Genomic DNA, 72,089 nt, shown 5'->3' on the forward strand with positions numbered 1-72,089 from the left:
CTTCCTCTTTTCCTAATTGAATACCCTTTATTTCCTTCTCCTGCCTAATTGCCCTGGCCAGAACTTCCAACAATATGTTGAATAGGAGTGGTGAGAGAGGGCATCCCTGTCTTGTGCTAGTTTTCAAAGGGAATACTTCCAGTTTTTGTCCATTCAGTATGATATTGGCTGTGGGTTTGTCATAGATAGCTCTTATTATTTTGAGATATGTCCCATCAATACCCAATTTACTGAGAGTTTTTAGCATGAAGAGTTGTTGAATTTCGTCAAAGGCCTTTTCTGCATCTATTGAGATAATCATGTGGTTTTTGTCTTTGGTTCTGTTTATATGTTGGATTACATTTATCAATTTGCATATGTTGAACCAGCTTTGCATCCCAGGGATGAAGCCCACTTGATCATGGTGGATAAGCTTTTTGATGTGCTGCTGGATTCGGTTTGCCAGTATTTTATTGAGGATTTTTGCATCAATGTTCATTAAGGATATTGGTCTAAAATTCTCTTTTTTGGTTGTGTCTCTGCCAGGCTTTGGTATCAGGATGATTCTGGCCTCATACAATGAGTTAGAGAGGATTCCCTCTTTTTCTATTGATTGGAATAGTTTCAGAAGGAATGGTACCAGTTCCTCCTCATACCTCTGGTAGAATTCTGCTGTGAATCCGTCTTGTCCTGGACTGTTTTTGGTTGGTAAGCTATTGATTATTGCCACAATTTCAGAACCTGTTATTGGTCTATTCAGAGATTCAACTTCTTCCTGGTTTAGTCTTGGGAGGATGTATGCGTCAAGGAATTTATCCATTTCTTCTAGATTTTCTAGTTTATTTGCGTAGAGGTGATTGTAGTATTCGCTGATGGTAGTTTGTATTTCTGTGGGATCGGTGGTGATATCCCCTTTAACATTTTTTATTGCGTCTATTTGATTCTTCTCTCTTTTCTTCTTTATTTGTCTTGCTAGCGGTCTATCAATTTTGTTGATCCTTTCAAAAAACCACCTCCTGGATTCATTAATTTTTTGAAGGGTTTTTTGTGTCTCTATTTCCTTCAGTTCTGCTCTGATTTTAGTTATTTCTTGCCTTCTGCTAGCTCTTGAATGTGTTTGCTCTTGCTTTTCTAGTTCTTTTAATTGTGATGTTAGGGTGTCAATTTTGGATCTTTCCTGCTTTCTTTTGTGGGCATTTAGTACTATAAATTTCCCTCTACGCACTGCTTTGAATGTGTCCCAGAGATTCTGGTATGTTGTGTCTTTGTTCTCATTGGTTTCAAAGAAAATTTTTATTTCTGCCTTCATTTCGTTATGTACCCAGTAGTCATTCAGGAGCAGGTTGCTCAGTTTCCATGTAGTTGAGTGGTTTTGAGTGAGTTTCTTAGTCCTGAATTCTAGTTTGATTGCACTGTGGTCTGAGAGACAGTTTGTTATAATTTCTGTTCTTTTACATTTGCTGAGGAGAGGTTTACTTCCAACTATGTGGTCAATTTTGGAATAGGTGTGGTGTGGTGTTGAAAAAAGTGTATATTCTGTTGATTTGAGGTGGAGAGTTCTGTAGATGTTTATGAGGTCTGCTTGGTGCAGAGCTGAGTTCAATTCCTTGGTATCTTTGTTAACTTTCTGTCTTGTTGATCTGTCTAATGTTGACAGTGGGGTGTTAAAGTCTCCCATTATTATTGTGTGGGAGTCTAAGTCTCTTTGTAGGTCACTCAGGACATGCTTTATGAATCTGGGTGTTCCTGTATTGGGTGCATATATATTTAGGATAGTTAGCTCTTCTTGTTGAATTGATCCCTTTACCACTATGTAATGGCCTTCTTTGTCTCTTTTGATCTTTGTTGGTTTAAAGTCTGTCTTATCAGAGACTAGGATTGCAACCCCTGTCTTTTTTTGTTTTCCATTTGCTTGGTAGATCTGCCTCCATCCCTTTATTTTGAGCCTATATGTGTCTCTGCACATGAGATGGGTTTCCTGAACACAGCACACTGATGGGTCTTGACTCCTTATCCAATTTGCCAGTCTGTGTCTTTTAATCGGAGAATTTAGTCCATTTACATTTAAAGTTAATATTGTTATGTGTAAATTTGATCCTGTCATTATGATGTTAGCTGGTTATTTTGCTCGTTAGTTGGTGCAGTTTCTTCCTAGCCTCGATGGTCTTTACAATTTGGCATGATTTTGCAGTGGCTGGTACTGGCTGTACCTTTTCATGTTTAGTGCTTCCTTCAGGAGCTCTTTTAGGGCAGGCCTAGTGGTGACAAAATCTCTCAGCATTTGCTTGTCTGTAAAGGATTTTATTTCTCCTTCACTTATGAAGCTTTGTTTGGCTGGATATGAAATTCTAGGTTGAAAATTCTTTTCTTTAAGAATGTTGAATATTGGCCCCCACTCTCTTCTGGCTTGTAGAGTTTCTGCTGAGAGATCCGCTGTTAGTCTGATGGGCTTCCCTTTGTAGGTAACCCAACATTTCTCTCTGGCTGCCCTTAACATTTTTTCCTTCATTTCAACTTTGGTGAATCTGACAATTACGTGTCTTGGAGTTGCTCTTCTCGAGGAGTATCTTTGTGGCATTCTCTGTATTTCCTGAATCTGACTGTTGACCTGCCTTGCTAGATTGGGGAAGTTCTCCTGGATAATATCCTGCAGAGTGTTTTCCAACTAGGTTCCATTCTCCCCATCACTTTCAGGTACACCAATCCGATGTAGATTTGGTCTTTTCACATAGTCCCATATTTCTTGGAGGCTTTATTCATTTCTTTTTATTTTTTTTCTCTAAACTTCCCTTCTCACTTCATTTCATTCATTTCGTCTTCCATCACTGATACTCTTTCTTCCAGTTGGTCGCATCCGCTCCTGAGGCTTCTGCATTCTTTACGTAGTTCTCAAGCCTTGGCTTTCAGCTCCATCAGCTCCTTTAAGTGCTTCTCTGTATTGGTTATTCTAGTTATACATTCATCTAAACTTTTTTTCAAAGTTTTTAACTTTGCCTTTGGTTTGAATTTCCTCCTGTAGCTTGGAGTAATTTGATCATCTGAAGCCTTCTTCTCTCAACTTGTCAAAGTCATTCTCCATCCAGCTTTGTTCTGTTGCTGGTGAGGAACTGCGTTCCTTTGGAGGAGGAGAGGTGCTCTGATTTTTAGAGTTTCCAGTTTTTCTGCTCTGTTTTTTCCCCATCTTTGTGGTTTTATCTACTTTTGGTCTTTGATGATGGTTATGTACAGATGGGTTTTTGGTGTGGATGTCCTTTCTGTTTGTTAGTTTTCCTTCTACCAGACAGGACCCTCAGCTGCAGGTCTGTTGGAGTTTGCTAGAGGTCCACTCCAGACCCTGTTTGCCTGGGTATCAGCAGCGGTGGCTGAAGAACAGTGGATTTTCGTGAACCGCGAATGCTGCTGTTTGATCATTCCTCTGGAAGTTTTGTCTCAGAGGAGTACCCGGCTGTGTGTGGTGTCAGTCTGCCCCTACTGGGGGGGTGCCTCCCAGTTAGGCTGCTCAGGGGTCAGGGGTCAGGGACCCACTTGAGGAGGCAGTCTGCCCATTCTCAGATCTCCAGCTGCATGCTGGGAGAACCACTACTCTCTTCAAAGCTGTCAAACAGGGACGTTTAAGTCTGCAGAGGTTACTGCTGTCTTTTTGTTTGTTTGTGCCCTGCCCCCAGAGGTGGAGCCTACAGAGGCAAGCAGGCCTCCTTGAGCTGTGGTGGGCTCCACCCTGTTCGAGCTTCCCAGCTGCTTTGTTTACCTAAGCAAGCCTGGGCAATGGCAGGCGCCCCTCCCCCAGCCTTGCTGCCCCCTTGCAGTTTGATCTTAGACTACTGTGCTAGCAATCAGTGAGACTCTGTGGGTGTAGGACCCTCCAAGCCAGGTGCGGGATATAATCTCCTGGTGTGCCGTTTTTTAAGCCCATGGGAAAAGCGCAGTATTAGGGTGGGAGTGACCCAATTTTCCAGGTGCCATCTGTCACCCCTTTCTTTGACTAGAAAAGGGAACTCCCTGACCCCTTGCACTTCCCGAGTGAGGCAATGCCTCGACCTGCTTCGGCTCATGCATGGTGCGCTGTACCCACTGTCCTGCACCCACTGTCTGGCACTCCCCAGTGAGATGAACCTGGTACCTCAGATGGAAATGCAGAAATCATCTGTCTTCTGCATCGCTCAAGCTGGGAGCTGTAGACTGGATCTGTTCCTATTCAGCCATCTTGGCTCCTATTCTGGGATGCTATTATCTTAAGTGAATTAACTCAGAAACATAAAACCAAATACCACATATTCTCACTTATAAATGGGAGCTAAACATTGTGTACTCATGGACATAAAAATGGCAACAACAGAAACTGGGGACTAGTAGAGGGAGGAAGGAGGAAGTGGATAAGGTTTGAAAACTAACTGTTGGGTGCTATGTTCATTATCTGGGTGATGGAATCATTCACATCCCAAACCTCAGCATCAGGTGACATGTAATGAACTTGCACACACACCACTTGAATCTAAAATAAAAGTTGAAACTATGAAAAAAATGAATAAAGAACCATTAGCTGATAAAGTATCCAGCCAATCAAAGAAACAAACAAAAGCAACAAAAACGAAAATCCATGTATAACTTTTGACTCCCTAAAACTTGTTACTAATGGCCTACTGTTGACAGAAAGCTTTACTGATAATATAAACAACTGATTAATACATATTTTGTGTGTTATGTATGTTAGAGACTTTATTTTTACAATAAAGTATGCCAGAGAGAAGAAAATGTTATTAAGAAATTCAAGGAAGAGAAAATATATTTACTATTCATTAAGTGAAACTGGATCATTTTAAAGGTTTTCATCCTCATTGTCTAGGTGCCAAGTAGGCTGAGGATAAGGAAAAAGTGGAGGAGTTGGTTTTGTTGTCTCTTGTACTTCTAAAGTACAAGAGGCAGAAGAGGTGGAAGCGGGGAAGGGGAAGCCTGATAGGCAGGCACACTTGATGTAACTTTACAGAAATACATTGTTTTCTGTCTGACAAATTTGCTTTTCTATTTCTCTAAAAATGTTTCCACACAGCACCATTCATTTTTCCACCTTTTATTTTTGTTTCAGGGTCCATATCATAGAAGGGTTCATGTCATAAAAGATGTCAAAAGAAATGTTGAATCATTGCAGTCCTTTTGCCAGATTGTCTAATGCCAATTTGTTTTCCCACACTGCTGCTTCTATGTCTTTTTCCTCTTCCTTGGGCATTGGTTCACAATCACTCATTTACATCAAGTTGTCTTGTGTTAATTCATCTGGGGTGGTGTCTATTAGCTCTTGAATTTATCCAAGATCCGTATCTTGAAACCTTTTGTCACCCACCATTTTTGCCATATCCACAGTCTCTTTCATGATTTTCTTTATTATCTCTGTCATAAATCCTGTGAAGTCATGTACGACATCTGGGCACAGTTTTCTTCAGCAGGAATTTATTGTTTCAGGCTTGATGGCTTTCACAACTTCCTATAACAGTGAAGACATTTTCAATGGTGTAATCCTTTCAGACTTTCATGGTGTTGTCTTTGTCTTGGTTCTCTTCCTTAGTGTTGATATTTTTTTCCATACAGTACTGTGTATAATAAGCCTTAAAGATCCTTATTACCCGCTGATCCAGAGATTGAATTAGAAATGTTGTTTTTAGGGGTAAGCAGACACCTTCACCTACCTTTGTTGTTGAACTCATGGGGTTCTGGGTGGCCAGGGCCATTGTCCGATATCAAAAGAACTGTAAATGTCAGTCTCTTAGTGGCAAGGTATTTTCTGACTTCAGGGACAAATCATCAATGGATCTGTTACTTTTGCACCAACCTAGTATTTCTATTTCTATTAGGTTGGTGCAAAAGTAACAGATCAGTTGATAATTTGCACCATAAAATTATTTTGCATCAATCTAATATTTCAGAAAAAGCTCTTTTTATGAAATATAATATTTAAAAGGTCTTCCCTTGTTTAGATTTTCTTATTGTACAACCAAAAGATTGGCAGCTTGTGTTTATCTTTTCCTTTTAAGGCTGAAGAGTTTGCAGCTTTATAGAGAAGGGCAGTCCTGGTTATAAATCTGACGGAATTTACACAAAAAAATAGAGTTAACCTAAGTCTTTCTGTCTTAAATACTAGTGCTTGCTTCTCTTTCTTACAACTAAAAAATGTATTTTGTGGAAATTTTTGCAGAATCGGGCACATTTGTCTACATTAAAAATCTATTCAGGCAGAGATCCTTTCTCCTTGATGATTTTCTTAATGGCATCCGGGAACTTTTCTGCTGTCTCTTGGTTGGCAGCAGCTGCTTCTCCTGTTATCTTGACATTTTTTGAGTCAAACCTCTCTTTAAAATTATCAAACTATCCTTTGCTGGTATTAAGTTCTCCAGCTTTAGATCCTTCACCTTACTTTTGCTTTATGTTGTTATACAGTAACTTTGCTTTTTGTTGAATTATATTAAAGTCCATAGTTATGGCTTTCTTACAGAAACCCTGCACCCACATAAAATACGCATGTTCAATATATGATACAAAGGTATTTCAGCCAAAGGGCAAGGTTTTTGTGCCTGATGACATAGCTGCAGCAATAGTTTCATAAATTTTCTTTCCTTTTTTTTTTTTTTTTTTTTTTTTTACAGTGGTCTTTATGCTGGATTCATTAATCTTGAAATGGTGGAAAACCACAACTACAGACCTCAACCCATGGTACATATGCAGCAATTCGATTTTTATTGTAATATCATGACTTTTCTTTGATTACTGGGAGCACTTTAAGCATCATTAATGTCATTTTGCTTGGGTCCCATGGTGTTATTCAACATTTATGGTATTGCACTAAATGTGAAGAAAAAAACACAAGAACTGTGGGAGATTACTTTTATTGAAATATGCAATTTGGTGGAGATACTAACTGCTCATATAGAGATGATTATCATCACAGGGTGTTTCAAGCAGACACAACACTTGAGTTCACCCCAATAGCAACAGGAGGTGGTTTGAAATTATTATAGTAGTTCAGTATATAGAATGGTTAATCTTATGCAGTTATAATTTTACAGAAATGACATGCTTAACTTTTTCTTAATTTTTTCAATATTTTGACTCTACACAGTTTATTTGCAAGTGTTTTCAAATTATTACAAATCTAAAACAAATTTCGATATATTTACTAAAAAAAATCCATATGTAAGTGGATCTGCGCAGTTCAATTCTGTGTTGTTCAAAGGTCAAGTGTATAATTTTTCTTATAATAAGCAAAGAAAAGTATAAAATGAAGAGAACTCTAGGCCAATTCATTCTGATGTAAATAAACTATAGGATACAAGGTTTCTAAGAAAATGTTGTAATAGCACATATTTTCATTTGTTTTTCACAAACATCAGTATCCTTCAGATGTGCTATTGAGAAATGTTTTCAAATTTAGCCAGTGTTACAAAACGTCTTTTAATAATATTGATCCCAGAATATTCTAGTTATGGCCCAACTCAGCCCTTTATTGGAAAGACAAATTTGCTCAACTTTCTAGCTTGATCATTAGCATGAGCACAGAGAATGCAGAAACAGAAAATTACATCTCTCATTCATTGGAGATTAAAAAGCTGTGTACTATTCACCACCTTTCTCTTAATATCAAATTAATTACATATTTTTATTTTTTCTTCCTGCATTCTTACAGTTTCACCATTTCTTGCATTTCTAAAGCTAGAAGTTTATTCTCAGTCTTGGCATTTCCCTATTTGAACTATATATAAAAACCCAAATTTAGTTTCTTCATTTCCTCTGCAAACATAAGTTCATTTAGTCTTCAAATGATTGAGTGAGATAGATATAAGAATGGTTACAACACAGATTTAGAAATCGGTAATTCACCTGAAGTAGTAAGAAATTTTGGACACGAATCACATCTGGCTAACTCCAAAGCTATACGCTTTCTGTCATACAACAGTAAGTTTACTAGCATTGCAATTGCTGTTGCCAAAGTCTTAGATATGCTCCCTGTTAATTATATTAGAATTCTGCCCATACAGATGGACAGAGGATGAGAATATTGGAGTTTTGTTTTTAATTAAGATACTCATTACATTTATTGAGCTTTGAATATATATGTGTGTGTGTGTGTGTGTGTGTGTGTGTATATTTTTTCTTTTTCTTTTTTTTTGAGATGAAGTCTCACTCTGTTGCCCAGACTGGAGTGCAGGGGCATGATCTCGGCTCACTGCAACCTCCGCCTCCCAGGTTCAAGAAATTCCCCTGCCTTAGCCTCCCAAGTAGCTGGGAGTATAGACGCGTGCCACCATGCTTGGCTAGTTGTTTATATTTTTAGTAGAGATGGGGTTTCACTGTGTTAGCCAGGATGGTCTTGATCTCCTGACCTTGTGATCCACCCTCCTCAGACTTCCAAAGTGCTGGGATTACAGGTGTGAGCCACCACGCCCGGATGATTATATTTTATAAAAAAGCAAAACTGCGGTGTTTCTTGGGAGGAAGCAGCGCCATATAGCTATTTATATATTCTTGGCCTCTTATAGATCTAAGAAGTTTAGATGAAAATATTTATGGTTATTGAAGAAATTTACTTTCATTTCAAATATTTCAAAATTTTCAAATATAATCTATCCTTTAATTATATTTGATAAGTTTTTTGTTGTTGTTGTTTGTTTTTTATTTTTTATTTTTTAGACAGGGTCTCACTTTGTCACCCAGGCTAGAGTGCAGTGAGTGCCCATCCTCCTGCCTCAGCCCTGTGAAGTAGCTAAGACTACAGGCATGTGGTACTATGCCCAGCTAATTTTTTTGTCTTGTTTGTAGAGAGGAGGTTTCACTATGTTGCCCAGGCTGGTCTCGAACTCCTGAGCTCAAGCAATCCGCCTACCTTGGCCTCCCAAAGCACTGGGATTACAGGTATGAGCTACCATGCCTAGCCATATTTTATAATTCTGATAGTCTTGTGGGCTGTTAAGCTCAACACATTCATTTCTTCCAGCCAATGGAAACAGAGAATGGCCATAAAATTGAGAAAACAGTATTTAAACTGTGATAAGAATGGATTCCGTTTTTATGATTTTGTACTCTCATTAAATCAGAAATAAGAAAATGCTTGCATAATGGTATCATTTCTTCTAAAGCCAATTATCTTGGCCTTCAAAACAAGTTGTGAGAATGTCAATGCTTGAGACATTTTTGAAATTGTTATTACTTGTTTATGTTTTTCTTTTTTAAAAAATAATTGCCATGAATTGTGACAGGCTGCCTTTTCTACCCTTTTCATTTAAATGCTCATTAACTCATTTGGGATAATTAAAACGTTCCCAATGAGAAAGTCAGCTTTTTACATGAAGCATACAATCCTGTTTTTGAAATTCCAGAAAAATGCTTAGGGAACACCAATTGCAACTTAACATTTGTCCTGTGGTTTTAAGGGAAGAAAGCAGTTTCTGTTAAATAAAAACTTTAATTCTTTTGACCCAGCACACAGTCTGCTACCCTAAATCTGTCTCTATGATTTAATATTTTGCCTTCTTAGCAAATATTTTGAAACAAGTAGTAAAAGAGATAATTTTTGTTAAAATACTTTCATGAAAATGATTAAACATGATTTGGAAAAAGAAGAAACTAATTTGTGTAGTTTAAAAGGATGAGGTGGCTTTTGTATGATTATAAAGTTTTAACAGTTTAAATTGAGAGAACATTTGTCAAAAAGCCAACATTCAGAACACTTAAACATTTCTCATTAATGCTGGTTAACCCTATTAACTATTTCAATGGAAATAAAAACAACCTATTCTCACACAAAGCCAAGAAAAATGAGACATTCTAGTATTTTGAATGTATTGATGCCTTAAACCTTCTACATAATTGAAAACAATTAGGTCTACATAAAAAAGTCCTTGTCATATGAAAATTTGGCTGGAAACTAATGAAATAATCTGTGCATTGTATAACTACTTAACATATTTTTATTTGATTAGGTGACTAATCAGATGAATTAGAGAGATAATAAAATTGGCTTTAAAATTTTACATTAACACATACCCTGAAGTCTTTCTTAAATGTCTATTGTGGTGTAAAATGTGTCTATTGAAAGGAAAGATACTAAATAGGCAATTTAATCTTTAAAATATATGTAGTTTGACTGAAAAACAAAAACAAAAATCTGTGGCCTAGAAATGAATGTGTGATACATAAGTCTGGAGAGATTACCAGGTGACAGACAATTTCTGCTTTAGAGATGCATATTGTTACAAAAAAGCTACAAGCGTACATTTTAGCAAATAAATTATGTCATGCACTAAATGGCAACTTCATTTTGGGCACTGAGACTGAGGATAATGTTCTCTACACACTCTGAGCCCTAGTGCTGCCTAATAGAAGCAAACAATGAAGAATGAACTTCCTTTGTAATACGTGCATTGATTAAACTGGGCTGGAGGAGAGATGATGCAACCGAAAATATGGTGGAATGATTAGCTGAGTATAAGTAAAATAAAGAAATCTGGGATTCACTACAGGTTAAATGTTAATATGTGCATAGGCTGTTTGATACTGTTCTAAAAACAAGCAAAATAATAGTGGATGTAGTGGAATAGATTTTATAAGGAAACTTACAAGGTTTCATGAAAGGGTAATACCGAAGGACAACTAAAATTTAGAATAAATTATTGGATTACATAATCATCATTTTGGAACTCCTAATGATCCTACTAATCCAGGTAAAAATTATCATCTGAAACAACTACATGAATGATTGATGAGAAACATGAAAAGCTGCAAGTGTAACTCTTTTCTAAATATCTCTGACGTGCAAAGGGGAAAAAATAACTACAATGAAATAATCAGATTTTCAGCCCCTTAGTACAATGTTTAATCTTAGTACCACTAATGGCTGGTCAACTAGAAAATGAGTTTTCTGATATGATGCAATGTATTACCCAGCATTACTAATGTTATGCATACCTCAACAGTAGTTCTAATTTCTGGTTTGTAGGAATTGCAAAGGATAGAAGAAGAAGCTAGATAATGACAGAATTTAGAAAACTCTCACTGTGAAACTGAGCAAGATATGGCAATGCCTTCACCTTTGCTTCTAGAAAATTTAGACCAAGGAAGTTTTGAAGATATTGACATGACAGAACCATTTAAGCCGAATAATTTCTTCACAATGTCTCTGAACTCAACTCTCCCATTTTATAGATCAGGAAAGGAATGTTAAGTTCAAAAGCAACCCACACTTGTAAAAGCCAGTCAGCATTCTACCCCAGATCTTTTGATTCCTAAGTCAGGTATTCTTTGCCTAGTACCCTGTTATTCTTCAGGGGCTTGGTGGTACCCCACCAAGCGATATGTTCTCTATCACTAGAGAGGTTGGGGGATAATTTGAAATTTATACTACAGAGAGAATTTGAACAGCAAACTTGAGTCTGGACTAGGAGAACGTCTTTAAGATCTTCTCTGAGAGTGCATGGTTCTGTGAGTAAGCCACAGCTGGAGCAAGCAGGTGTTAGCTGGGTAATTTAGGAACCCACCCCCAATCATACTCCTGTCTCTAAGAGTGTAATTGTTGCACAGGGAGTAATTTCAAGAAATGGGTGATCACCACAAATAAAATAAAATGGCAAACTTGTTTTTAGCCCCTTAAGAATGGATAAAGAAAGCATTATTCCAATTATTTTTCATTACCTTCAGAAAAATTCACATAGAAAAAAATGCATTTCCATTCTCCTGTCAAATTCAATTATATAATCATTTCATTTGAACTTCTTTTATGAAGAAAAATAAATATCACCTTCAAAATATTTGCAACTAATCTACAATGGCAGCTATATATCCTGCTTATATAATTTTTATAAAGTGTAAATTACAGTACAGATGTTAGTAATTATTTCATTCACTCCTAAAATGACCTTCATAACTGTTTTGTACCAAAGCATATTGGTAGCTCTAGTTTCTCAATGCAGTTAAAACAAAAGCACAAAGTCAAAATATTCCTCATCAGGCTGTTGAGAATAGGTAGCAAACACCTGCCCTTTTGAAGATACGAAAATGATTTTAACAGATTAGGTTCTGAGCTTCCTCATGAGATGATTACAGCCTTTTAAAACAAACTGTTGTTAGATATGGCCCTGTAGGCCCTGCTGGTAAATCAATAGACTAACAATTTTATTTTCTGTCTTTCACTCTGAGAGTATTGAAGAACTGTCCTCAAGGAAGTTTTCTCAGACAGTTTTTCTTTTTTACACCTGCAGAGTAGAGGAGCGTGGTATCGATCGATATATTAAGAGAAGAAATAAAGCCTAAAACTTTGCATATGATGTCTAAATTTCATTTTCTGCACTCAGTGAAATAGAACAAAATGGAATAAATCAACGCCACAAACCACAATAACAAAAACGCTTACTTCCTACATTACATAACCTCTCCTTTCTTCTTGTTGGTATAATTATTAATATACTACAGTTCTGATAGATAAAATACTATTAACAATTACAGCATTTTAAAGAGGAAGGCAGTTAGAGCAGGAAAAAGGCTGAGCACATGAATGATCTACAGTCGGAGACTGAATAGCTTTTCTGCCTTACTTCCCTTTACAAATACAAGACATTAATGTCCACACTAAGGACAAAGAATAGTATTGAACTTTCAAGGCTTTTGAGCTGTAGATCTTGCTCTGCCACCTATTTAAATATTTTAAAACCTAACATTTTATTTTTATTTTCAAAACCCTCCTGATAATAAATATAATGACAATTTCTATTTAGTGGCTATCTCATATATGCCAAAAACATATGTTTTGTTTTTCTGTTTAATCCTCACACCTACTCCATGACATATATATTATTATCTCATTTCACAGATGAGGAAATGAATTTTGCTTTAGCGAGTTGTTCAATTTACACAATGAGGAAATGGAAAAATTGGGATTTGACTTTAGATCTGACTTCAAAGTTTATGTTCTTCTCTCTATACTGCAATCTTTTTAAGAAATTAGATGAGATGTAGAGAACAAATGGGCTAGAGGCATAACCATTCTAATTCTTAATAACTGTCAATGTTGTTTACCCTGAATTTAAAGTTTTTAGAATTATACAAATTAAGATATTAGATTATATTTGAAATAAAACTAGAAGAGCTTACTAAACAATTTATATACATTTTAAATAAACAAACAAAATATCCTCTAAATGCTTACTATCCTTTTGAGCTATTAAAATATTTCTATTTCAATAATGTTAGTTTAAGTCTATATCTTAGGAATGGTCAGATCTTTTAATCATTAGTATACATTCCAGAGAAGGCTATCTAGCATTTAATTTAAAAGACATATTCCAAATGTGGCTACTACAAGCTTCAGCTAGCTTCATATCTCTCCAACATTATATTTTCCTGTTTTTTTAAACAAATATTAAAGGTTCTCTTTCTTTGGTGAAATGAATGGTGTTGAAGATCTGTCAATGAGCTGAAATGTGGAGAAAGTTGCATGAATCAAATATAAGAATCTAGAATGAGCTCTTCATCCCTCATCACAGAATTAAGAATCTAGATTTTATTCCCAAATGATCCTGTGTTTAGCCAGTGATTCCAGCAGGTTTTTGGTCACATGTCCCAGATTAATGTAGTTAGCTAAAATAATGTCACATTTGCCCTGGGGTGAACTTTTCATTTAATGTTTGTCAGAACACCCAAGGGACTGTTCATTCATACACAAGGGTTTGTGTCCCTATTTCATACCTGATTACTACTAAATATCTGCAAGTGAGACAGAACCCTGTCTGAAACTTGCTTTCATTCAACACTCGGGGAGGAGGAAGAGCTGTCTTCTCATTTACCTCTAACTTTCGAAGATTACTAATATTTATCAGAAAAAAATCTAGTAGGTGGACAAATGGGCTTTGATCAATTAAAAACTAATATTCAGCTCCATGCATTATATGATCAATTCTATGATTACCTTGGGACAATAGTTACCTTCTCACCATTTCTGCATTTATATTACCCAAAGAGAATGCTGGAAGTCAGGCAGGGTACTCTTGTATCATTCCTTAACTAGTTTTTGGATGCACTTGGACTTTTGATGGGTCTCTGGTGAGATTGGCAGGTTACCAGGCTGCCTGAGGATACATCCATCTGCATAACTTATAGAGCCAGGCCTCAAAATTGTCCAACAAACTGTTATCCTCTTAGAACAAGGGCTTCATCCAGATTTGGACACCAAAATAAATATCCTAGGACTCAGGAGCTACCCCTTCAAACTATTCAAGATTTGTGACAGTGTCGTATAAAAATCAGCAGATGTATTCTCTCAACAGTATTTTAAAACTGGCTCCTAGGGTTTACAAAAGAGTATGTGGTCATTAGGTCCAGAAAGGTACCCTCCTTATTTGCTGCCTCATGATGTCTTGTGATTGCAAATAGAGCCACGTTGATTGGTCTGGCCACTGAGATGGGGCTCCTGGGCTCCCTGAAATGCATAACATGAGCAATTTTTACCATCACTAGGCTTAAACAGATCAACCTGGTGTTACAGGAAATAAAACTTAGTGAGTGTGTACTTATACTATTTTTACAAATGGGATTCCCATCTAAGATTTCTAGTCTGGGTGATATTTGACAAAAGAATTAACCTAGTATATATTATTTATTTTCAGTAATACAATTTTTTAAAAATTGTTATTTGCAAATATCTTAAATCGAATGACATACTTCCTAAAGGCAGATATTATCATAGTTGTACAATGACCAGGAAAACATACCAGTTCTTAGGTTTTAGTGAGTTTAGGAAGTTTGTAGGAATGAATACAAAGAGGTTTGTTAAATTCCATTTAAATGAAAAACATCTGCAACTTTTCATTTTCCCACTCACATATATTGTCTGAAAGAGACTATGTCATTTTCAAGATTGCTGGGAGTAAGCTGTAGAGTAGTTGGGAGCAAAACAGGATCCAGCCTCATACTGGGGATAAATATCATATCATCCTTTCACCGGTATAAAAATGCTATCTACCTTGTACAATTGTTTTGAGGATTAAATGAGATAATTGCCATAAAGTAGTTAGGACAATATTTACAATAAACATGTTAACATGTTTACAATAAATAGATATTTAGATTTCCTTATTCAAATTCCTTTAAAATAAAGCTATCTCCTAATTTTTATATCTCATCAAGTTGAGTTTTCTTAAATTCTATTTTCTTGTGGCCACAGCCACAAGAATATAACCCATATTATAATCATTAACTCTCCACAGTTGTGTATAATTGCGGACAGCATCAATGAGTCAAAGTACCAGGAGTACTTGATATGGAATCAGAAGTCCTGGTTTGAATTCTAGCTGACAGTAGATTGTTTGATCTTCCTGAGCCTTATTTCAAAATTGTTCTGAAAATTAAATGAAATAATTTAAAACAAATGCCTATCATTGAGCTAGCATGCAACAGATGCTCGACAAATATTAGCTTATTCGTCCCATCTAAATTATATATTTCTGGAGAATAAGAAGTATGCGGTAAATTTCTCCTTATCTCTATGTAGCTCATTGATCTGCACACCGTTGGGGTCATAACAATTAAATATTCCCAGACTTCATGAATAAAATGCATTTCTAACTTTGACCATGTGACAAAAGAACTGAATATGTGAATTTATTTGATTGCTTTCTCACTGAAATGTCTGAATGCTCTTCTGCACCTTACAATGTCAAGGATACTATTTTCTTCATAATGATATTCAAACAAATACAATGTTAAAAAATAAATTGCAGGAAACACAGTGGGAAATAAAACTTACCAGGCAGAAGATCAAGAGGAATTAAGTCCCAAAGCTCTGGTCCACATGTCTATAAAATTGATTTGACTTAATAAGTTTGATGCAAAGAGAGTTGTATTGTTTGGGATGTGCACACACACACACACACACACACACATATCTTTAACTGTCTGAGCACAGTTTTCTGCCATTCATTTAGAATTCCATGAATAAATAAATATAAATAGGTTGTTTCTTTTTAAAAATCAGCTTTTTATCTGAAATTTCAAACAAAGCATATACTAATATATGAACAGACAGACTAAAAAGCATGGTAAACTGAAGAATGCCCAAATGCCAAAGACAACTCATGATTGTTATACTCTTCTTGGTAAAAGAAGTACTGTATCTCTTACCACATGTTGATTAAATCTGTTTGTTTTTGTAAATATTTCTGTAATTTTTTTTGCAACCACCACCAGACTTAAAGCATGGAGCTTTTTCATTGTAAAACTTTGTAGGGTAATTTGGGTAAAATGTTTTCTATCTGTTCTTCTAGCTAACCCCTATATATCCTTTAGAATTCAGCCTCAATGTCTTCCAGGAAGCTTTTTCTTTATCACTATTCCTTTACATTCCTGTTTTTGACTAGCAAAATGCCCTGATTAATATGAAAGTGCCCCCCACAATATTAAAACTGTAGTGTTTCTGTCTGTCTTACCCACCAGATTGTGAAAATCTTTAAGGCAAAGACTTCATCTTCTTTCATCTTGAGTCTAATCCTCTAGCATGGTGCCTGGCACATAACACAGGCTCAATAGACATTTGTTGAACTGAATAGAATCTATTTATAGAACAGTTTGTTTAACTAAATTTATCCTAAAGTGATTCCCAAGTTTCCACTAGTCCAAGAAGAATGCTACTTTATGTACAGCTTCCTGAAGGGGACATTAATATGTATTTTTTATGAAGGCAATTTCTGATTTGTGTTGCAGAGATAGATTTCAGCATCTGAAGACAGGTTTCAGTGATAGGAGAGTGATACCACGTATGTAATTCACAAAAGGTGTAACGTGTAACATGCAATTGGCTGAGTTTAGGGACATAAGCTCATCTCCAGGCTACCACTACACACGTGACTGTGAGTTTTACCCTGTGTTTTTGGTTTTCTGCTTTGCAAAAGAAAATGAGTCACTGCTTCTTTCTACTTAACAGAAAGGACCAGAAAACCTATCCTGCACAACCAGATCATAAAAGGTGAGTTTTTAATTGATAAGGGCTCATCCTTTCAAAGAGTTCTTTCACTTACATAGTCATTCCAATTACTAATAAGTAAATCTGCAAAATAAATGTAGATATAACAGCTGATCTTAAGAAGTGTAATTTAGTGATTTATTTTCAAAGATGGCCAAATAGGAACAGCTCTGGTCTACAGCTCCCAGTGAGATCAACATAGAAGACGGGTGATTTCTGCATTTCCAACTGAGGTACCTGGTTTATCTCACTGGGACTTGTTGGACAGTGGGTGCAGCCCATGGAGGGTGAGCCAAAGCAGGGCGGGGCATTGCCTCAACAGGGAAGCACCAGGGGTCAGGGGATTTCCCTTTCCTCGCAAAGAAAAGCCATCAGTGACTGTAGCTGGAGGAACGGTAAACTTCTGCCCAAATACTGCACTTTTCCCACAGTCTTCACAACTGGCAGACCAGGAAATTCCACCCCCATGCCTGCCTTGGTGCGTCCCAGGCCCACAGAGCCTTGCTTGCTGCTAGAGCAGTAGTCTGAGATCAACCTGGGTCACTGGAGCTTGGCAGAGGGAGGGGCATCTGCCATTGCCAAGGCTTGAGTAGGCAGTTCTATGCTCACAGTTTAAAAAAAACAACAGGGAAGCTCAAAGTGGGTGGAGCCCACTGCAGCTCAGCAAGGCCCACTGCCTCTCTAGATTCTACCTCTGGGAGCAGGGCATATCTGAACAAAAGGCAGCAGACAGCTTCTGCAGACTTAAATGTCCCTGCCTGACAGCTCTGAAGAGAGCAGTGGTTCTCCCAGCACAGTGTTTGGGCTCCGATAATGAACAGACCGCCTCTTCAAATGGGTCCCTGAACCCTGTGTAGCCTGACTGGGAGACGCCTCCAGTAGGGGCCAACAGACACCTCATACAGGCAGGTGCCCATCTGGGGCAAAGCTTCCAGAGGAAGTATCAGGTAGCAAAATTTGCTGTTCTGCAGCCTCTACTGGTGACACCCAAGAAATCAGGGTCCAGAGTGGATCTCCAGCAAACTCCAACAGACCTGCAGCTGAAAGTCCTGTCTGTTAGAGGGAAAACTAACAAACAGAAAGGAATAGTATCAACATCAACAAAAAGGACTTCCACACCAAAACCCATCTGTAGGTCACCAACATCAAAGACCAAAGGTAGATAAAGACACAAAGATGGGGAGAAACCAGAGCAGAAAGCCTGAAAATTCCAAAACCCAGAACACCACTTCTCCTCCAAAGGAATAGAACTCCTTGCCAGCAAGGGAACAAAACTGGACGGAGATTGAGTTTGACCAGTGACAGAAGTAGGCTTCAGAAGATCGGTAATAAGAAACCTCTCCAAGCTAAAGGAGCATGTTCTAACCCATAGCAAGGATGCTAAAAATCTTGAGAAGATTAGATGAATGGCTAACTAGAATAACCAGTATAGAGAAGAGCTTAAATGACCTGATGGAGCTGAAAACCACAGTATAAGAGCTTCGTGAAGCATACATGAGCTTCAGTAGCTGATTTGATCAAGTGGAAGAAAAGATATCAGTGAATGAAGATCAAATTAATGAATAAAGCAAGAAGACAAGATTAGAGGAAAAAGAGTGAAAAGAAATAAACAAACCCTTCAAGAAATATAGGACTATGTGAAAAGACCAAATCTATGTTTGATTGGTATACCTGAAAGTGATGGGGAGAAAGGAGCCAAGTTAGAAAACACTCTTCAGTATATTATCCAGGAGAACTTCCCCAACCTAGCAAGACAGGCCAACATTCAAGTTCAGGAAATACAGAGAACACTATGAAGATACTCCTTGAGAAGAGCAACCCCAAGACATACAATTATCAGATTCATCATGGTTGAAATGAAGGAAAAAATGTTAAGGGAGGCCAGAGAGAAAGGTTGGGTTACCCACAAAGGGAAGCCCATCAAACTAACAGTGGATCTCTCTGCAGAACCCCTACAAGCCAGAAGAGAATAGGGGCCATATTCAACATTCTTGAAGGAAAGAATTTTCAACCCAGAATTTAATATCCAGCCAAACTAAGCTTCATAAGTGAAGGAGAAACAAAATCCTTTACTTACAAGCAAATGCTGAGAGACTTTGTCACCACCAGGCCTGCCTTACAAGAGCCCCTGAAGGAAGCACTAAACACGGAAAGGAACAACCAGTACCAGCCAATGCAAAAAATGCCAAATTTTAAAGACCACCAACAATATGAAGGAACTGCATCAGTTAATGGGAGAAATAACCAGCTAACATCATAATGACAGAATCAAATTCATACATAACAATATTAACCTTAAATGTAAATGGGCAAAATACCCCAATTAAAAGACACAGACTGGCAAATTGGATAAAGAGTCAAGACCCATCAGTGTGCTGTATTCATGAGACCCATCTCATGTGCAAAGACACACATAGGCCCAAATTAAAGGGATTGATGAAGATCTACCAATCAAATGGAAAGCAAAAAAAGCAGAGGTTGCAATCCTAGTCTCTGATAAGACAGACTTTAAACAAACAAGATCAAAAGAAACAAAGAAGGGCATTACATAATGGTAAAGGGATCAATTCAACAAGAAGAGTTAACTATTCTAAATATATATGCACCCAATACAGGAGCACCGAGATTCACAAAGCAAGTTCTTAGAGACCTACAAAGAGACTAAGACTCCCACACAATAATAGTGGGAGGCTTTAACCCCCCACTGTCAAATTTAGACAGACCAATGAGACAGAAAATTAACAAGGACATCCAGGACTTGAACTCAGCTCTGATCCAAGTGGACCTAATAGACATCTACAGAACCGTCCACCCCAAATCAACAGAATATACATTCTTCTCAGCACCACATCACACTTATTCTAAAATTGACCACATAGTTGGATGTAAAACACTCCTCAGCAAATGCAAAAGATCTGAAATCATAACAAACTGTTTCTCAGACCACAGTGCAATTAAATTAGAACTCAGAATTAAGAAACTCACTCAAAACTGCTCAACTACGTGGAAACTGAACAACCTGCTCCTGAATGACTACCAGGTAAATAATAAAATGAAGGAGAAATAAAGATGTTCTTTGAAACCCATGAGAACAAAGACACAACGTACCAGAATTTCTGGGACACATTTAAAGCAGTGTGTAGAGGGAAATTTATAGCACTAAATGCCCATAAGAGAAAGCAGGAAAGATCTAAAATTGACACCCTAACATCACAATTAAAAGAACTAGAGAAGCAAGAACAAACAAATTCAAAAGCTAGTAGAAGACAAGAAATAACTAAGATCAAAGCCAAACTGTAGGAGATAGAGACACAAAAAAACCTTCAAAAAGTCAATGAATCTGGCAGGTGGTTTTTTGAAAAGATCAACAAAATAGATAGACCACTAGTCAGACTAATAAAAGAAGAAAACAGAGAAGAAGCAAATAGAAGCAATAAAAAATGATAAAGGGGATACCACCACCGATCCCACAGAAATACAAACTACCATCAGAGAATACAATAAACACTGCTACGCATATAAACTAGAAAATCTAGAAGAAATGGATAAATTCCTGAACACATACACCCTCCCAAGACTAAACTAGGAAGAGGTTGAATCTCCGAACACAACAATAATAGGTTCTGAAATTGGGCAATAATTAATAGCCTACCAGCCAAAAAAAGTCCAGGACTGGACAGATTCACAGCCAAATTCTACCAGAAGTACAAACAGGAGTTGGTACCATTCCTTGTGAAACTATTCCATTCAGTAGAGAAAGAGGGAATCCTCCCTAATTCATATTATGAGGCCAGCATCATCCTGGTACCAAAACCTGGCAGAGACACAACAAAAAATGAGAATTTTAGGCCAATATTCCAGATGAATATCGATGCAAAAATCCTCAATAAAATACTAGCAAACTGAATCCAGTAGCACATCAAAAAGCTTATTCACCATGATCAAGTTTGCTTCATCCCAGGGATGCAGGGCTGGTTCAACATACACAATCAATAAACATACTCTATCACATAAATAGAACCAACAACAAAAACCACATGATTATCTCAATAGATGCAGAAAAGACCATTGAGAAAATTCAGCAGCTTTTCATGCTAAAAACTCTCAATAATTAGATATAAATGGATTGTATCTCAAAATAATAAGAGCTATTTATGATAAACCCACAGCAATATCATACTGAATGGGAAAAACTTGAAGCATTCCCTTTGAAAACTGGCACAAGGCAAGGATGCCCTCTCTCACCACTCCTATTCAACATAGGATTGGAAGTTCTGGCCAGGGCGATCAGGCAAGAGAAAGAAATAAAGGGTATTCAATTAGGAAAAGAGGAAGTCAAATTGTCTCTGTTTGCAGATGACATGATTGTATATTTAGAAAACCCCATCATCTCAGCCCAAAATTTCCTTAAGCTGATAAGCAACTTCAGCAAAGTCTCAGGACACAAAATCCATGTGGAAAAATCACAGGCATTCCTATACACCAAGAACAGACAAACAGAGAGCCACATCATGAGTGAACTCCCATTCACAATTACTACAAAGAGAATAAAATACCTAGAAATCCAAGTTACAAGGGATGTGAAGGACCTCTTCAAGGAGAACTATGAACCACTACTCAATGAAATAAAAGAGGACACAAAGAAATGGAAGAACATTCCATGCTCATGGATAGGAATAATCAATATCGTGAAAATGGCTGTACTGCCCAAGGTAATTTATAGATTCAATGCTATCCCCGTCACCCTACCACTGACTTTCTTCACAGAATTGGAAAAAAACCATTAAATTTCATATGGAATGTGAAAAAGAGTCTGCATAGCAAAGACAATCCTAAAGAAAAAGAACAAAGTTGGAGGCCTTATGCTACCTGACTTAAAACTATACTACAAGGCTACAGTTACCAAAACAGCATGGTACTGGTACCGAAACAGATACATAGACCAGTGGAGCAGACCACAGGCCTCAGAAATAACACCACACATCTACAACCATCGGATCTCTGACAAACCTGACAAAAACAAGCAATAGGGAAAGGATTTCTTATTTAATAAATGGTGCTGGGAAAACTGGCTAGCCATATGCAGAAAGCCAGAACTGAATCCCTTCCTTACAACTTATATAAAAATTAACTCAAGCTGGATTAAAGACTTAAATGTAAGACCTAAAACTATAAAAACTCTGGAAGAAAACCTAGGCAATACCATTCAGGACATAGGCATGGGCAAAGACTTCACGACTAAAACATCAAAAGCAATGGCAAGAAAAGCCAAAATAAACAATTGGGATCTAATTAAAGTAAAGAGTTTCTGCACAGCAAAAGAAACTATTATCAACTATCATCAGAGTGAACAGGCAACCTACAGAATGGGAGAAAAAAATTTACAATCTATCCATCTGACAAAGGGCTAATATCCAGAATCTACAAAGAACTTAAACAAATTTAAAAGAAGAAAACAAACAACTCCATCAAAAAGTGACCAAGGGATATGAACAGACACTTCCCAAAAGAAGACATGTATGCAACCAACAGACACATGAATAAATGCTCATCATCACTGGTCATCAGAGAAATGCAAATCAAAACCACAATGAGATACCATCTCATGCCAGTTAGAATGACAATCATTAAAAAGTCAGGAAACAACAGATGCTGGAAAGGATGTGGAAAAATAGGAATGCTTTTATACTGTTGGTGGGAATGTAAATTAGTTCAACCATTGTGGAAGACAGTGTGGCGATTTCTCAAGGATGTAGAACTAGAAATATCATTTGACCCAGCAATCTCATTACTGGGTATATACCCAAAGGATTATAAATCATGCTACTGTAAAGACAAATGCACACATATGTTTATTGCAGCACTATTCGCAATAGCAAAGACTTGGAACCAACCCAAATGTCCATCAATAATAGACTGGATAAAGAAAATGTGACACATATACACCATGGAATTCTATGCAGCCATAAAAAAGGATGAGTTCGTGTCCTTTGCAGGGACATGGATGAAGCTTGAAACCATCATTCTCAGCAAAATATCACAAGGATAGAAAACCAAACACCGCATGTTCTCACTCATACTTGGGAGTTGAACAATGAGAACGCATGGACACAGGGAGGGGAGCATCACACAGTGGGGCCTGTTGGGGGATCGGGGGCTGGGGAAGGATAGCATTAGGAGACAACCTAATGTAAATGACGAATTGATGGGTGCAGCAAACTAACATGGCACATGTATACCTATGTAACGAAACTGCATGTTGTGCCTATGAACCCTAGAACTTAAAGTATAAAAAAAAAGTGTGATTTGGTAATTGTATTAGTCCATTCTCACACTGCTATAAAGAACTGCCTGAGAATGGGTAATTTATAAAGGAAAGAGATTTAATTGACTCACAGTTCCACATGGCTTTGGAGGCCTCAGGAAACTTAAAATCATGGCTGAAGGGGAAGCAAACATGTCCTTCACATGGTGGCAGGAAGAGGAAGTGCCAAACAAAAGAGGGAAAAGCCCCTTGTAAAACTGCCAGATCTTTTGAGAAGTCACTCACTATCACAAGAACAGAAGCATGGGTTTAACCATGCTTATGATTCAATTACCTCCAACCAGGTCCCTCCCACAACATGTAGAGATTATGAGAACTACAATTCAAGATGAGATTTGGGTAGGGACACAGCCAACCATATCATTCCACTTCTGACTCTCCCCAAATCTCATGTTCTCACATTTCAAAACACAATCATGCCTTCCCAAAATTCCCCCTAAATTCTTAACTAATTCCAGCATTAACCCAAAAGTCCAAGTTCAAAGCCTCATCTGAGACAAGGCAAGTCTCTTCCACCTAGGAGCCTGTAAAATTGAAAGCAAGTTAGTTACTTCCTATATAAAATGGAGGCACAGGTATTGGGTAAATACAGCCATTCCAAATGGGAGAAATTGTCCAAAACAAAGGGGCTACAGGCCCTTTTCAAGTCCAAAATCCAAAGATGCAATAATTAAATCTTAAAGCTCTGAAATAATCTCCTTTGACTCCATGTCTCACATCCAGGTCATCCTGATGCAAGTGGTGGGCTCATAGAACCTTGGGTAGCTCCACCACTGTGGCTTTGCAGGGAAAATTCCTCCTCCTGGCTACTTTCATGGGTTGGCATTGAGTGTCTGTGGCTTTTCCAGGCAAACAGTTCAAGCTGTTGGTGGATCTACCATTCTGGGGTCTGGAGGATGGTGGTCCTTTTCACACAGCTCCACTAGGCAGTGTCCCAGTGGGAATTCTGTGTGGGGGTGTCCAACTCCACGTTTCTCTTTTGCACTGCCCTAGCCAAGGTTCTCCATGAGGACCCCATCCCTGCGGTAAACTGCTGCCTGGATATCTAGGCATTTCCATACATCCTGTGAAATGTAGGCAGAGGTTCCCACACCTCAATTCTTGACTTCTGTGCACCATCAGGCCCAACACCAAGTGTAAGCTGCCAAGGCTTGAGGCTTACACCCTCTGAAGCAACAGCCTGAGCTATATATTGACCCCTTTTTGCCATGGCTAGAGTGGCCGGGAGACAGGGCACCAAGTCCCTAGTCTACACACAGCAGGGAATCCCTGGCCCTGGCCCTTGAAACCATTTTTTCCTCCTAGGCCTTCAGTCTTGTGATGGGAGGGGCTATTCTTTGGCAGGGCCTGGAGACATTTTCCTCATTGTCTTGTGGATGTCTTCAGGACATTTCTAGTTATCTCCTGGAGCTAGAATAAAAAGATATACTTTATTTCTTTTACAAGGAAATTGAAAATTAGAAAACAATTTTACACACTCGATATAGGCTTCATTTTTCAAAAATACTGTAAGAATCACAATGCAACAATAGTCTTTTATTTATGAATCACAGCCAAGATCCAAGGGCTCCAGATCTCTATAAATAATCTATTCTTTCAAGAACACAAATCCTTCTTTTTTTAATCTGCGTTTTGGGTGGAAGTACTGATTCCATTTAAAACGAGGAAAACTAAACAAGAGAGATAGTATGTTTTTGACATAGGAACACTAATAAGGCCTTAGGAAAATTAACCATTTCATATTTTCACTACTTGGATCTTTGGGGTTCATTTCTTTAATATGTGTATTATTTAGGTTTTTTTTGAGACAGAGTTTTGCTCTTATTGCCCAGGCTGGGGTACAATGGTGCAATCTTGGCTCACCGCAACCTCTGCCTCCCAGGTTCAAGCGATTCTCCTGCCTCAGCCTCCCAAGTAGCTGGGATTACAGGCATTTGCCACCATGCCTGGCTAACTTTTGTATTTTTAGTAGAGATGGGGTTTCTCCATGTTGGTCAGGCTGGTCTTGAAGTCCCAACCTCAGGTGATCCACCCAAAGTGCTGAGAATCCAGGCATGAGCCACCACGCCCAGCCTATTTAGTTATTTTAACAAATTTTTTTGTAAATTGACAAATTACAAGTGTATATATGTATGGGGTACGAAGTGATGCTATGATATATGAATACAAGCATACCTTGTTTTATTGTGCTTTGCTTTATTGTGCTAGGCAAATATTGCATTTTTTAACAAATTGAAGGTTTGTGTAACCTTGTGTTGAGCAAGCCTATGGGTTTCATTTTCAACAGCACATGCCCACTTTTGTCTCTGTGTTACATTTGGTAATTATAATATTTTAAACATTTTTATTATGATGATTTCTGTTATGGTGACCTGTGGTCAGTGACCTTTGAAATAACTATTGTAATTATTTTGGGATACCACAAACTATGCCTATATAAGATGACGAACTTAATTGATAAATTTTGTATATGTTCTCACTGTTCCATCTACCAGCCATTCCCCCATCTCTCTCCCTCTCCTCATGTGTCCCTATTCCCTGAGATGTGACAATATTGAAACTAGGTCAATTAATAACACCATAATGGCCTCAAAGTGTTCAAATGAGAGAAACAGTCCCATGTTTCTCCCTTTAAATCAAAAGCTGGAAATGATTCAGCTTATTGGGGAAGGCATGTCAAAAGCCAAAATAGATGGAAATCTAGGCTTCTTGGGAAAGATAGCTAGCCAAGTTGTAAATCAAAGGAAAAGTTATTGAAGGAAATCAAAAGTACTATTGCAGTAAGCATGTGCAAGATAAGAAAATGAAACAGGCTTATTTCTGATATGAAGAGTGTTTAGTGACCTGAATAGAAATCAAATTAGCCACAACATTTCCTGAAGCCAAAACCTAACTCAGAGCAAGGTTCTAAATCTCTTCAATTCTGTAAAGGCTGAGAGAGGTAAGGAAGCTAAAGAAGCTAAGAAGCTAACAGAGGTTGGTTCGTACACCTTAAGGAAAAAAGCTGTAACATGAAAGTGCAAGGTGGGCCAGGTGCAGTGGTTCACACCTGTAGTCCCAGCACTTTGGGAGGCTGAGGTTGGCGGATCACAAGGTCAAAGGATCGAGACCATCCTGGCTAACACGGTGAAACCCCTTCTCTACTAAAAATACAAAATTAGCCAGGTGTGGTGGCGGATGCCTATAGTCCCAGCTACTTGGGAGGCTGAGGCAGGAGAATGGCATGAACCTGGGAGGTGGAGCTTGCAGGGAGCCGAGATCGTGCCACTGCACTATAGCTGGGGTGACAGTGCGAGACTCCACCTCAAAGAAAAAAAAAGTGCAAGGTGAAATAGCAAGTGCTGCTGTAGAAGCTGCAGCAAGTTATGCAGAAGATCTAGCTAAGATAATTGATGATGGTGACTATACTATACAGCATATTTTCCATATAGTCAAAACAGCCTTCCAGTAGAAGATGGTATCTAAGAGTTTCATAGCTAGAGGATGGAAGTCAATATCTGGCTTCGAAACTTCAAAGAACAGTGTGGCTCTCTTACCAGAAGCCAAGCAGCTGGTGACTTGTAGTTGAAGCCCATGCTCATTTACCATTCTGAAAATCCTAAGATCCTTATGAATTATGATAAATCTGCTTTGCCTGTGCTAGAACAACATAGCCTGGATGACACCACATCCTTTTAAGGCATAGTTTACTGTTTATATGTTTATAGCCATAGTTTATCTATTATTTTAAGCTCACTGTTGAGATCTACTGCTCAGAACAACAAGATTACTTTCAAAATATTATTGCTCTTTGACCACACACCTAGGCACTGAAGAGCTCTCAAGGATATTAAAGATTTTTCATGCTGGCTAACACAGCATCTGTTTTGCAGTCCATCAATCAAGGAGTAATTTTGACTTTCAATTGTTATCATTTAAGAAATATATTTCATAAGGCTATAGCTGCCATAGAGGGATTCCTCTTATGGATCTGGGCAAACTGAATTGAAAACCTTCTCAAAAAGATTCACCATTCAAAATGCTATTAACAATATTAATGATTAATAGAAGGAGGCCAAATATTAACATTAAGAGGAACTTGGATGAAGTTGACTTCAACCCTCATGCATGACTTTGAGAGAGTCAGGACTTCAGTGGAAGAAGTAAATGCAGATATGGTGAAAATTGCGAGAACTATAATTAGAATTGGAACCTGAAGATGTGACTAAATTGCTGCAATCTCATGATAAAATTTGAACAAACGAGGAGTTGTTTTATATAGATGAGCAAAGAAAGTGGTTTCTTGAGATGGAATTTACTTCTGATGAAGATGCTTTGAACATTGTTGTAATCACAACAAAATATTTAGACTATTACATAACATTAGTTGACAAAATAGTGACAGGGTTTGAAAGGTTTGACTCTAATTATGAAAACAGTTTTAGTGTGGACAACCTACTATCAAACAAAATCACATGCTACAGAGAACTATTTTGTGAAAGGAAGAGTCAAACTTTTTCATTGTCCTATTTTAAGAAACTGCCACAGCCACTCCCAAATTTTCAGCATCCACCACTATGATTAGTCAGCAGCCTTCAACATCAAGGCAGAAGTCTCCACTTGCAAAATGAGTACCTCTCTTTGAAGGATGAGGTGTAGTCAGACAAAATTGAAAACCTAACTTAGTAGTGTGCACCTGTAACAATAGCTGAATGTTGGCCAATCCCAGCAGCCATGTTTCAGCCACTCATAGACTGCTGAATGTTCAAACTGCGTTCAAATAAGGCAAACACCGAGTTGTAACTGATCTCACTCTTTCCGTTCCTTGCTTCTGATTCCTGTACGTCATTTTACTTTTTTTTTTTTGTCTATAAATTTGTTCTGACCAGGAGGCACCCTGGAGTCTCTGTGAATCTGCTGTGATTCTGGGGGCTGCCCAATTCGCGTATCATTCATTGCTCAATTAAACTCCTTTAAATTTAATTCAGCTGAAGTTTTTCTTTATCAGATGGTGTCAGAAGCAGGATCTGAGGTGGAGCTTCTAGCGAGCCCCACCAGGAGTGCTGAGTGAACATGCAAGGCACCTGCAGGACGCACTTGCATCCTTTGATCTCTCAGAGTGCCTGGAGATGGTAGGTAAGTTCCCTCTTGGGGTTCAGAGCTCCACGGATTTGTGTTTGCAGCTCTCCTAGTTTTTTGAGCAAACTTCTGATCCAAACTGGGTTTGGAGTCATGACAGGAACTGGACTGGATCCAGGAATGGATTTGACCCAGGAATTAACTGACTTGCATCCAGTTAGAGGCATTTTACATCTGACCAGGTCAGAAAGGAACTGATAGTAAGCAATCATGTTGCCGGGGTTATAAATTTTTGGCTTTTGACAATTCACAGGGATTTTTGTGTTCTATCCCTTTGTTTTATTTTTCTTGCGTGCTTAGGTAGGAAAAAAAATCGTTGGCTAAGTTAAGAGAACCTGAGAGGAAAGCCAGTATTTTAGGTAAAAATGGGATTCTTAATTTCTGAAAAACTGAGTTTCTTCTGGCTTCTACATAAGGTCAGGGAGGCAGCGAGGTCTTACAGAAACAGCAAAATCTTACTAAAGATAACTTACACTGGAACGTTCTGAATGAATAACAATGCATTGAAGTACCTTTAAAAATGAGGGCTTTTGGTAAAGTCCCTTTTGTCTAAGAATGGGTTTGGCACTATGGGATGTCCACTGCTATTCTCTTTGGAATAATCTGCCTTACACTCTTTGCTAGTGGCTGTAGGTGACAGGATTAGCCATGTACAGGATCATGGGACATGGCAAGTTTTTTCTCCCCCACAAAAAAAGGAGAAACTTGAGAGCTGATGGGACTGCTGGAAAAGATCCCTTTGCTACCAACCAGTGGCCACCTGAACTTTTCCATGTTGCAGGGGTTATAAATTTTTCCATGTCACTGAAATGAATGAGTCTTGCTCTGGCATCCCTGAGCTCTTCACCTTCCACATCCTGCCACAGGCAATACTTTTCTTTTTCTTCTTTTCCTTTCCTGTCTTTTCTGTTACTCAGGGCAACCATCTTGCCCAGAGACCACATGTTGAAACTCCTAATCAGAGGTTGGATTAAAGATGATGAGACCCATCTGGGGGCAAATTTAAACCTTGCCAGTTTGATATTGGGTGCTAAGCAGGGTGGCTCATGTCTATATTTTATTACGTGTATTTTGCTCTGGCCAGAATGAAAAAAGGTAACTTTCCTTTATGATGCGGCTTGGCCCCCAAGGGTGATGATGCCACAAGTCAGATCACTAGGACTGCTCAGGGAAAGGGAACCCAGAGGCCTTGCATGCTGGCAAAAGGGTAAGAATTTCTTACTAGTCAGATTCTGGCTTCTCTCTCTCTCTGTGCAAATGGTTGCATGAATCGTTAAAAATCACTGCTTACCTCCTCTGTAAACTTTTACTGTGAAAAATAATTCTGAGGCTAGTTTTAAGCTGTAGTTCATCTGCTCTATTTTGTGCTATGAATTCACTTTTCTGTGTCAAAGGATACCTTATGATAAAACATGGGCTTATGACCCCATAAGTTGGCTGCTCAACATGGCCCAGCAAGCTGGTCAGTAACAAACTTTGCTGCAAGTCCCTAAAACAAACTGGATAGGGTCTCCATCTTGTTTTAAGTCCTTAGGAGTTTGACCTTGTAACCAGGTGGCAGTACTTTCTCTTGGTCTCCACCTTCCAGGGAACAGGAATTTTAGGGTTTATGTCATAGTTTGCTCTAAAAATTATCTTGAATGATTAAAAGTCTTTGCAAGCTCAAAATTAACTACTCCAAACTTCCTCTGGGAAAAGCAGCAGAGATTTACCTGTGCTATATAGCACGGTAGCTAAGGATTTTGCCCTTTCACACTGGCGGTCTGGGTTCAATTCCCTTCTTAGAAAGTGAATCCTTTCTGGTTTAATAGCTGCATGACCTTGTCTATTCTCTTTTCCTTCATAGACTATCTTAAATTTCCTTTATCTGGGCACCTGGGAGGTTACCTTTGGTAAAGTTCAAAAGCCAGTAATATCGACCGTCTGGCCTGGCTAAAATGAGGTAATAAGAACTTTTAAAAGGACTTTATTTAAGAGTGCTATGGTTAAAAGTCAGCTTAATTAAATGCCGATATTCAAGCTCTAACAGCCTGGACTCCTTGGGGAAAACAAGAGGCACGAGAAACCCTTTTCCTGGCCCCTTTCTTCCAAGGACTCCACCATAAAGTCAATAACCGATTAAGATACTTATAAATCTTACAACTACTGTAGTAGTCATCTTCTGTCTGTGTAGTTACATATGTGTTGTGTGTAATGTTTATATAAGAGCTCTAATTAATTGGTTTAAACAAAAATAAGCACTTAAATATATTGAAAGCAAAATAAAAAGTGTAATGCCTTTTAGTTCATATAACTTTAGTAATCTTTGGGAAATAAAAACAGCTTTAGGCCAGGGCACAGTGGCTCACACCTGTAATCACAGCACTTTGGGAGGGCGAGGTGGGTGGATCAGCTGAGGTCAGATCACCTGGCCAACGTGGTGAAACCCTGTCTCTACTAAAAATACAAAAATTACCCAGGTGTCATGGCAGGTGCCTGTAATCCCAGCTACTTGGGTGGCTGAGGCAGGAGATTCCCTTGAACACAGGAGGCAGTGAGCTAAGATCACACCATTGCATTCCATCCAGCCTGGGTGACAAGAGTGAAACTCTGTCTCGAAAACAAGCAAACACAAAAGCCCAGAAAAAAAACAACAGCTTTAAAGATTATTGATAAAATAAAGACACATTGTCTATGCAGGGCAGATATCAGGTTTGCTAAATGCTTTAAGGTCATAAACTGCTTTGGCTTTTGAAAATTGTTCGATTTATTTTAGATTGAATTCTAATAAGGCCTAGGGATATATGGAATCAGCCATGTCCCCTAGCTATGCAAAGAAGATTATAAGGAAAAAGGATTTTATATGAGAAAGGATGTTCTATGGTAAATTCTTGTCCTAAAGTAAAATGACTAGTTGCTTAAAAAGAGGGATGTTTAGGAAACGTCAGAAAGTGTAAACATGTTGTACATTGTCTGTAAGTTGTGAAAGAATTTATGAAAAGGAATTTATGCCAGAAGTGTTGTATAATTTAAAGGTGATTAGGCCTCCTAAATGCTTCATAAAATGCCACTATAACTCTTAATTGTACAGCTTGCCTGCTTTACATCTAGGTAAGGCCTGGAACACATGGAATCAGATGCTGAAAAGAGTCAGACCTCATCTGCATTTCTCTCTGGATCCTAGGCTCCACACCTAGTACATACGTTTTCACCCAAAGTAAAAGTTGCTAAGAGTTAACACTGTAATATGTAATTGAGGCTACTGGAAAAGTAGGTTTACTTGCAAGGTGTGAAAGGAGAATGAAATGTGCTTTTTATAAGAGATTATAAGAAGACATGGGAATGTAAATTTTTGCCTAAGTTAGAAGATCAAAGGATTGTTTTAAATAAAGCTGAAGGTTTGAACAAGTTATGGAAGGTTTATAAAAAATTAAATGTAAGAGATTGTATGTGTGAACATATTGGCTAAAGTTAAAATGGTATTCAGTTTTTTTCCATTAATTAGACATTAAAAGCACAACAGTTTTCTTAGAATATTATTTTCCTCTGAGAAAACATTATAAAGTGTTATAAGAGGTTTATAAAAATCTTACGTTATGGTCAAACTAAGTTCTAGATAATCATGCTAAATCATCCAATACTAAAATTGTTTAAATATACAATTTGAATGAACTCCGTGGTCTAAGTCAAAATACCCATGATAACCCATTAGTTATCAGCGCTATGGATCTAAATTGGAGAAACAACTGGTATTCAAGAAGAACAAATGTCCAATGTTAATCATGGACTCATGAAGAACCAGGACAGCCACCTTGTCCTTCCTGAGTCCTTAAAGCTTTTGTTATTAAAGGTTCTGTATTTCATGACTTGTCATAAAAAAGAAAAAATAATACAAATTCAATATATTGATGTGGTGACTTATAAATTGTGGAAATAATTGAAAACCAATGTTTGGTTCTATATTCCTGGGAAGACAATCAAAGCTTCAGATATATTTGGCTACTTGATTGGCCATTTAAACATTTATAAAGGGATTTCAGTCAGTTGTCATTTTCAATGCATGTTTTCTGGTTATATAGAAGCTTTCCCATGCAAGAAGGCTTTTGTTAAAGTGGTAGATTATTATGCTACAGTATATTTTCACCAGGTAAAGAAAGCTTTTTATGGTTCACTGAGGATAATTCCTTCACAATCTAGAACCCAAAGATTGGATTTTCTGAGAACGTCAGAGAAGGACTGTCCTTGCCATCCACGCTACAGCAAAACTTTGGAGCCTTGAACCTTGGGTTCATAATCTCACAGCTGAGAAGAGTCCCTCCACACTCCTGGAACTATACACCCATTGGAACCCTTAAGGTAAAACTAACTGGGAAAGTTTCTCCCCAGAAGAAGATGACATTCTTAATGTGAACAGCTTTTCCCAGGATCATGGATCAAGACTTCTACTATCATGAGAGTCTTATCTTTGAAATTTTTTTCCTTGTTTATGCCTCTATGAACAATAGAAATGAAAAGAGCATCTATTATGTGCACTTATAGGGTATATTTTATTTGTGAAGGATTTGCAGCCAGCCTTATACATTAGTAAACTTACACTTTGGTAGTTAAAAGATGAAGGCCCAATATAGGTGAGAAACTTTAGTGATGCATATGTTGCCTCATAATCAGTCAAAACTCCTCTTAACCTACATTATGGATTAAAGAGAACATTGCCAGGGGGCCTTCACTCTTCTAAAAGGATATCATTTGTTAGGTCCTTTTTCCATAGTTTAGAGTAAAAGAGGCAATAATTAGAAATGTCTCCCTCATAATAGGCTCTACAGCAACTTCTACTTTAAAGGCTATCATTACACAACAGACTTTAAATTTTCTTATGACAGTTATGTTAAATAATAGGCTAAACAGAAAAGTACCTGTGCAGTTGCTGACACTTGTGGCCTATGGAGAAACACATCAAATATAGATTATAAAAATTCAGTTGTAGGGGATTAATGAAAAGACCAGTTAGTCAAGCAAATAGACTCTTCATCTAGCTCATTCTTTATTTAATTTTAGCGGGTTTGGTTTATAGGGACCCTGGGTAAGGAACATACTCCAAACTCTTGGTATTATCCTCCCAACAGTCATATTAAGAGTCTCCCTTGTGCACTGTATTCTTTCAAAGATTTTAAATGTTTGCATGCATCATCTGTAGAATATCAAATGGTTTCTCTTCGACTGGAATGACAAGAGCTGAAGGAAATGTACAACCATGAGGATGCCATAACCTATGAATGAAATGCTGAGACTGGAAACTCAAAATAATGGTAACTGAGAATGGCGATAAGGCCCTAAGTTTCAGTCACACTGTCACCTAAGTGAGAACCTGTCCAAAAAGAAGGAATTTTTTAAAAATTATGGGAGGCCATTATTTTGGACTAAGCTCATGTCCTAGGCAACAACAAACTAAACCAAACTAAAATGGAGTCACTCATGCTAAATGTGACATAATCAAACTAAGGCTTAAAGGAAACACAAAGATCCTAGAACAGACCAGGTTTGTTTTTCTCCTGTAAACAGGATGTTCCAGCATAAGGAGGTACCCTCTACTCAGTCCTTACTCCCTCCTTGCAAAACCTGTTCTACTGTTTTCCAGTGGGTCTCAAAACCATATAAGTGCAGTTACAATAGCAATAGTAACATCAATGACTAAGGTTTTGGTCAATCTCTCAAAATTGAGAAAATGACCAAAACGGGGGTGGGGGGTGGGAGAGGTGAGGGCTGGAGAGGGAATTCTTAAAACTAAATACGGCCTGAGAAGGACTCCATACTTCTATATTTGAGTCCTCATAGATGAACTGTAACCTAGCTTAATAGACAAAATTGATAAACCAAACTTAGTGGTGTGCACCTGTAACAATAGCTGAATGTTGATCAATCCCAGCAACCATGCTTCAACCACTCATAGACTGGTGAATGTTGAAACTGCATTCAAATAAGGCAAATGTTAACTTGTAACCAATCTCATTGTTTGTGTACCTCACTTCCGATTCCTGTATGTCACTTTACCTTTTATGTCTATAAATTTATTCTGACCACAAGGCATCCCTGGAATCTCTGTGAATCTGCTGTGATTCTAGGGGCCACCTGATTCAGAAGTTGTTCATTGCTCAGTTAAACTCCTTTAAATTTAATTTGGCTGAAGTTTTTCTTTTATCATGTATGACTTTTATATGCAGTGGGAAACCAAAATTTTGTGTGACTCGCTTTATTGTGATATTTGCTTTACTGTAATTGTCTGATGTATATATGTATGTATGATGTGGAATAATTAAATCAAGCTAATTAACATATCACCTCAAATACTTTTTATGATGAGAACATTTGAAATTACCCTCTTAGCAATTTCAAAATGTGTAATACACTATTATCTATATTCATTATGCTGTGCAATTGGTATAAAAATTTTTTTCTCCTGTCTGAGACTTTGTACCCTTTGATCATCATCTCCCCATTCTGCACATCCCCTGCCTCTGGTAACCACCATTCTGCCCTCTTCTTCTATGAGTTCAATTTTCTTACATTCAACATATAAGTGAGAACATGTGTTATTTGCCTTCTGTGCCTGCCTTATTTCACTTAATGTAATGTTCTTTAGTTCCATACATGTTCTCACAAATGATAGAATTTCCATTTTTCAAAGACTGAACAGTATTTTATTATGTGTGTATGGTGTGTATGTGTGTGTGTATATATATATATAAAATATAATTTTCTTCTAACTTATGATGGACTCTTAGGTTGATCCATAACTTGGCTATTATGAATAGTGTTTCAATGGACATGGGCGTGCAGACATCCCTTTGACAACATACTTGCCGATATTTGCTAGCCATTCTGACAGGTGTGAGGTGATATCTTTTAATTTTCCTAATGACTAGCAATGTTGAGATTTTTTTCATATATATGTTGGCTGTTTGTATGTCTTCTTTTGAGAAATGTCTATTTAGTTCCTTTGTCCATTTTTTAAATCAGGTTTTTTCCTTTCTTGCTATTGAGTTGTTTGAATTCCTTAGATGTTTTGAATATCAACCCCTTAAAGGATGCTTGGCTTGTGAATATTTTCTCCCCAATCTGCGTGTTGTTTCTCTATTCTGTTAATTGTTTCCTTTGTTGTATAAAAACTTTTTCCACTGATGTAATCCCACTTGTCTATTTTACTTTCATTGCCAGTGCTTTTAGAATCAAATCTAAAAAATCATTGCCCAGACAGGTGTCATAGAGATTTTTCCCTATGTTTTTATCTAGAAGTTTTACAATTTTAGGTTTTACATTGAAATATTTAATCCATTTTAGTTGATTTTTATGTGTTATGTGAGGCAGGGGTCCAATTTTATTTTTCTGCATGTGGATATTACACCATTTATTAAAGAGACTGTCCTTTTCTCATTGTGTATTCTTGATACCTTTGTCAAAAATCAATTGACCCTGCATGTCTGGGTTCGTTTCTGGTCTCTCTATTTCATAGGTTTGTGTGTCTATTTTTATGCCAGTCCCTGCTGTTTTAATTACTGCAACTTTGTAGCATATTTTGAAATCAGGTAATGAAATGCCTTGTTCTTTTTACTCATAATTTTTTTTGAATTTTTCTGTGTTTGTGGTTCCATATGGATTTTAGGATTTTTTTCTATTTCTGTGGAATTTTAATGTGGATTGCATTGAATCTGTAGATCACTTTGGGAAGTATGGATATTTTAACAATGTTAATTCATACAATCCATGAACACGAGATATCTTTCTTTGTGTTCTCTTCAATTTCTTTCATCAGTGTTTTATAGTTTTCAGTGTACAGATCTTTCATTTCCTTGGTTAAATGTATTTCTAAGTATTTTTTTCATTTTATTTTTTGTAGCTATTTTGAATGGTCTCCTAGGTTAGGTAGAGGCACTGCTCTGGCAGGACCAGAGGCTGTGCTCCATAGAAATGCACCATTGAAGATTGCCCCCCTGCCTGGGTGGGACTTTGGGGTGGGAGATTGACCAAAACCTTAGTCATTGATGTTACTATTGCTATTGTAACTGCACTTATATGGTTTTGAGACCCACTGGAAAACAGTAGAACAGGTTTTGCAAGGAGGGAATAAGGACTGAGTAGGGGGTACCTCCTTATGCTGGAACATCCTGTTTACAGGAGAAAAACAAACCTGGTCTGTTCTAGGATCTATGTGTTTCCTTTAAGCCTTAGTTTGATTATGTCACATTTAGCATGAGTGACTCCATTTTAGTTTGGTTTAGTTTGTTGTTGCCTAGGGCATGAGCTTAGTCCAAAATAATGGCCTCCCATAATTCTTTTAAAAATTCCTTCTTTTTGGACAGGTTCTCACTTAGGTGACAGTGTGGCTGAAACTTAGGGCCTTATCGCCATTCTCAGTTACCATCATTTTGAGTTTCCAGTCTCAGCATTTCATTCATAGGTTATGGCATCCTCATGGTTGTACATTTCCTTCAGCTCTTGTCATTCCAGTCGAAGAGAAACCATTTGATATTCTACAGATGATGCATGCAAACATTTAAAATCTTTGAAAGAATAGGGTGCACAAGGGAGGCTCTTAATATGACTGTCGGGAGGATAATACCCCTGCCTGGGTGGGACTTTCTGGCTAGGCCAAGCTGCTCTTTGGCCTTCTGGATCAGGCAGGTCTAACCCCTATACTTCTCCAAACTACACAGAGACCATTGTCTCCCTGCCAGTGCAGGGGATTGGGTTGGGCTCTGAAGCTGAGTGTGGACACTAGCCATCTGGGGACTTGGGCCAGGTTGAACTTCTCATTGTGCTTCTGAAAGCAGCCAGCTCAGTTTTGTGGTTGGGCTATCCAGTTGGGTGGCATTTCCAATAGAATGCCACAGCTGTCAGGAACACAGAGGCACTACCAATGTCAGTGGGCTGGTCACTTTCCACTGCCCTTCTTTGTTTCTACCTGCTGCTGGGTGTTCAAGCCCTGCCCTTACCCTAGTGGTCCCTATGAGGTGAGACCGGAGGGGGCTTCCTGGGAAGGGTCTTGGAATGCTAGAGAAGCTGGATTGTTGCTTCTGGTTCTCTTTTCCCCCGTAGAAACCCTGGACCCAGGGGAATACACTCCTTGTCTTTGTGTCAACTTCGGGGAGGAGACCAGTTCTGTTAAACTTCTAATTCAGTTTATATTCAATTATGTGGACCACATGGATGTCTCGGGCTTTTTATTGGAGTTTTCACAAAGATGCTAAGGGCTGTGGATAGTTACTAGTTGAATTTTCCATGGGGTAAAAGGGAAGCCTGAGAAATCTTATTTTGCCATCTTGCTGATCTCACTCCTTTAAAATGTCTATTTAAAAATTAGACTTAGAAAAAAGAATGGTTAGGACAAAAAGGGACTCCAAAAGATCATTGCCACTTCAGGTAAAACAAATCCTCAATCATTTTAGACAGATGACTGTCTAAGAATTTAAAAATGATCAAACAAAGAAATGGAAAATTACTCTATAAACTCTCGTATTGAAAATGACTCCATGGATAGTTGCAGTACAATACATAGTACTCATCAGAAATGGATGTGGCCATTTACTTTTTACTTTCTTCTAATAATGTCAAATGCTGTCCTGTCAAGAAATATATTTTATTCCATATCTTAGCATTAACACAGCCTTCCCTAATCAAAGCTCAATTCAATAAGCAGTCATTGAATACTAATCACATATTAAAATTTACACTGAAGTTCATGTTGAATCTTCTAGATAGTTTAAACGGCATAATCTAAGTAATCTCTCTTTTCTCGTCTTCCTCCCTGCGGATTTAATGAAGTGGAAATCACCTTGGTAGAGCAGCAGGTGCCTTTTAGCTTTGTTGATGATTTACTTTGCCTTCAAATATTATTCTAGCACAGCATCTGTGAGCAAAGTCAATTGTGCATTCCAGGCAGATTCTTTTTTCTTCTTCTTGATAATTTGTTATGCATCTTAATACATTTAAAAAATTTTTTGTTAGTCTTATATTGGTTTCTGGTTCCAAAGTATTAAGAGTCACAAATGTTCACTTGCTTACATTTGTCTAAGTGCTTTTCCCCCTTGTCCAGAACATCTTTAGCATTTGGTCTACACTGATCTAAATATTTTAAACAGTTATGAATGCAACATCTGTGACATTTAAATTTGTACAAAAAAGCTTTTAAAATTCTTTAGTTGTAAATTTTGAAGGCTTTCATTCTTTAAGTGTTGAAATATCCATGCTAGCAAAGACATTAATGTAAAAAGAATGTAAAAGCAAAAAAGTGTGTGTATATATAAAATACAGAGTTAAAAACTAATTTCCAGTACAATTCTGTAGGTATAGAAGAAAATCACAAAGGGTCTCCAGCTCAAAATGGTTCAACTTATGATTTTTTGACTTTATGCTGGCTTTATCAGGACATAACCCCCTTGTACATTGAGCTCCTTACAACTTACAATTGGGTTCCAATTTCTGCTGAATGCATATGCTTTTGTACCACAGTAAACCAAAAAATTATAAGTCAAATCAACATAAGTCAGGGACCATCTACTATGTGGCCAGCATTAAATGCATTTATGACTTACAATATTTTTTACTTATGATGGATTTATGGAAACAACCTCATAGTAAGTCAAAGAGCATGTGTATTTAATATCCATGAAGTTTGTTTCCTAAGACAAATACTCTAAGAACTAATAATTTCAGGAAATGTTTTTCTTACAAGTCACACTCACATGTAAAGGATTTCAAAATAGTAAACAATTACATTTTTCTATTTATATATGATGTCTTGCTCGAGCCATTTCCTAAAGCATTACATTTAAAAAAGATACTTGAATTTTACTAAAAATTAATTCAAATAAAATCTCATACACAGTCTTCTAGCCTTTAATTTACTCAAATTATTTAAACATATAATCTATTGGAAAACCAATATGTTCATAATTGTCAGTTTACAGTGTTATTAGGAAGAAAAACGACATTTTCAAAGGTGACATATTAAAACAATCAAACTCAATTAAAGACATTAAAAACTTAAAGTTTCAAAGAACAAATGTATAAATTTACACAACATAATGGAGTCACACACTAAACCCCAAAGCCTGACTAAATATAAGACTGTTACCGAGGTTTAGATGCATTAAACATAAACATATTAACATAATGTAGTTATTCATTATGTTACAATTTTAAATGAATAAATTTTACAAAATACTTCCAGGGAGATTTTAGAGAGTTAATTTATAACATCTTTTTTTTTTCTTCACCAAGCACTGAACAAATGAGGAAGACAAGGACTAAGGATGTCAGAGATGAAAGTATAAGCATGTAGAGTTGACTTTTTAATTTGAGATAATTTTAAACTTACAGAAAAACTGTAAAGATAATATAGAGTTTCTGTACAACTTTACCTAGCTTCTCCTAATGTTAACATCTTATATAACTATGGTACAATACTATTAACTAAACAACAGACTTTATTTGGATTTCCCCGGTTTTTTCACTGATGTTGTTTTTGTTTCAGGATCCAATCTAGAAACCCAAATCACATTTAGCTGTCATGTTTCTTTTGTCTCCTCCAATCCGTGACTGTTCTTGAGTATTTCTTTGTTATGACCTTGGCACTTTTGAAAAACGCTAGTCAGGTATTGTGTGAATGTCCCTCAATTTGGATCTGTCTGATTTATTAGACAAACATTACAGATTTTTTTAATCACCTCAAATATTGAATTCATTTACCATTGAACTAGAATTATATATATTCTTATTATACTTTAAGTTATTGGATACGTATGCAGAACGTGTAGTTTTGTTACACAGGGGTACACGTGTCATGGTGGTTTGCTACACCCATGAACAAGTCATCTACGTTAGTTGTATCTCCTAATGCTGACACTCCCTTAGCCCTTCAGCCCCCAACAGGCCCCCCTCCCTGTGTCCATGTGTACTCATTGTACAACTCCCACTTAGAGAACACGTGGTATTTAGTTTTCTGTTCTTGTGTTAGTTTGCTGAGAATGATGGTTTCCAGCTTCATAGATGTCCCTGCAAAGGATGTGAACTCATCCCTTTTAATGGCTGCATAGTATTCCATAGTGTATATGTGCCACATTTTCTTTATTCAGTCTATCATTGATGGGCATTTGGGTTGGTTCCAAGTCTTTGCTATTGTGGACAGTGTCGCAATAAACGTACACGTGCATGTGTCTTTATAGCAAAATGATTTATAATCCATTGGGTGTATAACTAGTTATGGGATTGCTGGGTGAAATGGTATTTCTAGTTCTAGATCCTTGAGGAATCACCACACTGTCTTCCACAATGGTTGAACTAATTTACACTCCCACCAACAGTGTAAAAACATTTCTATTTCTCTACATCCTCTCCAGCATCTTTTGTTTCCTGACTTCTTATTGATTGCCATTCCAACTGGCATGAGATGGTATCTCATTGTGGTTTTGATTTGCATTTCTCTAATGATAAGTGATGATGAGCTTTTTTTCATGTTTGTTGGTTGCATACATGTCTTCTTTTGAGAAGTGTCTGTTTATATCCTTTGCCCACTTTTTGATGAGGTTGTTTTCTTCTTGTAAAGTTAAGTTCTTTGTAGATCCTGGATATTAGCCCGTTGTCAGATGGATAGATTGCAAAAATTTTTTACCCATTCTGTAGGTTGCCTGTTCACTCTGATGATAGTTTATTTTGCTGTGCAGAAGCACTTTAATTAGACCCCATTTGTCAATTTTGGCTTTTGTTGCAGTTGCTTTTGTTGTTTTAGTCATGAAATCTTTGCCCATGCCTGTGTCCTGAATGATATTGCCTAGGTTTTCTTCTAGGGTTTTTATGGTTTTAAGTCTTACATTTGAGTCTCTAAGCCATCTTGAGTTAATTTTTGTATAAGGTGTAAGGAAGGGGTCCAGTTTCAGTTTTCTGCATATGGCTAGCCAGTTTTCCCAACACCATTTATTAAATAGGGAATACTTTCCCCATTTCTTGTTTTTGTCAGGTTTGTCAAAGATCTGATGGTTGTAGATGTGTGGTGTTATTTCTGAGGCATCTGTTCTGTGCAATTGGTCTATATATCTGTTTTGGTACCAGTACCATGCATTTTGGTTACTGTAGACTTGTAGAATTGTTTGAAGTCTGGTAGCATGAGGCCCCCAGCTTTGTTCTTTTTGCTTAGGATTGTCTTGGATATGCAGACTTTTTTTTTGGTTCCATATGAAATTTAAAATAGTTTTTTCCAATTCTGTGAAGAAAGTCAATCGTAGCTTGATGGGGATAGCACTGAATCTATAAATTACTTTGGGCAGTATGGCTGTGTTCACAATATTGATTCTTCCTAACTATGAGCATGGAATGTTTTTCCATTTGTTTGGGTCCTCTCATTTCATTGGGCAGTGATTTGTAGCTCTCCTGGGAGAGGTCCTTCACATCCTTTGTAAGTTGTATTCCTAGGTATTTTATTCTCTTTGTAGCAATTGTGAATGGGAGTTCACTCGTGATTTGGCTCTCTGTTTGTCTATTATTGGCTTATAGGAATGCTTGTGATTTTTGCACATTGATTTTGTATCCTCAGACTTTGCTGAAGTTGCTTATCAGCATGTCATCTGCAAACAGAGGCAAGTTGATTTCCTCTCTTCCTATTTGAATACACTTTATTTCTATCTCTTGCCTGATTGCCCTGGCCAGAACTTCCAATACTATGTTGAACAGGAGTGGTGAGAGAGGGCATCCTTGTCTTGTGCTTCTTTCAAAGAGAATGCTTCCAGTTTTTGCCCATTCAGTATGACATTGGCTGTGCATTTGTCATAAATAGCTCTTATTTTGAGATACATTCCATCAATACCTAGTTTATTGAGAGTTTTTTATCATGAAGTGGTGTTGAATTTTCTCAAAGGCCTTTTCTGCATCTGTTGAGATAATCATGGTTTTTGTCATTGGTTCTGTTTATGTGATGAATTATGTTTATTGATTGCGTATGTTGAACCAGCCTTGCATGCCAGGGATAAAGCTGACTCGATTGTGGTAGGTAAGCTTTTTGATGTGCTGCTGGATTTGGTTTGCCAGTATTTTATTGAGGATTTTCGTATTGATGTTCATCAGGGATATTGGCCTGAAATTTTCTTTTGTTGTTGCGTCTCTGCCAGGTTTTGGTATCAGGATGATGCTGGCCTCATAAAATGAGTTAGGGAGGACTCCCTCTTTTCCTATTGTTTGGAATAGTTTCAGAAGGAAGGGTATCATCTCCTCTTTGTACCTCTGGTAGAATTCGGCTGTGAATCCATCTGGTCCTGGACTTTTTTTAGTTGATAGGCTATTAATTACTGCCCCAATTTCAGAACTTGCTATTGGTCTATTCAGGGATTTGGCTTCTTCCTGGTTTATACTTGGGAGGGTGTATGTGCCCAGGAATTTATCCATTTCTCCTAGATTTCCTGGTTAATTTGCATAGAGGTGTTTATTGTATTATCTGATGGTAGTTTGTACTTATGTGGGGTCAGTGGTGATATCCCCTATATCATTTTTATTCATCTATTTGATTCTTCTCTCTTTTCTTCTTTATTAGTCTAGCTATCAGTCTATTTTGTTGATCTTTTCAAAAAACCAGCTCCTGGATTCATAGATTTTTTTTTTAAGGATTTTTTGTGTCTCTGTCTCCTTCAGTTCTCCTCTGTTCTTAGTTATTTCTTGTCTTCTGCTAGCTTTTGAATTTGTTTGCTCTTGCTTCTCTAGTTGTTTTAATTGTGAAGTTAATGTGTCAAATTTAGATCTTTCCTGCTTTCTCTTGTGGGCATTTAGTGCTGTAAGTTTCCTTCTAAGCGCTGCTTTAGCTGTGTCCCAGAGATTCTGGTACATTGTGTCTTTCTTCTCATTGGTTTCAAAGAACTTATTTATTTCTGCCTTAATTTTGTTATTTACCCAGTAGTCATTCAGGAGCAAGTTGTTCAGTTTCCATGTAGTTGTGCAGTTTTGAGTGATTTTCTGAATCCTAAGTTCTAATTTCATTGCTCTGTGGTCTCAGAGACTGTTTGTTATGATTTCAGCTCTTTTGCATTTGCTGCGGAGTGTTTTACTTCCAATTATGTGGTTGATTTTAGAATAAGTGTGATGTGTTGCTGAGAAGAATTTATATTCTGTTGATTTGGTGTGGAGAGTTCTGTAGATGTCTATTAGCCATGCTTGGTCCAGAGCTGAGTTCAAGTCCTGAATATCCTTGTTAATTTTCTGTCTCATTGATCTGTCTAATATTGACAGTAGAGTGTTAAAGTCTTCCACTATTGCGTGGGAGTCTAAGTCTCTTTGTAGGTCTCTAAGAACTTGCCTTATGAATCTGGGTGCTCCTGTATTGGGTACATATATATTTAGGATAGTTAGTTCTTCTTGTTGCATTGATCCCTTTACTGTAATGTAATGCCCTTCTTTGTCTCTTTTGATCTTTGTTGGTTTAAACTCTGTTTTATCAGAGACTAGGATTACAACTCCTGCTTTTTTTTTTTTTTTTTTTTTTTTTTTTTTGCTATTTGCTTGGCAGAGCTTCATCCCTTTATTTTGAGCCTATGTGTGTCTTTGCACATAAGATGGGTCTCCTGAATACAGCACACCAATGGGTCTTGACTCTTTATCCAATTTGCCAGTCTGTGTCTTTTAATTGGGACATTTAGCTTGTTTACATTTAAGGTTACTATTGTTATATATGAATTTGATCCTGTCATTATGATGCCAGCTGGTTATTTTCCCTGTTAGTTGATGCAGTTTCTTTATAGTGTCGATGGTCTTTACAATTTTTGGTATGTTTTTGTAGTTGTTGGTCCTGGTTGTTCCTTTCCATGTTTAGTGCTTCCTTCTGGAGCTCTTGTAAGGCAGGCCTGGTGGTGACAAAATCTCTTGGCATTTGCTTGTCTGTAAAGAATTTTATTTCTCTTTCATTTATGGAGCTTAGTTTGGCTGGATATGAAATTCTGGATTGAAAATTCTTCTCTTTAAGAATGTTGAATATTGACCACCACTCTCTTCTGACTTGTAGGCTTTCTGGAGAGAGACTCGCTGTTAGTCTGATGGGCTTTCCTTTGTGGATAACCCAACCTTTCTTTCTGGCTGCCCTTAACATTTTTTTCCTTCATTTCAACCTTAGTGAATCTGACGATTACATGTCTTGGAGTTGTACTTCTCAAGGAGTATCTTTGTGGTATTCTCTGTATTTCCTGAATTTTGATTGTTGGCCTTTCCTGCTAGGTTGGGGAAGTTCTCCTGGATAGTATCCTGCAGAGTGTTTTCCAACTTGGTTGCATTCTCCCCCTCACTTTCAGGTATACCAGTCAAATGTAGGTTTGGTCTTTTCACAAAGTGCCATATTTCTTGGAGGCTTTATTTGCTTCATTTCTTTTTCCTCTAATCTTGTCTTCACACTTTATTTCATTAAGTTGATATTCAATCTCTGATATCCTTTCTTCCACTGGATTGATTCAACTATTGATACTTGTGTATGCTTCCCGAAGTTCTCGTGCTGTGTTTTTCAGCTCCCTCAGGTCATTTATGTTCTTCTCTACACTGGTTATTCTGGTTAGCAGTTGGTCTAACCTTTTTTCAAGGTTCTTAGCTTCCTTTCATTGGGTTAGAACATGCTCCTTTAGCTCAGAGGAGTTTGTTATTGCCCAAGTTCTGAAGCCTGCTTCTGTCAATTAATCAAACTCAATCTCTATCCAGTTTTGTTCCCTTGCTAGCAGGAAGTTGTGATCCTTTAGAGAAGAGACGTTCTGGTTTTTGCAATTTTAAGCCTTTTTGTGCTGGTTTCTCCCCATCTTTGTGAATTTATCTAGCTTTGGTCTTTGATGCTTTTGACCTTCAGATGGGGTTTTGGTGTTGACATCCTTTTTGTTGATGTAGATACTATTCCTTTCTGTTTGTTAGTTTTCCTTCTAACAGTCAGGCCTCTACTCCAGCTCTGCTGGAGTTTGCTAAAGGTACACTCCAGGCCCTGTTTTCCTGGGTATCACCAGCAGAGGCTGCAGAATAGCAATGATTGTTGCCTGTTCCTTCCTCTGGAAGTTTTGTCCCAGAGGGGCACCCACTAGATGCCAGCCAGAGTTCTCCTGTATGAGGTGTCTGTTGACCACTTCTGGGAGGTGCCTCCCAGTCAGGAGGCTTGGGGGTCAGCGACCCACTTGAGGAGACACCCTGTCCCTTAGCAGAGCTCAAGCGCTGTGCTGGGACATCCGCTGCTCTCTTCAGAGCCATCAGGCAGGAACATTTAAGTCTGCTAAAACTGCGCCCACAACCGCCCTTTCCCCCAGGTGCTCTGTCCCAGGGAGATGGGAGTTTTATCTATAAGCCCCTGACTGGGGGTGCTGCCTTTCTTCCAGAGATGTCCTTTTTTTGAATACCAGAGAGACAAGGTGCCCATCTCATTGCATGTAACAGAGGGCACATAATGTTGATATATTTTATTCCTAATGATTTTATCCTTAATCACCTGGTGGAGGTGACATCTGCCAGGCTTCTCTGCTATAAAGTTGCTGACTTTTTCTTTTTTGTATTCCAGGTTCTCTTAATGGACAGAGCTAAGAAATGTATGTATATCCATGTAGATATAGGAATCTATACTTCTATATTCCTTTATCTGTGGGTGCATATATATGTTTATATGCATACATGTATGTATATGTTTGTGAATATATTTACATATAAACATGAATTTATACTGATCTCTATCAATCCAGTACTACAAGATATATTCTAGCCTTTTTTTTTTTTTTTGTAACTCCTGTCTCAGAAACTTGGTTCTCAAATTTACAAAATAATTACTTATTTGTCCAAACATAGTATAACTTGATAGTCTCTATTCATGTGGGATACAATTTATCAAGTAGATTATGGTGTTTATATACAGTTATCTTCCTCTTTACATAAAAATAAAGCATGCATCTAGTCAAAACACTGTTTTCTTCCTATTCATTTTCATGTGATTATATTATACATTTGGAATATGGATACAGAATATAGAAAACTAAAAGCAAAGTGGCAGACATAAATTTAAGCTAAACAAACCTGAAAAATGTATTAAATATATAGCATATAGTTAAAGCACTTACAGGGCAATTTATCCTACAATTTATTTTTAAAGAAAAATCAGCAATCAGAAATCTAAGCAATCTAAGCTTCTTTTAAAAAATAATGGATAGTTTCTGGTTCCTCCTATATAATGTGCTTTATTTTTTGTCTACTTTCCTTATCTTCTCCAAGTCATTGATTTTTAGCAATTTATATATGATATGCCTAGTTTTTTTAAATCCTTTTTTGTGTTCTGTGAATTTCTTTGGCATATGGTTTTATGTTTGTCATTAATCCTGGCCACTTCTCTGGCATTATTTCTTCAACTATTTCTTCTGTGCTGTTTTCTTTCCATTCTCAGTCAAGGCCTTCTATTACTCATATATCAAAACTTTTGACATTGTTCTACACTTCTTGGAAACTCTGTTCTGTGTTTTAGTTGTTGTTGCTGTGTTCCTCTTTTTCTCTTTCTCTTTCAGTTTCAGTAATTTCTATTGAACTATCCTTAAACTCACTGATTCTCTCTTTGGCTATATTCAGTCTACTAATAAGACTAAAGGACACTTTTCACATATCTTAGTGTCTTTTTAATATTCAGCATTCTCATTCAATTTTATCTTGTGATTTTCATGTCTCGTCTCTAGATTTCCATCTTATTTTTTATACTTTTAATCTTTTACATTAGAACCATCAACATATTAATCATAGTTTAAGTTAAATTCCCTTTCTGAGAGTTTCTACATTACTGTTATGTGAACCTGGTTCTGATGGCCTTGTCTTATGGTAATATGTTTACTCTCGCCTTTTTGTATGCCTTGTAATTTTAAATGCTGGGCATGTTTTTTAGGACAATAAATACTAAGGTTATTGTGGGTTTTTTAATGCTTGGAAATGAATACGCCTTTCCTTCTTCTAGGCCTTTTTCATGAGAGTGTGTATTCATCTAATCCAAATCTAGCCTGGGTTTGACTTTTGTTGTTCTCACTGTTACCCTTTGTGTCCCAGAACATTCAAATGTCTGTAGTGATTCCTGGTTTTTAGCAGGCGGGTTGGTTTGTCAGAAGCTATGTTCTCAATGTTTGTTTCTTCCTTTCTGCTATGGTCTGAATGTTTGTGTCCTCCCCCATTCCTCAGAATGTATATGTTGAAACACTTACCTCCTGATGTAATAGCATTAAGAGATGAGACCTTCGGGAGGAAATGAATGCCATTATGAAAGAAGACTGAAGGAGCTTTGTTCCACCAAGTGAGAACATTGCCATCTATGAGAAACAGAACCTCCTCAGACACTAAATCTGCCAGTGCCTTGATCTTGAACTTCTCAGTCTCTAGAACTGTCAGCAATACATTTCCATTGATTAAATTACTGTAGTCTAAGGCATTAGCATCAGGAAGAGACTAATAAACTTGCCTTAGATCTTTTCTCTATGCTGCATTCCAGAGCACAGCTCTCCATTCAGCTCTTCTAGACGTATTCTACTTTTGTTTTTACTTTAGGTTTGACAGTCTGGTGGTTGGGTCAAAAAGTAGAGATTGTTTGTGATGGTGTGAATAAGTGTCTTGGTTTTAGGCAGGCTGCGTGTCCCTGGTTCTTAGGTGTGTGACCTTTACTAGCTTCTGTTCCTCCTCTAGCTGTAATGCTCCACATAGCATATATTTCTGACCCTCCTTCAAGGCTAGAGCTTACTTTCTGTTTTTCTTTCCTGACTCTCCTTTAAGGCTAGAGCTTACTTTTCTTCTTGTTTTCTTTCCCCAGCCTCCATGGGTTTCTACCAGTGCCCTAAGGTAACAGTTTTTATTGCCTATTCTCCTGTTGATTAATGCCTTTGTTCCCTATGGGAGTTAGTGAATATTGGTCTAAATGGAAACTCAGATGTGTGACAAATTGAGGAAAAGTCACTAATTTGCAGTTTGTGTAGTGTTACTTCTGCTGTAAGGGTGAAGAAAACGTTCTTTCTAGCTCTCTATTGCTGAACTGAAACTGGACGTTAGTATCAACACTTTAAAGATAGTTCAGTTAATAAAATATAGCTTAGGGACATGGTGAGAAACTCACCAATGCTAACATCAGATTTGGACAAACTTACCCACTCAGTCCCTGGAAATCTTCAGGTTTTCCCAACAGGAACAGAGCCTTTGCCAGTAAGTTTGTGTTGTAGGTGGAAGGAGACCAGACCAGTTTTCTACAGATGGAAAATTCTGAGGTCAAGACGAGTAGACGTGAGATAGTTATACATACTGATTTTTCTTCTCAAATCCATTATTCAAATACATCACTTTTCCCCTTTGGGGTAAGTTAAGTTGGGGGTAGAGACAAGGAATGGATATCCTTCTAGACCCACAGGAAAATAGAGAAACCCTCCTCCCTTCACAGCAACATTCCTCAGCTGTTATCATATTTTGCCCATTCAGTTCAATCAATAAATCCATAGTCAACCTGTAGGAAGAAATTAGCAATCCATGAGTTTTTTTTCACTTTCCTGAGGCGGCTGTCTTTAAAATCACGAAAGTTCCTTTGAGGATACTACTAATACCACTGTATTGCCACTGCAAATCCCTTAAATGAGTCAGAATAGAATACCAATAACTCCAAGCCCCTGTGTTTCATTCTCGTTTTGTTTTTTAACAATTAGACTCGGCAGCCTTGTCCAAAATAGTATATTAAAGTTTCTGTAATAAGAATAAATGATAACATAAAGGTTAGCCTATATAAAATGACAACAAATAAAGATGCCCAAATTTATTCCCATTATTAAATTCTAGAGGATACTTACAACCTGCAGGCTAAATCCTTTTGTTAATTATAGTGCTAAAATGTCAAAATCTAAAATAATTTTAAAGTGCAAATTCAAATTCTCTTTTCCTCATCAGTTACAAATCCAGAATAATTTAAGAGTTCACCAGTTTCTCATTCTGCTCAGTCTCAGCCCAAGGAGTCCTCCATATCTGGGTAGAGTTGGCATTTCTGAAACAGATGCAGTCTGAGCTCTTGCTGGAACAGGCATAGTTCTTTCATGGCCCCAGAAGTTAGTTTAATGCCAAGTCTCTCATGTTCTCACTTTTAAAGCATCCAAAGAATTACTAAGAAATACATAGACAATTGTCAGTAGCTGGCATTAGGCTTAAAATTAAGCTACTTCTATCCCCTTCATCGGAATCTAGTCATTGTTGTTGACAAAGACCATACGGAAATTCAAACAGCATTTAAAGAGAAAAGATGGTGAAAATCTTACTGATTTTAGTCCAGCCAGGATGCTCATCAATGCTGGTTATCTGGAGTTCATGATCAATGAAGTTGAGCTCAATTAGTAGAAATCTTTTAAAGAATAGTTACCATATCTGGAAATACAATTACTATACTTGGAAAATTAACCATTCTACACTTTCTAGTCTCACAGAATGACATTTGAGATACTGCTATAGTTTTACATTTTTTCTCCTTTTAAATAAACTATTTTTTTAATTATACTTTAAGTTCTGGGGCATATGTGCAGAATGTACAGGTATACACGTTACATAAGTATACATGTGCCATGGTGGTTTGCTGCACCCATGAACCAGTCATCTGCATTAGGTATTTCTCCCAATGCTATCCCTTCCCCAGTCCTCCACCCCCTGACAGGCCCTGGTGTGTGATTCCCTGCCCCCTACGTGTCCATGTGTTCTCATTGTTCAACTCCCACTTATGAGTGAGAACATGCAGTGTTTGGTTTTCTGTTCTTGTGTTAGTTTGCTGAGAATGATGGTTTCCAGCTTCATTCATGTCCCTGCAAAGGACATGAACTCATCTTTTTTTATGGCTGCATAATATTCCGTGGTGTATATGTGATACATTTTCTTTATCTAGTCTTTCATTGATAGGCATTTGGGTTGGTTCCAAGTCTTTGCTATTGTGAACAGTGTAAGTGTGGCACAATAAACATAAGTGTGCATGTGTCTTTATAGCAGAATGATTTATAATCCTTTGGGTATATACCCAGTAATGGGATTGCTTGGTCAAATGGTATTTCTAGTTCTAGATCCATGAGGAATCACCACACTGTCTTCCACAATGGTTGAACTAATTTACACTCCCACCAACAGTGTAAAAGTGTTCTTATTTCTCCACATCCTCTCCAGCATCTTTTGTTTCCTGACTTTTTAATGATTGCCATTCTAACTGGCGTGAGATAGTAGCTGATGGTGGTTTTGATTTGCATTTCTCTTATGACCAGTGATGATGAGCTTTTTTTTCAAATGTTTGTTGGCTGCATAAATGTATTCTTTTGAGAAGAGTCTGTTCATATCCTTTGCCCACTTTTTGATGGGGTTGTTTTTTTTCTTATAAATTTGAGTTCTTTGTAGATTCTGGATATTAGCCCTCTGTCAGATGGATAGATTGCAAAAATTTTCTCCCATTCTGTACGTTGCTTGTTCACTCCGATAGTTTCTTTTGCAGTGCAGAAGCTCTTTAGTTTAATTCTATCCCATTTTTCAATTTTGGCTTTTGTTGCCATTGCTTGTGGTCCAATTAATGGAAAAAAACTGAATATCATTTTAACCTTATCCAATATGTTCAAACATAGACTCTTTTACACTGAATTTTTTATAAACCTTTCACACCTTGTTCAAACCTTTAGCTTTATTTAAAACAATCCTTTAACCCTCTAACCTAGGCAAAAATTTACATTCCCATACATTCTTATAATCTCTTATAAAAAACACATTTCATTCACCTTACACACCTTGCATGTAAACCTACTTTTCCAGTAGTCTCAATTACATATTACAATGTTAATTCTTAGCAACTTTTAATTTGGGTGAAAACGTTGGTAAGTAAGGATTTTAATTATGTACTAAGTGTGGAGCCTAGGACCCAGAGAGAAATGCAAATGAAGTCTGACTCTTTTCAGCATCTAACTTCACATGTTCCAGGCCTTACCTAGATGTAAAGTAGGCAAGCTGAACAGTTAAGAGTTATGGTGGCATTTTATGAAGCATTAGGAGGCCTAATCACCTTTAAATTATATAACACTTCTGGCATAAATTCCTTTTCATAGATTCTTTCACTTACACAGACCATGTACAACATGTTCAGACTTTCTGACATTTTCTAAACATCCCTCTTTTTAAACAACCAGTCATTTTATTTTAGGACAAGAATGTACCATAGAACATCCTTTCTCATATAAAATGCCTTTTCTTTATAACCTTCTTTGCATAGCTAGGGGACATGGCTGATTCCATATATCCCCAGGCCTCATTTCAATGTCTTTAAAATAAATCAAACAATTTTCAAAAGTCAAAGCAGTTTATGACCTCAAAGCATTTAGCAAACCTAGTATCTGACCTGCATAATTTAGACAAAATGTATTTTATCAATAATCTTTAAAGCTGTTTTTTTGAGACAGAGTTTCACTCTTGTCACCCAGGCTGGAGTGCAATGGCACGATCTTGGCTCACTGCAACCTCTACTTCCAGGGTTCACGTGATTCTCCTGCTTCAGCCTCCCAAGTAGCTGGGATTATAGGCACCTGCCATTGTCGCTTGGCTCACCTCAGCTCCCCAAGTGGTGGGATTACAGGCATGAGCCACTGTGCCCGGCTTCTAATGGTTTTTTTTTTGTGCAGAAATACATAGTATCACAAGAGTGGAGACATGGATTTTAAAACTCTGAGCTATAAGAAACTTACTCCTCAGAAAAACACATGTAAATGAGTCCATGCATTTATATAACTGGGAGCTCTCTGAATTAACATTTATATGACATATACAACTTATTAAAGCATAACCATGTTTGAGACATTCATACATGTATTTACATGTAACACTAGTTTATTTTTTATTGTACAAATTTCATTGAATATACCAAGTTTTAGTCTACTATTGACAGACTTTTGTGTTATTTACTATTTTGAAATATTATGAATAATACTTCTATAAACATTCTTATAACTGTTTTGGGGCCGCATGTATACATTATGCATACTAAAATCTGCTAATTTGAAACTGACATATGTAGTATTAAAAATATTATCTGAATCAATTGTTTAGAACCTAAACTCAGATAAGACCTTTTGGGGAAGAATATTTGCCCAGTGACGTTGTTGAAAATTTCTAGGGTAGAGCGATAAGAAATCAGACCATCTTTTATTCTTTTTTTCTGTTTTAGTTGTTTTGTTCAACTCTCTAAATGCAAGGCACACTCTAATTTCCTTCACCCAAGGCTGATTTCTTCCACCACCCCACTCTAAGTATGCTACTGCCTAGCAGTAGAATTGCTGGTAAAGAGGTTGCATATGTTCAGCTTAGTAGATTCTGCCGAGTTTTCAGAGTCAGTGCACTAATTTACACTTCTGCTAGCAGTATATAAAATTCCCAGCTGTTTCGAATTTTCCTATCAGTTCTTGGTCTGTCAGGTTTTTAATGCTAGTTATTCTGATAAGTGTATAATGGCAGCTCAATGTGGTTTTAATTTGCATTTGCCAAATTACTAAAGAGGGTAAATATTGTATACATGTTGAGCATCTTCTTTTGTAAAGTGACAGTTTAAGACTTTTAACCCTGATTGAATTATCTGTGTGGGGTTTAAAAAATGATTTGTAGTAGTTACTTATATTTCCTGGATCAATTACTTTGTTATAAGTATTCTAAATACCTTCTCTCAGAGGTTACTTTTTTTACTCTCTTAATGATGTCATTTGCTAAATAGAGTACCTCTTTTTAAAATACAGTCATGTGTTGCTCAAAGATAAGGATACATTCTGAGAAATGTCATTAGGTTTTTGTGATAAGAACATCATAGAGTGTGTTTACACAAACCTGGATGGTACAGCCAACTACACACCTAAGCTTTATGGTATAGCTTATTGCTCCTAAGCTACAAATGTGCACAGCATGTTAGTATACTGTATACTGTAGGCAATGTAACACTAGTCTGTGGATTTAAACATATCTAAATTTCAAAAAGATAAAAATATGGCATAAAAGATAAAAACTGAGTTTTTTTCCCATATATTTGTTGGCTGCATAAGTGTCGTTTTTGAGAAGTGTCTGTTCATATCCTTTGCCCGCTTTTTGATTGGGTTGTTTTTTCTTGTAAATTTAAGTTCCTGGTAGATTCTGGGTATTAGACCCTTGTCAGATTGGTAGAATGCAAAAGTTTTCTCCCATTCTGTAGGTTGCCTGTTCAAGCTGATCACAGTTTCTTTTGCTGTGCATAAGTTCTTTAGTTTCATTAGATTCCATTTGTCAATTTTGGCTTTTGTTGCAATTGCTTTTGGTGTTTTAGGAAGGAAATTCTGACACATGCTATCATACAAATGAACCTTGAAGACATTATGCTAAGTGAAATAAGCCAGTCACAAAAGAACAAACACTATATATGACTCCAGTTTAAATGAGCTACCTAAAGTGCTTGAATTCATAGAGATAGAAAGTAGAATGGTGGTTTCCAAGGGCTGGGCAAAGTGGGAATAAGGAGTTATTGTTTAATAGGCACAGGGTTTCCAATTGAGAAGGTAAAAAAAGGATTTGGAGAAGGATGGTGCTGATGGTTGCACAATAACATGAATGTACTTAATGCCACTGAAATGTACACTTAATGGTTAAAATGGTAAATTTTACGTTATGTATATTTTATAATATATACCATATTTGTTAAAAAATTAAAAACTGGTACACTTACCAAATGTATAGGGGCACTTACCATTAATGGAGCTTTCAGGACTGGAAGTTGCTCTGTGCGAGTGAGTGGCAAGTGAATGTGAAAGCCTAGGACATTACCGTACACTACTATAGACACGATCAACACTGTGCACTTAGGCTACACTAAATTTAATTTTTTCCCTTTTATGAAAATAAATTAACTTTAGCTTACTGTAACATTCTTACCTTATGAACTTCTTAAATTTTTGTGACCTTTGTAAAAACACGTTGTACAGCTGAACAAAACTATTTTCTTTATACCCATATTCTGTGAGCATTTTTCTATTTAAACTTTTTTGTTAAAAACTGAGACACAAATACACACATTCGCCTAGGTCTACACAAGATCAGGATCATCAATATCACTGCCTCCCACTTCTATATCTTGTCCCCCTGGAAGTTCTCCAGGGGAAATAACACACATGGAGCTGTCATTTCCTATAATTATTATTATAATTCAGATACCTCCTGAAGGACCTGCGTGAGGATACTATAGAGTTAAGATTTTTTAAAATAGAAGGAGTATACCATCTAAAATAATAAGTACAATGTAGTAAATACATAAACCAGTAACATCATCATTTATTATCAATATCATCATTATCAATATCAAGTTTTAGGTACTGTACATAACTACATGAGATATACTTTTATATGACTGGCAGCATGGTACGTTTGTTTACAGCAGCATCACCACTAGTAAGTAATGTGTTGCACTGTGGCTTATGACAGCTATGATGTTACTAGGCAATAGGAATTTTTCAGCTCCATTATAATCTTATGAAACCACTGTTGTATATGCAGTCCATTGTTGACTGAAATATTGTTATATGACCCATGACTGTAATTGCAATTTATTAGTATTTTGTTCCATGGTTAGTGCTTTTGTGTTCTGTTAAAAACAGAAGATTTTCATTTTAGTACAGACAAATTTATCAATGTTTTCTTTGATGGTTAGGGCTATTGTGTCCTATTTGAAAGATATTTACCTACTAATCACCATAAAGATAATATAGAAGCTTTAATGTCTTATCTATCACAGGTAAATCTTAAAGTCTTCCTAGAATTGATTTGTTTTTAATGTGGAGTAAGGCAAGGGTCAAGCTGTCCAATTTACCTAGCATCATTTAATAAATGTACCTTCTTTTTTCCACTGCCCTGCAGTGGCAGATTTATTACAAATTAAATGACTGAATATATGAGTTAGTTTCCATACTTTCAATGATATATTATTCTTTTAATCTGAACTCGAACTAATAATTAACATACCTTTATATAAGTCTTTATATTTCACTGCATGAGTGCTACAGATATATTCTTCAATTTTCTCTTGATTTTTTTGGTATCCTTGAATTTTCTTATAAATTTAAAGATCAGCTTGTCAGTTTTCACAAAAGTGCCTGCTGGGGTTTTGCTTGGGATTGCATTGATAAAAAATTAACTTGGAAAAAATTGGCATGTTTACAATATTGCATCTTATGATTCTTGGTGATAGAATATCCTCCATTTATTGAAATATTCTATAATTCCCCTCACTAATGCTTTATAATTGTCTGCATTGAGGTCATGTGCTTATTTTGTTAAATTCTATTGCATTTGATTTTTCCTAGTGAATATTGTATATTTTTAAAAATTATATTTCTATTTTTTCAGTTACTAGTATATGGAAATAAGATTGCTTTCTCTATATTTCTTATATTCAATCACTAGATACATTTACTTCTTAATTCTAATAATTTATATCTAATTTTTAATGAATTTTCTCTTAAAACTCATGTTGCCTGTGAATGATAGTTTCATTGCATTTTATACCATATTGTACTGTTGAGGTCCTCCAATACAATACTAAAGTGGAGAGACAGAACATTCTTTTTAGGTCCCTGTTATGAATATTTCAACCTTCAGCATAAGTTTTGAAAATAGTTTTTATAAGATAAAAGAACTTCCTTTCTACTTCTAGTTTAAGAATTTGTGCCATAAATGGGTGTTGAATTTTATTATATGTGTACTTTATGGCATCTATTGAGAAGATCATATGATTTTACTCTTTTGTTCTCCAAATGTGGTGAATTATATTGATGGAAACCTGAATGTTATTCCAACCTTGCATTTCTGGAATAAGCTCAACTTGGTTGTGGCACATTTTTAAAAATAGACAATTGATTCAATTGCTAATATTGTGAGTAGAATATTTGTAATTGTTTTAATAAGAATCATTGGCCAATGATTTTCCTTTCTTGTATTATTTTCACTAAGTATTGTAGTCATGATTATGTCGGCCTCATAAAACATGTTGGAAAGCATTCAACCTTATTCTGTTTTTTGGAAGAGTTTTTTTTTTTAAGATTGGTGTCACTTTTAAACAGCTTTATTAAAGTATAGTTTTTATACATATCATTTACTTAAAATGTGCAATTTGATTAGTTTTTACACACACCATAGTATCTTATGATTCTTAATAATGGTATATCCTCCATTTACTGATAAGCTCCATTTATTCTTTTTAATTGTTATATCTTCCTGATCTCTCTACACACACTTGTACACACATATATGGACACACACACACATATGGACACACACACACATATGGACACACACACACACACATATGGTCGCACACATATACAATGAAGCTGTCTGCACAATCAAGGGAATGTGGATATCCATTGCTCCCAAAGCTTTCTAATGCCATTTTAAAGTCCATTCCTCCATTGGCCAAACTGCATTCCAGGCAAGCAATTATCTACTTTATATCACTATAGATTACTTTGTAATTCTCTAGACTTCATATAAATATAACTGTATAATATGAACTCTTACTTTGGCTTCTCTCAACATAATTATTTTGAGATTCATCCATGTTCTTGGCAAGACTTGGTATAATCTCAATTTTAGTAATTGTTGTGGAAATATAGTGGTATCTCTGTGCTTTTTTTTGAATTTTATCTTTAATTTTTAACTTATTTTAAGTTTAGGGGTACAAGTTCAGGTTTGGTAAATAGTGTAACTTGTGTCATAGGGGTTTGTTGTAGAGATTATTTCATCACCCAGTCATTAAGCCTAGTACCCATTAGTTATTTTTTCTGATCCTCTCCCTCCTTCCACTCTCCATCATCTGAAAGGCCCCAGTGTGTGCTGTTCCCCTCTATGTGTCCATGTGCTCTCATCATATTAGCTCACACTTATATGAGAACATGCAGTATTTGGTTTTCTGTTCCTGTATTAGTTTGCTAAGGATAATGGCCTCTAGCTCAATCTATGTCCCTGCAGAGGACATGATCTCATTCTTTTTTATGGCTTCATAGTAGTATTCCATGGTATATATGTATCACATTTTCCTTATCCAGTCTATCATTGGTAGACATTTAGGCTGATTCCATGTCTTTGCTATTGTGAATAGTGCTGCAATGAACATGCATGTACATGTATCTTTATAATCGAATGATTCATATTCCTTTGGGTATATATCCAGTAATGGGATTGCTGGGTTGAATGGTATTTCTGTCTTTAGTTCTTGAGGAATGACCATACTGTCTTCCACAATGGCTGAACTAATTTACACTCACAGTGTAAGCATTTTTTTTTCATAACCTCGCCAGCATCTACTGTTTTTTGACTTTATAATAATAGACATTCTGACTGGCATTAGATGATATCTCATTGTGGTTTTGATTTGTATTTCTCTAATGATCAGTGATGTTGAGGGTTTTTTTCTCATATAATTGATGGCTGCATGGATGTCTTCTTTTGAAAAGTTTCTGTTCATGTCCTTTGCCCGGTTTTTATAGGGCAGTTTTCTTGTAAATTTAAGTTTCTTATTGATGTCGGATATTAGATTTTTTGTGGATGCATAGTTTGCGGCAAACATTTTCTCCCATTCTGTAGGTTGTCTGTTTACTCCTTTGATAGTTTCTTTTGTTTTGCAGAAGCTCTTTAGTTCAATTAGATCCTATTTGTCATTTTTTTCTTTTGTTGCAACTGCTTTGGTGTCTTCATCATGAAATCTTTTCCTGTGCCTATGTCCTGAATAGTATGGCCTAGGTTGTCTCCCAGGACTTTTATAGCTTTGGGTTTTACATTCAAGTCTTTAATTCATCATAAGTTAATTTTTGTACGTGGTGTAAGAACAGGGTCCAGTTTTAATCTTCTGCATATAAGAACAGGGTCCAGTTTTAATCTTCTGCATATGGCTAACCAGTTATTCCAGCACTATTTACTGAATAGAAAATGCTTTCCTCATTCCTTGTCTTTTGTCAGGTTTGTTGAAGACCAGATAGTTGTTGGTGTGTGGTCTTATTTCTGCATTCTCTATTTTGCTCCATTGGTCTATGTATTTTTTTGGACCAGTACCATGCCATTTTGATTACCGCAGCCCTGTAGTATAGTTTGAAGTCAGGTAGCATGATGTCTCCAGCTTTGTTCTTTAATATGCATTTTATTATTTTATTGTAAAAGTTAATTACAATTATTAAAACATTAATTTTTTTATATTTATTTTATTCTGTGGGTTATAATCTAGTATTATCACTATTTATTTTCTTTTTTTGCTGTTGCTTTAAATGCTTTTTAAAAAAATTATTATTATACTTTAAGTTTTAGGGTACATATGCACAATGTGCAGGTTTGTTACATATGTATACATGTGCCATGTTGGTGTGCTGCACCCATTAACTCGTCATTTAGCATTGGGTATCTCTCCTAATGTTATCCCTCCCCCTTCCCGGCACCCCACAGCTGTCCCCGGGGTGTGATGTTCCCCTTCCTGTGTCCATGTGTTCTCATTGTTCAATTCCCACCTATGAGTGAAATTTTTTTTTTTTTTTTTTTTTTTTTTTTTTTTTTTTTTTTTTTTTTTTTTTTTTTTTTTCCTGTGTCCATGTGTTCTGCATTTTTCAATTCTCCTATGTATCCACAACAGTCCTGGTGTGAGTTCCCTTCTGTGTTTTTCACTGTTCAATTCCCACCTGTGAGTGAGAACATGCGGTGTTTCATTTTCTGTCACTGTGATAGTTTGCTGAGAATGATGGTTTCCAATTTCATCCATGTCCCTACAAAGGACATGAACTCATCATTTTTTATGGCTGCATAGTATTCCATGGTGTATACATGCCACATTTTCTTAATCCAGTCTATCGTTGTTGGACATTTATGTTGGTTCCTAGTCTTTGCTATTGTGAATAGTGCCACTATAAACATACGTGTGCATGTGTCTTTATAGCAACATGATTTATAGTCCTTTGGGTATATACCCAGTAATGGGATGGCTGGGTCAAATGGTATTTCTAGTTCTAGATCCCTGAGGAATCGCCACACTGACTTCCACAATGGTTGAACTACTTTACAGTCCCACAAACAGTGTAAAAGTGTTCCTATTTCTCCACATCCTCTCCAGCACCTGTTGTTTCCTGACTTTTTAATGATGGCCATTCTGACTGGTGTGAGATGGTATCTCACTGTGATTTTGATTTGCATTTCTCTGATGGCCAGTGATGATGAGCATTTTTTCATGTGTTTTTTGGCTGCATAAATGTCATCTTTTGAGAAGTGTCTGTTCATCTCCTTCACCCAGTTTTTGATGGGGCTGTTTTTTTTCTTGTAAATTTGTTTGAGTTCATTGTAGATTCCGGATATTAGCCCTTTGTCAGATGAGTAGGTTGAGAAAATTTTCTCCCATTGTGTAGGTTGCCTGTTCACTCTGATGGTAGTTTCTTTTGCTGTGCAGAAGCTCTTTAGTTTAATTAGATCCCATTTCTTAATTTTGGCTTTTGTTGCCATTGCTTTTGGTGTTTTAGACATGAAGTCCTTGCCCACGCCTATGTCCTGAATGGTATTGCCTAGGTTTTCTTTTAGGGTTTTTATGATTTTAGGTCTAACATGTAAGTCTTTAATCCATCTTAAATTAATTTTTGTATAAGGTGTAAGGAAGGGATCCAGTTTCAGCCTTCTACATATGGCTAGCCAGTTTTCCCAGCACCATTTATTAAATAGGAAATCCTTTCCCCATTGCTTGTTTTTGTCAGGTTTGTCAGAGATCAGGTAGTTGTAGATGTGCGGCATTATTTCTGAGGGCTCTGTTCTATTACATTGGTCTATATCTCTGTTTTGGTACAAGTATCACGCTCTTTTGGTTATTTGTAGCCTTGTTGTATAGTTTGAAGTCAGGTAGTGTGATGCCTCCAGCTTTGCTCTTTTGGCTTAGGATTGACTTGGTGATGCGGGCTTTTTTGGTTCCATATGACCTTTAAAGTAGTATTTTCCAATTATTTGAAGAAAGTGATTGGTAGCTTGATGGGGATGGCATTGAATCTATAAATTACCTTGGGCAGTATGGCCATTTTCATGATATTGATTCTTCATACCCATAAGCGTGGAATGTTCTTCCTTTTGTTTGTATCCTCTCTTATTTCATTGAGCAGTGGTTTGTAGTTCTCCTTGAAGAGGTCCTTCACATCCCTTGTAAGTTGGATTCCTAGGTATTTTATTCTCTTTGAAGCAATTGTGAATGGGAGTTCACTCATGATTTGGCTGTTTGTCTCTTATTGGTGTATAAGAATGCTTGTGAGTTTTGCACATTGATTTTGTATCCTGAGACTTTGCTGAAGTTGCTTATCAGCTTGAGGAGATTTTGGGCTGAGACAATGGGGTTTTCTAGATATGCAATCATGTCATCTGCAAACAGGGACAATTTGACTTCCTCTTTTCCTAATTGAATACCCTTTATTTCCTTCTCCTGCCTAATTGCCCTGGCCAGAACTTCCAACACTATGTTGAATAGGAGTGGTGAGAGAGGGCATCCCTGTCTTGTGCCCGTTTTCAAAGGGAATGCTTCCAGTTTTTGCCCATTCAGTATAATATTGGCTGTGGGTTTGTCATAGATAGCTCTACCAGAGGTACAAAAGGAGGTGGTACCATTCCTTCTGAAACTATTCCAATCAATAGAAGAAGAGGGAATCCTCCCTAACTCACTTTATGAGGCCAGCATCATCCTGATACCAAAGTCTGGCAGAGACACAACCAAAAAAGAGAATTTTAGACCAATATGCTTAATGAACATTGATGCAAAAATCCTCAATAAAATACTGGCAAAATGAATCCAGCAGCACATCACAAAGCTTATTCACCATGATCAAGTGGGCTTCATCCCTGGGATGCAAGGCTGGTTCACCATATGCAAATCAATAAATGTAATTCAACATATAAACAGAACCAAAGACAAAAACCACATGATTATCTCAATAGATGCAGAAAAGGCCTTTGACAAAATTCAACAACCCTTCATGCTAAAAACTCTCAATAAATTAGATATTGATGGGACATATCTAAAAATAATTAAAACATTAATTTAAAAATTGACACATAGTCTAGGAAAACTGACACAGTAAAACCTATTTGTTTTATACAGATCATGGATTTTGACAAACACATGGAGTACTCTCTATGCTACCGTAATCACGACATAATGTAATTCAATCAGTCCCAAATCTCTGCAGTTGAGAATTCTTCTCACCCCCAATTTTTGGCAGCTACTTACCTGTTCTTCATCCCTATAGTCTTCCTTTTCCAAGATGCCATATAATCAAAGCATGTAGTAAATGGCTTTTAGGCTATGATTTCTTAGTAAAAGCAAATTTAAAATTCATAAATAATGTAGTGAATAGAAGTAATTTATTATTTTGCTGAGTAGTATTCCAATGTATGGATGTACCACAGTGTTTTTTTTTTTTTAAACTTTTGAGATTCATGGGGTAGATGTGCACGTTTGTTGTCTGATTACATTGTGTGATGCTGAGGTTTGAGTTATAAATGATCCCGTCACCCCAGTACTGAGCATAGTACCCAATAAAACTCTTTTCCACTTTCATCTCTCCCCCACTAATAGTTCCTTGTTTCTATTGTTGCTATTTTTATGTTCATGTGTGCTCAATGTTTAGTCCCCACTTATAAATGAGAACATGTGGTATTTGGTTTTCTGTTCTGTGTTATTCACTTAGAATAATGGTTTCTAGTTGCATTTATACTAATTCAAAGGACGTGATTTTGTTCTTTGTTTTAGCTGCATAGTATTCCATGGTATACATGTCCCACATTTTCTTTATCCAATCCACTGTTGATAGGCACCTAGGTTGATTCCATGTTTTTGCTAATGTAAATAGTGCTGCAATGAACATGCCAGTGTATGTGTCTTTTCAATAGAAATATTTGTTTTCTTTTGGATATATATCCAGTAATGGAATTGCAGGTTAAACAGCAGTTCTGTTTTAATTTCTCTGGGGAGTTTTCAAACTGCTTTCTCTATTGGCTGAATTAATTTGCATTCCCATCTACAGTATATAAGCATTCTCCTTTCTCCACAGCCTCACCAGCATTTGTTGTTTTCTGACTTTTTAATAATAGCCATTTTGGCTGGTGTGAGATTGTATCTCATTGTGGTTTTAATTTGCAATTCTCTGATGATTAGTGATGTGGAGCATTTTTTTATGTTTGTTTCCCACTTGTATGTCTTCTTTTGAGAAGTGTCTCCACTTATTTTTTCTCATTTTTTAAAAATGGGGTTATTTGTGTTTTGCTTACCCAATTAAGTTTCTTATAGCTTCTGTATATTAGCCCTTTGTTGGATGAATAGGTTGTGAACGTTTTCTTCCATTTAGTGGATTGTCTGACTACTCTGTTGATAGTTTCTTTTGCTGTGCAGAAGCTCTTTAGTTCAATTAGGTCCCACTTGTCAATTTTTTGTTTTTGTTGCAATTGCTTTTGAGGACTTACTCAAAATTCTTTCCCAAGGCTGATTTCCAGAATGTTGTTTCCTAGGTTTTCTTCTAGGATTCTTATAGTTTGATATCTTACATTTAAATATTTAGTCTTAAGTTCAATCCATCTTAAGTTAATTTTTGTATGTGATGAAAGGTAGGGGTCCAGCTTTATTCTTCTGCAAATGGCTAGCCAGCTATCTTATACAATTGATTGCATAGGGAGTCTTTCCCCCTAGGTTATTTTTGTTGAATTTGTCCAAGATCGGGTGGCTGTAGGTGTGCAGCTTTATTTCTGAGTTCTCTTTTCTGTTCCATTGCACTACATGCCTGTCTTTGTACCAGAACCATGCTGCTTTAGTTAATATAGCCTTGTAGTATAGTTGGAAGTTAGGTAATGTGATGCCATCGGCTTTGTTCTTCTTTGGCAATTTGAGCTCTTTTTGGCTCCATATGAATTTTAGAATAGTTTTTCCTAGTTATGTAAATAATGACATTGCTACTTTGATAGAAATAGTGTTAAATTGGTAGATCACTTTGGGCAGCATGGGCATTTTAATGATATTGATTCTTCCAATCCATGAGCATGTAATGCTTTTTCATTTGTTTGTGTCATCTATGATTTTTATTAGCAGTGTTTTTTAGTTCCCCCTATAGAAGTCTTTCACCTCTTTGGTTAGATGCAGTCTAGGTATTTTATTTTATTGTATTTTTGGCTATTGGGATTGTGTTCTTGATTTGGGTCTCAGCTTGAATGTTATTGGTGTGTAGAAATGCTAGTGATTTTCATATGTGGATTTTGTATCCTGAAATTTTACTGAAATCGTTTATCAGTTCCAGTAGGCTTCTGGCAGAATCTTTAGGATTTTTCTGGGTATAGGATCATGTCATCTGTGAAGAAAGATAGTTTTACTTTTCTTTCCCTATTTGGATGCCCTTTATTTCTTTCTCTTGCCTAGATTACTCTGGTTATGACTTTCAGTACTATGTTAAATATAACATATTTATATGTTGTGCAGGGATCCTTGTCTTGTTCCAGTTCTCAAAAGGAATGCCTCTTCAGTTTTTGCCCATCAAGTATGATGTTGGTTGGTTGTCATAGATGACTCTTAGTATTTTGAGGAATGTTCCTTTGATGCCTAGTTTGTGATTTGTACATATTTTACCTCAGTCTGTGGCTAGGCTCTTCCTTCTCTTAACTATGTTGAATGTGGAGCAAAAGTTTCTAATTTCAGTAAACTTAAATTTATCAATTATTTTACTTTTATGACTTACATTTTTGATGTTGCATTTAAGAATTCTGCCTAATCCAAGGTCAAAAATACTTTTACTATACTTTCCTCTAAAAGCTTCATAGTATTATGTTTTACATTTACATTTTCAGTAAACATTGGTATAATGTTTGAGGTATTAAGGTTTACTTTTTTATATATGCACATCCAATTACTTCAGCATCATTTCTTAGGCAACTTTTTTCATTAATTTATTTTTGTACTTTTATAAATGGTACTTTTAAAGCGATTATTAGAAATATAAACTCAATTTTTAATTTTTTAACTTGTGAGTACATAGGTGTACATATTTATGAGGTACATGAGGTGTTTTTATATAGGCAGGTAATGCATAATAATCACATGGAAAATCAAGTATCTATCACCTCAAGCATATTTCCTTTGTGTTACAAACAATTATACTCTTTTAGTTATTTTTAAATGTACAATCAAATTATTATTGACTATGGTACCCTGTTTGTTATATTCATTTTGTCTTATTCATTCTTTGTATATTTTTTTAACCCATTAACCATCTCCACCTCCCAGCCCTCACCCTCCCACAGCCCTTTTCAGCCTCTAGTAAACATCCTTCTACTCTCTATCTCCACGAGTTCAATTGTTTTGAATTTTAGATCTCACAAATAAGTGAGAATACGTGAAGTTTGTCTTTCTGTGCCTGGCCTATTTCACTTAGCATAATGACCTCCAGATCCATTTATGTCGTTTCAAATGACAAGATCTTATTCCTGTTCATGCTGAATGCTAGTCCATTGTGTATATATACCACATTTTCTTTATCCATTCGTCTGTTGATAGACACTTAGGTTGCTTCCAAATCTTGGCTATTGTGAACAGTACTGCAGCAAATATGGGAGTGCACATATCTCTTTGATGTACTGATTTCCAGCAGTGTGATTTCCGGGTCGTATGGTAGCTCTATTTTAGTTTTTTGAAGAAACTCCAAATGGTTTCCCATAGTGGTTGCACTAATTTACATTCCCATCAACAGTGCATAAGGATTCGCTTTCCTCCACATCCTTGTCAAAATGTGTTATTGCCTGTCTTTTGGATATAAGCCACTTTAACTGCAGTGAGATAATATCTTATTATAGTTTTGATTTGCATTTTCTGATGATCAGTGATGATGAACACCTTTTATTATGCCTGTTTGCCATCTGTATACCTTCTTTTGAAAAATATCTATTGAGATATTTTGCCCATCTTTAATGAGATTATTAGATTTCTTTTTCTATAGAGTTGTTTGAGCCCCTTCTATATTTTACTTATTAATCCCTTGTTGGATGGATAGTTTGCAAATATTTTCCCCCATTCTATGGGTTGTCTCTTTGTTTTGCTGATCCTTTCCTTTCCTGTGTGGAAGTTTTTTAACTTGATGTGATCCTATTTGTCCATTTTGGCCTTGGTTGTCTGTTGGGGGGTATTACTCAAGAAATATTGCCCAGATTAATGTCCTGGAGAGTTTCCCCAATGTTTTTTGAGTAGTTTCATAGTTTGAGGTCTTTTTAATCCATTTTTATTTCATTTTATATATGGTGGGAGATAGGGATCTGGTTTCATTCTTCTGCATATGGATATCCAGTTTTCCCAGCCCTATTTATTGAAAAGTTTGTATTTTTTCCAGTGTATGTTCTTGGTACCTTTGTTGAAAATGAGTTTACTGTACGTGTGTGGATTTGTTTCTGGGTTTTCAATTCTGTTCCATTGTCTATTTTTATGCCGGTACCATGCTGTTTTGGTTGTATAGCTCTGTAGTATAATTTGAAGTCAGGGAATGTGATTCTTCCAGTTTTGTTCTTTCTGCTTAGGATAGCTTTGGCTATTCTGGCTCTTTTGTGGTTCCATGTAAATTTTAGGAATTTTTTTCTCTATTTCTGTGAAGAATGCCATTGGAATTTGGACAGGGATTACATTGAATGTGTAGATTGCTTTGAGTAGTACGGATTTTTTTTTTTTCTTTTTGAGACTGAGTCTTGTTCTGTCACCCAGGCTGGAGTGCAGTGGCCCAGTCTCTGCTGACTGCAACCCCCACCCCCCAAGTTCAAGTGATTTCTCCTGCCTCAGCCTCCTGAGTAGCTAGGATTACAGGCATGTTGTAATTTTTATACTTTTTAGTAGAGACGGGGTTTCACCATCTTGGCCAGGCTGGTCTCGAACTCCTAACCTCGTGATCCACCCTCCTTGGCCTCCCAAAGTGCTGGGATTACAGGCGTGAGCCCCCATGCCCAGCCTGTATGCATGTTTTAATAATATTGATTCTTCTAATCCATGAACATTGAATATCATTCTGGTTTTTGGTATCCTATTCAATTTCTTTCATTGGTGTTTTATAGTTCTCATTTTAGAGATCTCTTACTTCTTTTGTTAATTCCTAGGTATTTAATTTTATTTATGGCTGTAGTAAATGGGGTTACTTTTAAATTTATTTTTCAGATTTGTTCAATATTGGCATATAGAAATACTACTGATTTTTGTGTCCTGAAACTTATCAGTTCTAATCATTTTTTTTTTTTTGGTAGAGTCTTTAGGCTTTTCCAAATACAAGAACATACCATTTGCAAAGATAATTTGACTTATTCCTTTCCAATTTGGATGTCCTTTATAACTTTATATTGTCTAATTGCTCTAGCTAGGACTTCCAGTACTATGTTGAATAACAGTGATGAAAGTAGGCATCTTTGTCATGCTCTGGATCTCAGAGGAAAAGGTTTCAGTTTTTCCCCATTCAGTATGATACTAGCTGTGGCTCTGCATATATGGCTCTTCTTATGTTGAGGTATGTTTCTTCTATACCAAGTTTTTTGAGGGTTTTTATTATAAAGGGATGTTGAATTTTATCAAATGCTTTTTCAGCATTAATTGAAATGATCATATGGATTTTTGTCTTTCATTCTATTGATATGATGTATCACATTGATTAAGTATGTTGAACCATCCTTATATCCTAGTGATAAATCTCACTTGGTCATGATGAAAGACCATTTTATTGTTTTGTTGAATTTGGTTTCTAGTATTTTGTTGAGAATTTTTGCATCAATATTAATCAGAGGTATTGGCCTGTAGTTTTCCTTTGTTGATGTGTCTTTAGTTTTGGTGTCAAGGTAATAATGGGCTCATAGGATGAGTTTGGTAGTATTCTGTCCTCTTATGTTTTTTTGGAATCGTTTAAGTAGGATGGATATTTGTTCTTTAAATGTTTGGTAGAATTCAGCAGTGAATTCATAGGGTCCCAGGATTTTCAGATTCAATCTTGTTGTTTGTTATTGGTCTGTTTAGGGTTTGGATTTCTTCATGATTCAATCTTGGTAGGTTGTATGTGTCTAGGAATTTGTCCATTTCTTCTATATTTTCCAATTTATTAGCATATACTTGCTCATAGTAGCCACTAGTGATCCTTTGAATTTCTGCAGTATCAGTTGTAATGTTTCCTTTTTGAGCTCTTATTTTATTTATTTAGTTCTTTGTTTTTTCTTGGTTAGTGTGGCTAAAAGTTTGTCAGTTTTGTTTAACTTTAAAAAAACACTTTTTGTTTCATTGATCTTTTTTATGTTTTCTTCGTTTCAATTTTATCTGTTTCTGCTCTGATCTTCATTATTTTTTTTCCATCTACTAATTTTGCATTTAGTTTGCTCTTGCCTTTTCTGGTTCTTTAAGATGCATCATTAGGTTGTTTATTTGAAGTGTTTCTTCTTTTTCGTTGTAGGCAATTACAGCTATAAACTTTCCTCTTAGTACTGCTTTTGCTGTATCCTATAGCTGGTTTTGCTATGTTTCCATTATACTTTGTTTCAAGAAATTTTTAATTTTTTTAGAAGATTAAAATTAAGACATTTTTTATTCCTCCTATTCATTGACCCATTGGGAATTCAGTAACATATGGTTTAATTTCCATGAATTTGTGTAGTTTTCAAAATTCTTCTTGTATTGATTTCGCGTTTTATTCTATTATGGTTAGAGAAGATCCTTGATAGTATTTCACAGTATTTCAGGGTTTTTTTGTTTGTTTTTTGTTTGTTTGTGTGTGTCTGTGTGTGTGTGTGTTTAAGACTTGATTTTTGACCTAATATTTGATCTGTTTTTAGAATGATTCATATGCTGAGATAAAGAATGTGTAGTCTGCATCCATTGGATGAAATGTTCCATAAATATCTATTAGGTCCATTTGGTTGATAGTGCAGATTAACTCTGATATTTCTTTGTTGATTTTATGTCTGGTTCTGTCCAATACTGAAAGTGGGGTGATGATGTCTCCAGTTATTATTATATTGTATTGGCATCTCTTTCTTTAGCTCTAATAATATTTTCTTTATATTTTTGGGTGCTCTAGTGTTGGGTGCAAATTGGGTTTAAATTGTTATATTCCCATGCTGAACCGACCCCTTTAGCATTATATAGTGACCCTTCTTTGTCTCTTCTTACAGCTTTTTTCTTGAACTCTATTTTGTCTGACATATGTACAGTGATTCCTGCTTTTTTTTGGTTTCCATTGGCATGGAATATCTTTTTTCATCCCTTTATTTTCAGTCTATTTTTGTCTTTATAGATGAAGTGTGTTTCCTGTAGACAACATATAATTGGATCTTGTTTTCTTATCTATCCAGATGCTCTATCTCTTTTGACTGGAGAGTTTAGTTCATTTATGTACAATGTTGTTATTGATAAGTAAGGACTTACTCCTGCCATTTTGTTATTTGCTTTCTGGTTGTTTTGTTCTCTTCTTTTTCTTCTTTTTTTCCTTACTATCTTCCCTTCTAGCAAATGTGGTTTTCTGTTGTCATATGAGTTAGTTTCTTACTTTTTATTTTTTGTGTATCCATTATACATTTTTTGGTTTGAAGTTACCATGAGGCTTGCAAATATTATAACCATTATTGTAACCTCGTAACAACCTAATACTGTTTGCATAAGCAAATAAATCAATCGGCAAAAAGAAAACTGATAAGAACTCTATGCTTTAACTTCACCCCCCAACTTCTTAACTTTTTGTTGTGTTTATATCTTATCGCATTATCTATGTCTTAAAAAGTTGTTGTGGTTATTATTTTTTATTGGTTCATGATTTATTCTTCCTATTTAAGAGTAGTTTAAACACCACAGTTACAATGTTATAAATTCTGCTTTTTTTGTACTTACTTTTATCAGTGAGTTTTGTACCTTCTGATAATTTCTTTTTGCTCCTTAAAGTCCATATTTTTCTGATTGAAGTACTCTTTTTTAGCATTTCTTTTACAACAGGTCTGGTGTTGATGAAATCCCTCAGCTTTTACACTTCTGGGAAAGGTTTTCCTTTGTCTTTCATGTCTAAAATATATTTTCACCAGATACATTATTCTAGGGTAAAAGTTTTTTTCCTTTAGCACTTTAAATGTATCATGCCACTCTCTCAATAACCTGTAAGGTTTCCTCTGAAAAGTCAGCTGTGGGATGTATTGGAGCACCATTGTATGTTATTTGTTTCTTTACTCTTGCTGCTTTAAGTATCCTTTCTTCATCCTTGACCTTTGGGATTTGATTATGAAATGCTTTCAGGTAGTCTTCTTTGGGTTAAATCTGCTTGGTGTTCTATAACCTTCTTATCCCTGGATACTGATACCTTTTTCTAGGTTTGGGAAGTGCTCCGTTATCCATTTGAATAAACTTTCTTCCCTTATGTCTATCTCTACCTCCTCTTTAAGGCCAGTAACTCTTAGGTTTGTACTTTTGAGGCTACTTTCTATATCCTGCAGGAATGTGTCAGTGTTTGTTATTCTTTTTTCTTTTGTATCCTCTGACTTTATTTTCAAATAGCCTGTCTTCAAGCTCACTATTTTTTTCTTCCACTTGATCAGTTCTGCTCTTAGAAGGCTCTGATGCATTCTTCAGCATTCCAACTGCACGTTTCAGCTTCAGAGTTTTTGTTTGATTACCTTAAATTATTTCAATCTCTTCATTACATTTGTCTGATAGAATTCTGAATTATTTCTCTGTGTTATTTTGAATTTCTTTGAGTTTCCTCAATATAGCTATCTTGAATTCTCTGAGAGGTTCCATGTCTGTTTCTCCAGGACTGGTGCCTGGTACCTTATTTAGTTTATTTGGTGAGGTCATATTTTCCTGGATGGTGTTGATTTCTAATAGATGTTCTTTGATATCTGGGCATTAAAGAGTTAGGTATTTATTGTAGTCTTCTCAGTGTGGGCTTGTTTGTACCCATTCGTCTTTAGAAGGCTTTCCTGATATTCGAAAGGACTTGGGTGTTATGGTCTAAGCTGTGTTTGCTTTAGGGGCCACCCCAAGCCCAGTAACTTCGTGGGTCTTGTGGACTCATAGAGTTACTGCTTTGATGGTCTTGGACAAGATCTGGAAGAATTCTCTGGATTATCAGGAAGAAACTCTTGTTCTTTTCCCTTACTTTCTCCCAAACAAATGGAGCCTCTCTCTCTTTCTCTGTTCTGAGCCACCTGGAGCTATGGATGGAGTGACACAAGCACCTCTGTGCCCACCATGACTATGACTGTGCTGGGTCAGACCTGAAGCCAGCACTCCACTGGGTCTTGCCCTTGGGCAAGCCACTCCCTGGCTACTGCCTATGTTCACTCAAGGTCCTGGAGCTTTACAATCAGCAGGAGAAAAAGCCAGCCAGGCTTGCGTTCTTCCCAATAGGGATGCCATCTGGATGCCATCTGAAAGCCAAGGACTAGAGTCAAAAACCTTAGAAGTCGGCCAGGTGTGGTGGCTCACACCTGTAATCCTAGCACTTTGGGAGGCCGAGGCCAGCAGATTGCCTGAGCTCAGGAGTTTGAAACCAGCCTGGGCAACACGATGAAACCCCGTCTCTACTAAAATGTAAAAAATCAGCTGGGTGTGGTGGCGTGTGCCTGTAGTCCCAGCTACTCGGGAGGCTGAGGCAGGAGAATTCCTTGAACCCAGAGGCAGAAGTTGCCGTGAGCCAAGGTTGTGCCACTGTCCAGCCTGGCGACAGAGCAAGGAAAAAAAAATTCTTACAAGTTTTGGTATTTTATTGTAATGTGACTGAGCTGGCACTCAAACCACAAACCTCATCTTCCTTTCTCTTTCCAAAGGCAGTGGAGCCTCACTTCATAGCCACTGCCCTTGCAGGCCAATAGGGAGAATTGCCAGACTACTGCCAATATTCCCTTAAAGCAAAGGGCTCTTTAGTTAGCTTGTAGTGAATGCTGCCTGGCCTGGAACTCACCTTTTAGGGCAGTGGGCTCCTCTCGGGCCCAAGGCAGGTCCAGAAATGCTGTCCAACAGCCAACTCCTAGAATTAGGGCCTTACAAGCCCACTTGGTGCTCTACCCAACTCTGGCCAAGCTGGTACTTCAAGTTCATGACAAAGCCCCTGTTACTTTATCATTTGCTTTTCTTATGCAGAAAGATTCTCACTCCATAGCCACCACATCTAGGAGTGTGCTGAGTCTCACCTGAAGTCGTCTAGTCACAGAGTCTCACACAAGGTCCTCTATGTAGTCCTAGGTATTGCTGCTGGTTATTCAGGACCCAGTGGTTCTTCAGTTAGCAGGTGACTAATCCTGCCAGGACTGGATCATTTTCTTCAAGGCAGAAAGTTCCCTTCTGTCCCAGGGTGTGTCCAGAAATGTCATCTCTGAGGTAGGGCATGGAAAGGGAGCCTCATGACTCTGACTGGTGTCTTCTCTTGCTGTGGTTGAGCTGGTATCCAAGATTCAAGACAACATCCCCCCCACTCTTCTCTTTTCTCTCTTGAAGAAGAGAAGGAAGGTGTTTCTTTTGGAGCCATGAGTTGTGTATCCTGGGAATAGGGGAGGAGTGATGCTAGCACTCCCTTAGCTTCCCCAGCTGGTGTCTTAGTAGGCTATGTTCTCCCCATTCCAGTGGTTCTGGGCCCTGTTCAGCACTAGGATTTGCATATTTGTTGCAATCTTCGTGTCCTAGAC

The sequence above is a fragment of the Nomascus leucogenys genome, chromosome 7b (assembly GCF_006542625.1).
Source record: "Nomascus leucogenys isolate Asia chromosome 7b, Asia_NLE_v1, whole genome shotgun sequence".
Classification (NCBI taxonomy): domain Eukaryota; kingdom Metazoa; phylum Chordata; class Mammalia; order Primates; family Hylobatidae; genus Nomascus; species Nomascus leucogenys.